The sequence below is a fragment of the Bos javanicus genome, chromosome 18 (assembly GCF_032452875.1).
Source record: "Bos javanicus breed banteng chromosome 18, ARS-OSU_banteng_1.0, whole genome shotgun sequence".
Lineage (NCBI taxonomy): Eukaryota > Metazoa > Chordata > Mammalia > Artiodactyla > Bovidae > Bos > Bos javanicus.
Window position 1 is genome coordinate 51,969,120 of NC_083885.1, and position 68,397 is coordinate 52,037,516.

At 53.8% G+C, this 68,397-nt stretch overlaps 4 protein-coding genes and 1 long non-coding RNA gene across 9 annotated transcripts; 3 read left to right on the forward strand and 2 right to left on the reverse strand.

Moving 5' to 3' along the window:
- Positions 1-6,658: 6,658 nt before the first annotated feature.
- On the forward strand, positions 6,659-10,642 carry IRGC (immunity related GTPase cinema). 3 transcript variants are annotated; one of them, XM_061388537.1, is made up of 2 exons: positions 6,659-6,766; positions 9,083-10,642. In XM_061388537.1, exon 2 carries the CDS (start codon positions 9,157-9,159, stop codon positions 10,552-10,554), a length of 1,398 nt encoding a protein of 465 aa, XP_061244521.1. In that variant the 5' UTR covers positions 6,659-6,766; positions 9,083-9,156; the 3' UTR covers positions 10,555-10,642. The 3 variants fall into 3 exon arrangements, with proteins under 3 accessions (XP_061244521.1, XP_061244522.1, XP_061244523.1); XM_061388538.1 differs by having other exon boundaries at positions 6,667-6,766; positions 8,965-10,642; XM_061388539.1 differs by having other exon boundaries at positions 6,668-6,766; positions 9,041-10,642.
- Positions 10,643-10,731: 89 nt separating this feature from the next.
- LOC133230710 (interferon-inducible GTPase 5-like) lies at positions 10,732-18,752 on the forward strand. 3 transcript variants are annotated; one of them, XM_061388535.1, is made up of 3 exons: positions 10,732-11,098; positions 13,885-14,531; positions 16,198-18,751. In XM_061388535.1, exons 1-3 carry the CDS (start codon positions 11,058-11,060, stop codon positions 16,851-16,853), a joined length of 1,344 nt encoding a protein of 447 aa, XP_061244519.1. In that variant the 5' UTR covers positions 10,732-11,057; the 3' UTR covers positions 16,854-18,751. The 3 variants fall into 3 exon arrangements, with proteins under 3 accessions (XP_061244519.1, XP_061244518.1, XP_061244520.1); XM_061388534.1 differs by lacking the exon at positions 10,732-11,098 and adding an exon at positions 11,163-11,361 and having other exon boundaries at positions 16,198-18,752; XM_061388536.1 differs by lacking the exon at positions 10,732-11,098 and adding an exon at positions 11,395-13,084.
- A 143-nt stretch (positions 18,753-18,895) lies between these two features.
- On the reverse strand, positions 18,896-39,458 carry SMG9 (SMG9 nonsense mediated mRNA decay factor). Its single transcript, XM_061388533.1, has 14 exons — positions 39,177-39,458; positions 35,763-35,918; positions 33,129-33,203; positions 32,770-33,034; positions 32,576-32,673; positions 30,719-30,831; positions 27,454-27,565; positions 25,338-25,433; positions 24,867-24,952; positions 22,216-22,322; positions 21,393-21,500; positions 21,065-21,193; positions 20,641-20,785; positions 18,896-19,402 (listed from the first exon to the last, which is right to left on the reverse strand). Exons 2-14 carry the CDS (start codon positions 35,910-35,912, stop codon positions 19,324-19,326), a joined length of 1,563 nt encoding a protein of 520 aa, XP_061244517.1. The 5' UTR covers positions 35,913-35,918; positions 39,177-39,458; the 3' UTR covers positions 18,896-19,323.
- Positions 39,459-39,691: 233 nt separating this feature from the next.
- Positions 39,692-44,511, forward strand: LOC133230713 (uncharacterized). The gene is made up of 2 exons (XR_009730947.1): positions 39,692-39,778; positions 40,416-44,511. It is a non-coding gene; the product is annotated as an uncharacterized LOC133230713 (long non-coding RNA).
- Positions 44,512-49,166: 4,655 nt separating this feature from the next.
- Positions 49,167-64,975, reverse strand: KCNN4 (potassium calcium-activated channel subfamily N member 4). Its single transcript, XM_061388541.1, has 9 exons — positions 62,392-64,975; positions 59,201-59,296; positions 57,473-57,903; positions 55,161-55,296; positions 52,100-52,210; positions 51,858-51,976; positions 51,383-51,452; positions 50,002-50,169; positions 49,167-49,744 (listed from the first exon to the last, which is right to left on the reverse strand). Exons 1-8 carry the CDS (start codon positions 62,548-62,550, stop codon positions 50,005-50,007), a joined length of 1,287 nt encoding a protein of 428 aa, XP_061244525.1. The 5' UTR covers positions 62,551-64,975; the 3' UTR covers positions 49,167-49,744; positions 50,002-50,004.
- Positions 64,976-68,397: the final 3,422 nt, after the last annotated feature.

The window sequence follows — 68,397 nt, forward strand, 5'->3', positions numbered from 1 at the left end:
GGCAGTTTTGCTACCTGTGTCCATGCTTTGAGTTTTCTGAATCATGCCTTTTCCTTTTGCATTTTCTCTTTTCTCCCCAGAGATTTTCCCCAGGGAAGCTCATCCCAGGAATCTCATGCTAACAATCTCAGATATCTCTTCCTATTTTCATTTCCCAAACTCAGACAATCCTATACAGACATTCTGTTGATTGAAGCAAGTTACAAGGTCAGCTCAGACTCTGGAGAGGACAAAGACTCCCCCTCTTGTGGGGAAGAGTGGCGTGTATGTAAGGAGATGGAGAGATGGTCAGCAGTCATAGTTGCAGGTGATCCACCAACCCCTCAATCCATCCCTTACACTTGCTGCCTTGTTCTTCTCTTTTCTTATTGCTATTGGACAGTATCTTGCTTTTGTTTATTATCTATATCTTTCAAAAAATATAAGCTCCATGAGTGCAAAGGTCATCTGTGGGTTGTTCACCCGTGTGTCAGTGCCCAGAACTCTGTCTAGATCCAGAAGGCAGACAATACCTATCTAAATGAATGAATGAATCCTTGGGGGCTAGCTTCAGGTTTTCCCAGGATGATGGCAAATGGAGAGAAGGTGGGGGCTTCCCTGGTAGCTCAGTGGTAAAGAATCCGCCTGCCAGTGCAGGAGACACGGGTTCGATCCCTGATATGAGAAGATCCCATATGACCTCGGAGCAACTGAGGCCATGTGCCACAGTTACTGAACCTGTGCTCTAGAGCCTGGGAGTTGCAACTACTGACCCTGTGTGCTGCACCCTAGAGCTCGGGCTCCCCAACAGAGAAGCCACCACTATGAGACCTGTCAACCAACAGCTTTGGCCCACAGTCAGCGTCTATTGCACAAACTTCCTCCCTGCAGGAAGTACCATCTGCGTCATCGCTGTGTTCCCGGACTAGCAGACGCAGAGCAAACACACAGGAAGCACTTTCATCGATTCTAAGATGCACCCTTCATCCCCTGCACCCACTCTGCATTTTAGTAATTCTGAGATCAGGAAGAGTCATAGAGGTTGACACCTTACAGCCAGGCAGTCATTGTGACGCAGCTGTCACTGACTGGGTGTGCATACGGAGATTTCCCCCCCCCCTGCCCGCCCCAGATGGTTATCATTATTTTCACCAGAGAGCATTTTTTAAAATTTATTTTCTTACTGAAGTGTAGTTGACTTACAATGCTGTGTTAATTTCTGCTATATAGCAAAGTGATTCAGTATACACATACGTATGCTTCCTTGGTGGCTCAGTGGTAAAGAATCTGCCAGCAATACAGGAGACTTGGGTTTGATCCCTGGGTTGGGAAGATTCCCTGGGGAAGGAATGGCAACCCACTCCAGTATTCTTGCCTGGAGAATTCCATGGACAGAGGAGCCTGGCGGGCTACAGTCCTTGGGGTTGCGAAGAGTTGGACACGACTGAATGACTCACACACACACACACACATTTTTTTTTTAATATTCCTTTCTAATATGAGGTATCACAGGATATTGAATATAGTTTCCTCTGCTACCCAGCAGGACTTTGCTGTTTATCCATTCCACATATAATAACTTACATCTGCTGATTCCAGACTGCCACTTCATCCCTCTCCCATCTGCCCCTCTGGGCAACCACAAGTCTTCTCTATGTCCATGAGTAGGTTTCTGTTTCATAAATAAGCTCATTTGTGTCACATTTTACTACTTTTAACATTTTTATTTTTTATTTATTTATGGCTCTGCTGAGTCTTCACTGGGCTTCCCTGGTGGCTCAGATGGTAAAGAATCCACCTGCAATGCGGGAGACTCGGTTCGATCTCTGGGTCAGGAAGATCCCCTGCAGAAAGGAATGGCAACCCACTCCAGTATTCTTTGCCTGGAGAATTCCATAGATGGAGGAGACTGGAGGGCTACAGTTCACGGGGTCACAAAGAATCGGACACGACTGCGTGACTAACACTTGCACTGCATCTGCACTGTTGCACGCGGGCTTTCTCTAGTTGTGGCGAGTGGGGGCTACTCGCTGGTTGCCGTGAGCAGCTTCTCATTGAGGTGGCTTCTCTTATAGCAGAGCACAGGTTCTAGGGTACACGGGCTCAGTTTAGTTGTGGCTGTGTCATATTTTAGATTCCACATATAGGTGATAACACATGTCTTTCTCTTTTTGACTTACTTCACTTAGTATGATAATCATTAAATGCATCCATGTTGCTGCCAATGGCACTCTTTCATTCTTTTTTATGGCTGAGTAGAATTCCATTGTATATATGTACCACATCTTCTTTACCCATAATTGAGCTGCTTTTAATAGCCTCATGGCTGTGCCTGTTGGCATGGAGGAGAGAAGATGTGTTGTGTGAGAAAGTGTGGACATCCACTGCTTGGAGCAGAAGTGACTCCACAGAGTCAGAGTCTGTGATTTTAGGCTCAGCTTAGCTAACTTATTTCTCTTGTATTTTCCTAGTTAGATGCACACACGGATAGTATAAGATACAAACCTATATTTTCTAAGTAAATCTACCAAGCGCTCTTGCATTTAATTTTATTTTCTGTTTTTTGGCCACCTCATGTGATATTCGGGATCTAAGTTCCCCAACAGGATCAAACCCATACCCGCTCCAGTGGAAGTGCCATGTCTTAACCACTGGATCGCCAGGGAATTTCCTAAACATTTTAAGTGATAGTGAAATACATCATAATTTTATTGGCAGCACTTTAAAAATTTTGTTAATGGGATAGAAAACGGTGCATCTGACAACCATGGTACCTCAGATTGGATGAGCTGGGGAACCCACAGAAGGAGAGGATGAATTGGTATGTTTGTCTCTATCTTTCTCTCTATTCCAGTCTCAGCTCCTGGGTTGTGTCTATCTTGGGATGATAGGTGGCAGAACAGAATTTTAGTCTGGGCTAAATGAGTTACCCCACCTGACAGGCTTCACACATCTTGTTGTTGTTTAGTCACTAAGTCATGTCTGACTCTCTGCAACCCCATGGACTGTAGCCCAGCAGGCTCCTCTGTCCATGGGATTTCCCAGTAAGAATGCTGGAGTGGGTTGCTATTTCCTTCTCTGGGGGATCTTCCTGACCCTAGGATTGAACTTGCATCTCCTGCATTGGCAGCCAGATATTTTTACCACTGAGCCACCAGGGGAGTCCATGCACACCTGGTGTATCAAAAATGTCCCGTAAGTGAGCATCTGGCTTTAGCATGTGAGCACGATAGTGCCCCCACCAGCCTGGGAGGTCTGTAGGAGCCGGGATGTGTGAGTCACATCTTGGGGCCAGCCCAGGGACTGGTGAGGTCTACACAAATGTCTGTGGGATGACCACACAGCTGAGTCAGTTACAAGACTAACGAGAGCTCTCTCTCAGCTCGGGGTCTTTGCCTAGGTTCTTTAGGGCTGGGATGCAACTTCCTAGCTGACCATCTGGCTCACTCCTACTCATCCTTCAGTTCTCAGCTCAGGTGCCAGTTCCTCCAGGAAGCCCTCCTTGACCCCTGAGCTAGTTCAGGTGGTCCCTTGGTGCTCTCACAGTCCTCTGGGCCACCCTCCCCATCCCAGTCTGGCCCACTCCGGGTCATCATTGCCTGGGGATGGATCTGACTCCCCCACTACATGGGCTTCCCTGGTGGCTCAGATGGTACAGAATCCGTCGGCAATACAGGAGACCTGGGTTCAATCCCTGGGTTGGGAAGGTCCCCTGGAGGAAGAAATGGCAACCCACTCCAGTATTCTTGCATGGAGAATCCCATGGACAGAGGAGCCTGACTGGCTACAGTCCATGGGATCGCAAAGAGTCAGACACAACTGAGCAGCTAACGCTCTAACTGCACTATGAATCAGTCCTGCGGGAACAGAGCCGGGGGCCAGGGGTGTTGGTCTTGTCTGTGTTCCCAGCATCTAGCCCAGGACAGGGCCTTGGAGAGGTGCTGAGTGTTTGATGAATGAAGACAGAGAGGAGGTTTGGCGGACAGGCACAGGCGCAGCCTCCCATGGGCTGGCACTCTCCAGAGCCGGGAGAAGCGCCCCTGGCAGTGTGCCAGCCTGCATTAGACACATTTGCGCAGGTGTCCTGCGTCCTGGTCTTGGTCCAGAGTTACCCTCGGCCATGACCATCCCCCTCCTTTCCTCCAACCGGGAGCTCCCAAGGGCAGAGCCTGATATATCTACTTTGGAGACCCTGGCTCGTGGCTGCTCACACAGCTTAGGAGCTGGAGCAGAATGAATGGACGTGGAGGGTTTCAGGGGCTGCCATCTGAATATGCTAGTGTGACTGCGTCTCCTCCGGTCTGCTAGTCTGTGTGTGCCTGCGTGTGAGTGGCTTGCGAGGCTGTTCTAAGTCTGCCTGCTTTGGGCTTGTCTGTAATGACTCTGTACTTGAGGCTCTGTGTCTTTCCTTTCCCTCCTGGGCCAGGCTTTGGGTCTGGATTTGCGGGGAGAAACCTTAGTGCATGTGTTTGCCGTCTGGGAATGTCTGAGGATCTTTTTTCAGCTCTTGGTCTCTGTGTCTGTGTCAGTCGTGAGGATGTGGAAGAGTTTGTGTGCTGACCTGCATTTCTGTCTCGCCTGTGGTTTAAGAACTCAGTGTAGTCAGCAGAGTACCCTTTTCCCATTCTCAGTGTGGTCTTCAACTAGTCTCTTCCCTTTTTTTTTTTTTTTTTGGTGAGGGGAGAGTCCCCTCTCGTTCCTTTCTGGGGCTTCCTTAGAACAGCTCTTCCTCAGCTGTTCTTTTGGAGGATTCTTTCCAGAATTGAGCTTCAGATTGTCAGCAAAACCCTTTGAGTATGCAGGGCCTCTGGCTGTGTGCGTGCTAAGGTGCTCAGTCATGTCCAACCCTTTGCAACCCCATGGACTGTAGTCTGCCAGGCTCCTTTGTCCATAGCATTTCCCGGGCAAGAATACTGGAGTGGGTTGCCATGCCCTCCTCCAGGGGATCTTCCTGACTCAGGGATCGAACCTGCATCTCTTATGTCTCCTGCATTGGCAGGCAGGTTCTTTACCCCTAGTGCCACCTTGGAAGCAGGGGCCTCTGGGTAGTGGGGGCTTCTGGCTACATCCCAGGAAATGGGAGTAAGGGTGGGACACATGGCCTGGGCAGAGAGGGGGTTGGGAGGAGAGCCAGGGTGGAGACTGTCATAAAAGATTCCCTAGACTGGAAGGGAGGCTTGGAAGCTGCAGAGATGGGGGCTGGAATTGAGGAGAGCCAGAGATATCCCCCAGAAGGCTGGCGTTCTTGTGTCCTGGTCTCTAGACCTTCGGCTTCTTCCCTGTGTGCATCTGGGTCCACGCCTTGCTTTCCATCTCTGTGGTTCTGCATCTTTTTGCTGTCTGTAACTTGTGCCTCTGAGAGTATCTTTGGTGGTTTTCTGACTCAGTCTCTCATCCCTGAATTCCTGCCTGACTCTCCCTCTGTTTCCTCCTTAAGGAGTCTCTTTTCCATTCCAACTCTTTCTCTCTCTTTTTTAAAATTTATTTTAAATTGGAGGATAATTGCTTTACAATGTTGTGTTAGTTTCTGCTGTACATATACAAGTGTATATATATCCTCCCCTTCTTGAGCCTCCCTCCCACCACCCCCCTCAACTTTCTTTTCTCATTCACATCTTCCCCTGCTTCCATCTCCCTCTTTGTCATACTAAAAGATGCTGTTTTATTTTTTTAAATTTATTTTTATTTTTTGGCCATGCCATGCAGCATGCAGGATCTTACTTCCCCGACCAGGAAATGAACCCATGACTTCTGCACTGGGACTGTGGAGTCTTAACCACTGAACAACCAGGGAAGCCCCCTCAATGCCATTTTAAATGGTTGTGAGGAAGCAGGGGAGGGAGACAGGAGAAAGGAGGAAAGTGTTATGAAGTCAGCACCTGAGCTGGGATTTGAAGGATGGGCTGAGGGTACACTGCTGTTAATGTTCAGCCACTCAGTCATGTCTGATTCTTTGAGACCCCGTGAACTGCAGCGCTCCAGGCTCCTGTCCTTCACTGTCTCCTGGAGTTTGCTCAAGTTCATGTCCGTTGAGTCAGTGATGCTATCTAGCCATCTCATCCTCTGCTGCCCTCTTCTCCTTTGGCCTTCAATCTTTCCCAGCATCAGAGGATGTTAAAATGCTAGGGAAGAAGGAAGCCCAAAAGGGAGCTTGGAAACCAGACACTGAATTGGGGTGTGGGTGCTGCCCCACTGCCCCATGGACCACCAGTCCCGGCCAGGACCAGGCCAAATTGCACGGGGCTCTCCCAGCCCTTCCTCCCAACTCAGCCAGAGCTGGCTGAGCTTAATCACCACCCACAGAGCCTACACCACCCTTGGTGAGGTGGGTGAATGGGTAGACAGTGCAAAGGAGGGAGAGTGAATGACTTGTTTGGGAAACAGTCCTGGGATGGAGGAGAAATAGAGGGTGGGATGGTGAGCAGGGCCAGATTCTCAGATGCCAGAGCTCGGATTGTGTGCTGGGGGTGATGGAGACCACGGGCGGGTTTTGAACAAGTCTTGGTGTCAGAAAGCTCTCTCTGGGTCCCTGGAGGGGTAGAGGGGGCTAAGGGCCCGAGACTACCCAGTGATGGTCCCATGAGCAGCGAGGGGTGGGGTCCCACAGGGGGGCTGGGACCCCGCCCCCTGACATCACCCTCACATTATTGCACCAGGGCTGGCTGACCAATAAGCTGTGGTTTGCTACTATAATGGGTCCTAGCAACAGGCCCTGATCCTGTGCTAACAGGAGAGGAGGCCCCACCAGCGGGGAGAGTGAAGGGGAGAGGGAGAGCCCGCAGGGCAGGTGAGTCCCCCCGAGGGCAGCTCCCCTTGTCCAGTCCCAGGCCCAGCTCCCTCAGCCCCTTGGTCCACCCCAGTGGCCACTGGCCTGTCCGCCCCTTGCACTGAGACCTGTTCAAGGATTCCCCTTCTCCTCTACCCAGACCATGCTCTGAGATGGGTCAGGGGTCGGGACGCAGGAGGGACTGGGTTGAGCCCCAGGGTAAAATGCCCCCACCTGGGATGGGTGATCAGATCTGGCGGGAACAATGAAATAAGGACTGTCTTCCTGCAGAAGGTTGGGTGAGGATGGGGCCAGGTGCAGCTGAGGGGAGAGAGGAGAGGTAAAGACACGTGATTGAAGGGAGAGCAGCTCTTCAGAAGGACCTGGGTTGGAGCCCTGGCTGTGCCTCTGAGTGGGGACCTCTCATGTCTAGTCTGAACCTCAGTCCATCTCCATCTGATGGGGACACTGATCCCTGACCTGAGCATCTCTCCCAGGGTTCTCTGAAGAGTCTTTAGTCAATGAGGAAGTGTATTTTAGAGGCGATAGACAAGGAGAGTGTGAGATCGGGAAGAGGGAGGGCCAGGGAAGCTCCCAGGTGAGGAGGAAGGATCTCAGGAGAGACCACCATGACAGGCTCATGGAGGAGAGAGGGGACTTAGCCTAGCCAGCCCTGCCAAACAGGGCTGGGTGTTTAAGGAGATGCCCAGGGTGGGGGCACCCCTCCCATGCCTGGCTGAACCCAAGAATATCTTCAAAGGTGACCTAGAGACAGACAGGTGATGGGGCTCATGATGGTCACAGAAGCCCTGTGACGTGGGCAAGGTTATCTTCCACCATGCAGGTGCTACAGCAGAGGCTCAGAGAGGGCAGGGATGTCACACAGCCAGGAATATTAATAATGATGGTAACAGTGATGCTGATAATGCAGACCACCTGCTCTGAGTCGGGCACTAATTTTTTTTCCAGAGAAGTTTTTATTTGGGCCTTAAGCTTTTGAAAATAAAGTTTAGAGACATAGCATATGAATACCACTGTAATACACATGAAATATTCTATCAGACCCTAAAAATTAACATAAACTTCCTCATAGTCAACAAAATAGTGGCTGGGTGCTGATTTCATTTGATAAGTTGGCTACAGCACTTTAATTATCATTTTACATCTATCTAGGTGTAGCTGAAATTCAAAATGCACATCAAAGTAAAACTATATCACAGCTCAATGCCAGGCTAAACGTACTTGGCCCCTGCAGTAAAATTCACAATGGGTTCTGTTGGACAGATACCGGGTTGGGCACTATGTTAAGTGCTTTTTCTGGATGAACTCATTTCATTCTCAAAAGCTCTAGGAGGTGGTCTGCTATAAGGCTTGCAGATCGCTTTGATCTGTAAGATGAGGAAAGTGAGGCAGAGGTCAGGAACTTGCCCCAAGTCTCTCAGCTGGTGTGCGGTAGGGCCCGCCTGGATGGAATCCCAGGCAGTGTGGCTCCAGGGTCTGGGTCCCTTTGGCCATCACTTCTTGCTGCTTCTAATCACCGCAGAGGCAGCAGCGGGAGATCCACTGCTCCCTTTTCCTGGGCCCAGGAGCTGAGTAAAGCCCCTTCCACTGCAGGCCTGGCTACATACACAAATTGCAGGGCCCAGTCGAAAGTGAAAATGCAGCACCCTTGCTTCGAATGTTTAGAATTTTAGTCAATGTCAAAAGAGCATTAAGGCAAGAGCTGGGTTTTGTTTTTTATTTATTTTAAAATTTTATTTATTTTATTTATCTGGCTGTGTCGGGTCAATTGGGCTCTCTAGAGGTGGCACGCAGGCTTAGTTGCCCAGCAGCATGCGAGATCTGTTTCCCAACCAGGGATCGAACCCCATTCCCTGCTTTGCAAGGTGGATTCTTAACCACTGGACCACCAGGGAAGTCCCAGGAGAGCTGGGCCTTTTAATGTGGGGCCCCATGTGATGGCATGGGTCTCAAGCTGCCCACAAAACGGTGGGAGTTCCTAGGGTTATCCCGAAGACTCCTCAGTGCCCTGGAAGGCAGGTCAGTCATTACACTCATGAAGCAAGAATCGAACAGGCTCAGAGAGGTGTGCTTCGTTTTACCCCAGGTCACACGGCAGGTTAGTGGCAGAGATAGGATGCGAACCTGGGGCCACCGACTACAAAGCCCCCTCGCTACCTCCTGTCTAAAAGGTGTCCCGGGTTTGTTTTTTTTTAAAGGAGAGGGCTGTGGGGCTCCAGAGAGACTTCCTTTATAGCCCTGGTGTGTCTCTCCCTGCCCCACGCCACGTTCCAGGAGGCCTGAACGGCTGGCTCCCTTCTGCTCTCCCCTCCGCAGACACTGAGGACCACGCGTCCGTCCGTGACTCTCCCCCACCCCCCCCCCCCGCACCCTCTGACCCGCCAGTCACCATGGCTACTTCGAAGTTGCCAGCGGTATCCGGGGAGGAGGAGACCACCATCCTCATGGCCAAGGAAGAGCTGGAGGCCCTGCGCACTGCCTTCGAGTCGGGAGACATCCCGCAGGCCGCTTCCCGCCTCCGGGAGCTGCTGGCCTCCTCGGACTGCACCCGGCTGGAGGTGGGCGTCACAGGCGAATCGGGGGCCGGCAAGTCGTCCCTCATCAACGCCCTTCGCGGCCTGGGCGCCGAGGACCCCGACGCGGCCCTCACCGGCGTCGTGGAGACCACAATAGAGCCCTCGCCCTACCCGCACCCGCAGTTTCCAGACGTGACCCTGTGGGACCTGCCAGGGGCCGGCTCTCCCGGCTGCTCGGCCGACAAGTACCTGAAGCAGGTGGACTTCGGCCGCTACGATTTCTTCCTACTTGTCTCACCCCGCCGCTGCGGCGCGGTGGAGACCCGCCTGGCCTCCGAGATCCTGCGCCAGGGCAAGAAGTTCTATTTCGTGCGCACCAAGGTGGACGAGGACCTGGCGGCCACGCGCATGCAGCGGCCCTCGGGCTTCAGCGAGGGGGCGGTCCTGCACGAGATCCGCGAGCACTGCGTCGAGCGGCTGCGCGGGGCCGGCGTCCACGACCCGCGCGTCTTCCTTGTGTCCAACCTCTCGCCCGCGCGCTACGACTTCCCGCTGCTCATGTCCACCTGGGAGCGCGATCTGCCCGCGCATCGGCGCCACGCCGGCCTGCTGTCGCTGCCGGACATCTCGCTGGAGGCCCTGCAGAAGAAGAAGGACATGCTCCAGGAGCAGGTGCTCAAGACGGCCCTGGTGTCCGGCGTCATCCAGGCCCTGCCCGTGCCCGGGCTGGCGGCCGCCTACGACGACGCGCTGCTCATCCGCTCGCTGCGCGGCTACCACCGCAGCTTCGGCCTGGACGACGACTCGCTGGCCAAGCTGGCCGAGCAGGTGGGCAAACAGGCGGGGGACCTGCGCTCCGTCATCCGCTCCCCACTGGCCAACGAGGTCTCCCCTGAGACGGTCCTGCGGCTCTACTCCCAGTCGTCCGACGGTGCCATGAGGGTGGCCCGGGCCTTTGAGAAGGGTATCCCCGTGTTCGGGACGCTGGTGGCGGGGGGCATCAGCTTCGGCACCGTCTACACCATGCTCCAGGGCTGCCTGAACGAGATGGCCGAGGATGCCCAGCGCGTCCGCATCAAGGCTCTGGAGGAAGAGGAGGACACTCAGCCCGATGTCAGCCTGGAGGCGGCTGGTGACAACGGAGTGGAGAAACGGGGATCCGGGGAGGGGAGCATGGAGGAAGCCCCCCTCTCGACCCGCCGGAAGCTTGGCCTCCTCCTTAAGTACATTCTGGACAGCTGGAAGAAGCGAGACTTGGCCGAAGACAAATGAAAGTGCAGCCCTTACCCACTGCCTCACCCACAAACCAAGCCTTTTGAAAACCCACCAAACAATCAAAAAAGGCCTAATGTGGTGAAAATGAGAGATGCAGTTGCTGAGTGGGGACGGGGTGGGGCGGGCTGAGGGAGGCGGGTGGAGGGAGGCCCAGGGCCAAGTCCCTAACTGAGGATAGGAATTTATCTTGGGAGCCAGAGGTTCAAGGTGTGGATGCGGGTGGGCAGGACTCTTAAAAAAAAAAAAAAAGCCTCTCTCTCCCCTGATCCCCAAGTGGCCATGGCGGGTGGAGGGGGGGTGTTGGGGGCAACAGGACAGCCTGGCCTGGAGCCAAGCCAGGAGCCCACTGTCAACGTAGGTGTGTGGCTGAATGGGCCCTGGGGCCTGCATTCTCGTGTCCCTTTCTGAGAACTCCAAAGGTCTGCTCTGGTGGGGGAGGGGCAGCCAATTGGTACTCAGGCTGGGCACAATAGTGCCTAGCAACCAACTGAGTGAAACAGATGCCAGGGAGATGGGACATCCTGAGCCAGCTCTGCTGCCTGTGAGTGATGGGGGGGTGGGGGAGGTGTGGGGAGCAGGGAGGGTGCAGCCAGGTGGCCACTGGACTGGCCTCTGTGCAGAACCTGGGGACACAGAATGAGAGCGGGGGTGGGTGGGCGCGTCTATGAGCATCCACGGAGAAAGGAGGCGGGGACGGTACCAGCCCCCTGGAACAAACCTCATTTCAGAAAGATGGCCAGCGTGTCTGCATGTGGATGCGTGCGGGAATGAGCTTGCTGGTGTGCCTGACTGGGAGGGATCTTGGTAAGCCTTGGTGATTTGGATGCTGCGGGTGGGTCTAAGATTGTGAGTGATTGGCTGAGACTGGGATTCCAGGTCTGTGTGTGCCTAGCTTCATGGCTGGGAACAAATTTTGGGGATGGTGCTGTAAGGCCGTGGGTCTGACAGGGCACCTGTTGGGATTTCTGAAGCTGCACGAGGTTTCAAAAGACATGGGGTGTATAACACAGTGAGGCGGCCCTGGGACCTCAACTGCTTGCCACAGCCCCTCGGCTCTGTGCTGGGCTCTCCAGCTGGATACAGAAGTGAATCTGACACCCTTATCTGCTCAAACCAAAACTCACATGCTGAGTCGAGGGTCACGCATGTTTAAAAAGGAATCACCAGACTGGGGCACTTGGACAGGACAGGGGCTGCCCCAAGAGCATCCGTGGACTGGGACGAGGGTCCAAGGAAGGGTGGGATTTGAGGAATTCACAGGGTGGTTCTGGTGCAGTGGAGATGGCCTCACTAACACTCCCTGAGCTGTTCCAGGACCTGATGATGGTTCTAGCCTCATTGTACATATGTGTATGTGCATGCGTGCTCAGTCATATATGATGCTTTGCGACCCCATGGACTGCAGCCCGCCAGGCTCCTCTGTTCATGGAATTTTCCAGACAAGAATACTGGAGCGGGTTGCCATTTCCTACTCCAGGGCATTTTCCTGACCCAGGGATCGAACCCACATCTCCTGCGTCTCCAGCATTAGTAGGCAGAGTCTTTACCATTGCGCCACCTGGGAAGCTCCTCTCGCCCCATCTAGGGGCCTCAAATCACCCCTGACTCTGGGAAATGGACTAAGAGGGTCCACTTTTACCTGGGGTGTTAAAATTTCTCTGTTGAAGAACTCTCTGCTTTGCAAAAAAGATTCCTGTCTCCCCAGAAGGCCTCCCATTGGCTCTGCGAGGACTATTTGGGGTTCACATGGACCTTTCTGCACCAAAGAGGGTACAAAGGATCATGGTAGGGATATTCCAGATGCCCAAGGGGAAATCCCCATGGTAGGCATTTCTCAGATGCATAAGAAAGATGGTCTCTTTCAAATCCATTCTCAAAAGGCACAGCCCACATCCCTATACCTGAGGACCCTCGGACTCACTGGCCCCAAGTGGCTGGGATGGAAAGGTTGGGCATGCTCTCAATACAATGGGCCTGAGGCTAAAAGAGAGAGCCTAGGTGACCACTGTCCCCTGCTTCCAACTGGTGGCCTCATTCTGTCCTGTCCCTTCTGCCTCTGTCTCTCCCTTCCCCCATCTCCACCCCCAGCCCCTGTTCCAGCTCTTGGCCCTGCCCACCCAGGTCCTGCCCCCACCCCTCCCCTTGTCTCCCAGGCCCCAGTCTCCTGCACCTTAAGGTCATGGAGGGCTCTTTGGAAAAAATTACTGGCTTCACCACGAGACTTATGGGATCTTAGTTCCCCAACCAGGGATCGAACCTGGGCCCTCGGCAGTGAAAGCGTGGTATCCTAACCACTGGACCACCAAGGACTTCCCAGGAGGGCTCTTGGTAACGTCCCCAGTGGACTTTTCCCTTCCCTGCTCAGAACCCTTCCACAGCTACCCACAGATAACGATCAAGTGCAGCCGGATGCTCCACGCCCTTCCCAAGCTGGCCTCTGCCTGAATCTCGTCAGCAGTAAGACCCCGAGTCTTCCTAAAACAGTAGGGCTTGGAGGGTTCTGAGGAGTCATCTTTCCAATCCACAGGTGAGGAAACTGGCGCCCCCCACCCTTCACGGAGGGGAAAATAAAAGCCCCGGAGGGGCTGTGACTTGGCTGGTGTCACCTCTGCAAATCCCTGGCACGGCTGGGACCAGACACAGTCACACAATCCCAGGATGTGAGCATGGCTGCCCCACCCATCATATGGACTTGACAAAATCATGCGTGTGGTTAGAAGAGTGGCTGGCCCCTAGTAAACCTCAAATAAACCCGAGCTATGACTACCAGTGATGAAGGTTCCAGCTCTTAATCCTGGTGCTGGGCGCGTGGTAAAACCCCTGCCCCCTTCCTCAAAGTTAAGACTTTGAATTCTAGGGCCAGAAGACCTTAGCCCCATTCCCAGTTTTCCCACGCATTAGCTGGAGGACCTTGAAGTGAAGTTGCTCAGTCGTATCCGACTCTTTGCGACCCCATGGACTGTAGCCTACCAGGCTCCTCTGTCCATGGAATTTTCCAGGCAAGAGTACTGAATGGGTTGCCATTTCCTTCGCCAGGGGAGGACCTTGGGCCTCATTTATTTTCTCAATGCCAAATGTGGATAAGAAGGGAGGGAAATTTCTTCTCCAGCTGGTTTGAGGATTTGTAGTATTTGAGGATACTTCAGGAGAAGCTGGCGGTGATGAGTAAATGTGAATTAAAATAAAGTGCTTAGCACCAGACTTGGCATCTTGTAACACCCTCAGCGCTATTACTGGTGATGCCACAAATACTCTGGGAAAGCTGAGGGATGTAGAGAAGATAGGGCAACTCAGAGTGAAAACACTCCTTTCCCTTCCCTGTCCAAGGTCATCAAGTCCTGAAGACGGAGAACTGGGGGTCCGGCAGCCGATGGCCAGCGAGGTCTTCCAATCATGCCTCAGCCAATGCAAGATCCTGGAGCTCTCAAAGGACACCAGGGCCCTGAAGGAGGCCTTTGAGGCGGGGGATCTGCCAGCAGTCGCCGCCAAGTTACAATCTACGCTTCATTCTCTGGAGAACGTCCGGCTGGACGTCGGCGTCACCGGGGGGATGGGCTCAGGCAAGTCCACCTTCGTCAATGCTATCCGGGGGCTGGGGGATGAGGACCCCAACTCGGCCTGCACGGGCGTGGTGGAAATGACCGTGGACCCCACACCGTACCCACATCCCAAGTACCCCAGCGTCGTCTTCTGGGACCTGCCGGGCGTCGGCACCCCCGCCTTCCGGGCTGACAAATACTTCCAGCGGGTGCAGCTCTTCCGGTATGACTTCTTCCTCATCATTACCTCCGAGAGCTTCACCACCGACCTCGCTGAGCTGGCTCTCGAGATCCTGAGGCGGGGCAAGCATTTCTACTGCGTCCGCTCCAAGGTGGACGTGGACATCGCGGCCTCCCGCAGCCGCCGCCCCAGCTCCTTCTCGGAGGAGAGGGTGCTCAACCAGATCCGGGACGACTGTGCGCAGCGGCTGGAGGGTGAGGGGCAGGCTCTGGGGGGCTGGGTTATTTATTTATTTATTTTGGACGCACAATGTGGCTTGCAGGATCTTAGTTCCCTGAACAGGGATTGAACTCCGGCCCTTGGCAGCGAAAGCATTGAGTCCTAACCACTGGACTGCCTGGAAATTCCTATCTTATTTTTAATTATTTTATTTATTCATTGATTGGGGGGGGGCTTGATTCTTGAGGGATTACCCCAGTTCCCCTGCATCTTCCCACTGAGGCCCAAGGTGGGGTTAAGGCCACCCAGTTATGTGGTCCCTGTTGGTGAAATGCCGCTTACAGCTGCCATTTCAGTCACAGATGATAGAGACCAGTCACTTGCATTAAAGAAAAGAAAGGGTGTGTGCGTGCTAAGTCGCTCAGTCGTGTCTGACTCTTTGCAACCCCATGGACTGTAGCTTGCCTGGCTCCTCTGTCCATGGGGCTTCTCCAGGCAAGAGTCTTGGCATGGGTTGCCATGCCCTCCTCCAGGAGATCTTCCCAACCCAGGGATCGAACCCTCAGTCTCTTACTAAATCTCCTGCATTGGCAGGCCGGTTCTTTACCACTAGGGCCACCCAGGAAGTCCCATTGGCCAATGCAAATGCTATGCACCCACGGCCATGCTGACACACCTCTGGGCCGGGGCCCGGGGGGCAGCTAACACTTCTTGGGGGCTCACCAGAGGCCAGGCACCATGTTCACAGCTCATTTCACCAGCGTGACATCCCTAGGAGGAAGGTACACCCATCCTCTTGTTTTACAGATAAGTACATGGACTTCCCTGGTGGCTCAGACAGTAAAGCGTCTGTCTACAATGTGGGAGACCTGGGTTTGATCCCTGGGTCGGAAAGATCCGCTGGAGAAGGAAATGGCAATCCACTCCAGTACTATTGCCTGGAAAATCCCATGGACAGAGGAGCCTGTTAGGCTACAGTCCATGGGGTCGCAAAGAGTCGGACACAACTGAGCAGCTTCACTTACTTATTTACTTACAGGGAAGCCCAGAGAGGTAGGTGTGGTAACTAGCCTGAGGCCACACAGCAAATAGGAGGGAGGCTGGGATCTGACAGAGAAGGCAATGGCACCCGACTCCAGTACTCTTGCCTGGAAAATCCCATGGACGGAGGAGCCTGGAAGCCCAGAGAGGTAGGTGTGGTAACTAGCCTGAGGCCACACAGCAAATAGGAGGGAGGCTGGGATCTGACAGAGAAGGCAATGGCACCCGACTCCAGTACTCTTGCCTGGAAAATCCCATGGACGGAGGAGCCTGGTGGGCTGCAGTCCATGGGGTCGCTAAGAGTCAGACACAAGTGAGCGACTTCACTTTCACTTTTCACTTTCACGCACTGGAGAAGGAAATGGCAACCCACTCCAGTATTCTTGCCTGGAGAATCCCAGGGATTGGGGGAGCCTGGTGGCCTGCCGTCTATGGGGTCGCACAGAGTCAGACATGACTGAAGCGACTTAGCAGCTGGGATCTGAACTCAAGCAGCCTGGCTCCAGGGCTGATGCTCTTAAGCCACGTGCTATGTAGACACAGCTTATCACCCCCCCTCCCTCCCCCACCCTACCCCCCCCACACACACACAGGCAGCTGTCAGGACACCTGGGTCTGCTCAGTGGGGAAACTCACCCAAGGTGCCCTTGTCTCCTGCAGCACAGGGACTCAGGGACCCCAAGGTCTTCCTGCTGTCCATGTTCGAGCTGGGCAAGTACGACTTCCACCTGCTGGAGGAGTCGATGGTGAGGGACCTTGAGAGTCACAAGCGGCATGCATTCCTGGTGGCCCTGCCCAACGTCTCCAAGCCCACACTGGAGCGGAAGGCGGCCTCGCTGAGGCAGCACACCTGGCTTGTGGCCACAGTGGCCTGCGGGGCCAACCCAAGGCCCGTACCAGGCCTGCCGGAGGTGGCGTGTGACCTGTACATGCTCACCCGGGCCCTGGAGGGCTACCGCCACAGCTTCGGCCTGGATGGGGGATCCCTCGTCAGGCTGGCAGAGCAGACAGGCCAGCCCTTGCACAAGATCCTGCAGGTGCTCCAGGGCCCGAAGACCAAGGTCACCGAGGCGCTGGTGGCAGAGCTGCTGGGTCAGGCCTCCGGGGATGCCTCGGCCTTCAGTCAGAAGCTCCTCAACGTGCCCATCCTGGGCTCCCTGGCCTCCTGTGGCCTGTCTTTCGCCACCGTCTACCGGATGCTCCGCACCTCCCTGGACGTGGCTGTCAGTGATGCCCAGAGCGTGCTGGGTCAGGCCTCCCTTGACAACCCCGACCGCAGGCTCCCAGATGGTCAGTGGTCCCAGCCCAGCGCCTAGGCCAGCCAGAGGTGGCAGCGAGGGGCTGGGAGCCTGCAGGCTCTGTGCTCAGGCTGGGGGGGTGTTGGGGGAGGGGAAGGAAGAAACTCTAGCTCCTAACTGTCCTGGACTGAGCCGTGTGCTGTCTCATGCTTTTGCGCCCTGGGTCTTGTGCCTTCTCTGGCCATGGCCCCTACTTTCCCTCTTCTGGTGAACCCCGCATCAACCAGCAGTCCCATGGGAATCGCGGGGAGGGCACAGACACGGGCATGCTAAGTTGTGACAAGGCAGGGAAAAGCCAGTTGCCTGGCTGGGGAGGGCAGTCAGGAGGGTGTCCACCACGCAGGTCAGGGTAGGGGGACGGGATAAGGCAAAGGGTTCAGAAGCATTTCTGTAAGAGGGCAGTGAACAGTTCTCAGTAATCTTGGGGGTCACAAAGGGAGATCCTGCTTAAGGTCTTAGGCAGTGTGTGGCAGGGCCAGAGCCTGCCCTGGGCCTCGTAACTCTTAGACTTCTGGCTAGACCTGCTCTGAGTCTGCGGCTTCCAGTCAGACTTGCTCTGAATCTGCAGATTCCCCACTTTCGGCCAGGCCTGCTCTGAGGCCAGAAGTTTGCTTTCTTCCCTGTTCCCCTACCTTCTTCAGGCTTCCCAGGTGGCTCAGATGGTAAAGAATCCGCCTGCAGTTCAGGAGACCCGGGTTTGATCCCTGGGTCGGGGTGGGAAGATCCTCTGAAGAAGGGCATGGCAACCTACTCCAGTATTCTTGCCTGGAGAGTTCCATGGACAGAGGAGCCTGGCGGGCTACAGCCCATGGGGCTGCAAAGGGTCGGACATGACTGAGCGACTATCACTTTAATTCACCCTCTTCAGCTGTACCTTTTCCTCCAGAGGCCAGTGCCCCCGGGGCCGCCATGACCTGCACACCAGGACTGTGTACAGGCTATCCCCCAGAGCAAGGGGAAGCCAGGGAGACCAAAGTGGCACGGGGGGCGGGCTGGCTCAAGCCACTTAGACTGGAACCAAGCGCTTTACTCAAAGGTGGAGTGGCATCATTGGAGGGTCAGGACTAGTTTGGGATTAGGGTGTGGTGACCAGACCAATTCGGAGACGTATTTTGGGAAACACTGAACTAGGATGGTGTGCTGTATTTAACTGAGTAGGGGAGGGCAGGTACTATAATGAACTGAATGGTGTATTTAATTGAGGGTTAGGTTCTGGCTTTGAAGGGAGGGACCATTTTTCAAAGAGTAGTTGAGGTACACAGGGGAAGCCATCATGTCTAACAGTTAATAATGTATGAGCGTTTGACAAGGGTAGCGCCTGTTTTGACTAAGGGGAAGGGCAGTTGGCCCTCTGTACTGGAGGGTTCCACGTGTGCGGATTCAACCACTCTTGAAAATATTAAAAAAAAAAAAAAAAACAACAAAAACCCAGAAAGTTCAAAAAGCAAAACTTGACTTTACCAAGGGCTGGCAACTATTTACATACAATTTACATTGTATTTACATTTATAGCATTGACAGTGGATTAGGTGCTTTAAGCAGTCTAGAAGACGACTTAGGTAGACGGGAGCACGTGTGTAGGTTATAAGAACACGCCGTGCTATCTAACCTAAGGGACTTGAGCCGCCACGATTTGGGGATCTGCAAGGGTCCTGGGACCAATCCCTCGTGGACACTGAGTGACTCTGTATGGTATTTAACTAGGGACCTGTCCTACTTTTTAACGTACTGAATTAGGCACTGCGCTTAGCTAGGCCGTATCACCAAAGGCTGGCACCATCTTTAAGAGAACAGATGAAACGCGAGGGCCTGCACGTTCTTCTCCATGACAGACAGGAGGCTTGACGGCACCTCACAAAACAGAAAGCCCCTCTCTACGGAGGCTTCCTCCTCAGCAGACTTGTCTTTATCTGCTGACAACTCTGATTTCAGTGGACGTGTCCCCACAGGAAGTTCAATGGGAGGCCACGGCTCCTCTGTCCCCAAGGGCTGGGACCAGAAATTTCGGGGCTTGTCAGGACAGCATGCTGGGGAGGAGGAAGAGAAGCACTGGAACAGACTTGTGTGACTGCGTTTATTCCAACCACCAGACACTCCGATGAAGAGCTCCCCAGATGCCTCACCTTCCAGGCAGGAGCCTGGAGTCAGGGCAGAGGGACCTGCTGCTCTGGTCCCTGCAGAGGGAGGCCGGCACGGAGCAGGGCTTCCTGGTGACCACGCAGGCTCCTCCCACCGCCTGGCCCTGGGGGCTGAGGATGGACTGCCCGCCCAACTGCCGGGCTGGATCTCAGTCGCCCTCTGAACAATGCTCCCTGGAGGGTAGGGGCCTGGCCCTGGACCCCTCGTGTCTCCAGACGAGGAAGTCGCGGTCCCTCGTCCATCAGGCCTGCTGCCCTTCTCCACCCTGTGGGGGGAGAACGAGGGAGCCCGTCACCACCCACCGGGGGCCCGGAAGGGGGTTTTCTGTGTGACATTCCTCCCCTCGGTCTCAGGCCAGCAAGCGGCTGTACTCTGCCAGGGCGGAGGACTTCTTCACCCCGTCCCAGATCCGGGCGGCATAGTGGAACCTGTGAGGGGAGGTCAAGAGTCAGCGCTGCCCTGGCTGCAGGCCCTGCACGACCGACCCCATCGCCTGGGATGCGGAGAATGTGAGGTGGCCCAAGCCCCTCACCTCCCCGGGGGAAGCGAGGCTGAAGTCCGCAAGCCCCCAGCTGTGAGCCCAAACTGCTTCCCACTCCCCTCAGTGCTGGCCTTCATGGGTATGGGTCTATCCCTTCAGCCCCCCGAGTCTTGTGATGATCAGAAATGTCTTGTGTTGTCATTTAGTCTCTAAGCTGTGTCTGACTCTTGTGACCCCATGGACTAGACTGGCAGGCTCCTCTGTCCATGGGATTTCCCAGCCAAGAATACTGGAGTGGGTTGCCATTTCCTTCTCCAGGGGATCTTCCCGGCCCGGGGACTGAACCTGAGTCTCCGGCATTGGGAGGTGTGTTCTTTTCCACTGAGCCACCACGGAAGACCCTTAGGAATGTCCAGCAGCAGCATAACCCTACCACCTCCCCAGTTCTCTTCTCCCCGCTGGGTCCTGGTTCAGACCAACAAGAGGAGCAGACCTCCGATCCCCCAGGCCGTGCACCCGCCAAGTGGCATCCTGCTATGCCCACACTCCCTGCCCCTTCTGCCCACAGCCGACTGGACAGACCCAGGGAACCAAGCTAAAGCTACTTCTCAAGTTCTTGTTTCCCTTGGAAATGAGGCAGTCCTGGATCTGTGGCAGCCCTGCTGTGGGCTCTGGCCATAGAAAGTCACGTAGAGTCAGGGGTGGGAGGTGGTGCAGGGCTCTATGAGGGCAGATGAAGAAAGCCTGAGGGCAGAGGTGGGAAAGTGGAGGGGACCACGGGACCCGCGAGCCAGTGGGAGCTGGAGAACGCGGCGCCCATGGTTCCTGACAGCTTTCTGCTTTCCTCTCCGGTGCTACTATGCTTTCTGCACTCAGGGTCTTAGAATAAATCCTTTAACTTGACCAGGCTCACTGCTCCTACTCCTTGCAGTCAAGTGACACCTAATTACAGGTATGTGACCTCACTATACAACACTTCCTTTCTTTGAGCCTAACCTTCCCCACTAGTAAAACGGGTAACGAGACCTACACACTACCAGCTCATGAGGATTCAAAATCACACAGGATAGCAGCAAGATGGCGGCGATCAATGTTCTGGGACAGGTGCTGAGGTGTGGAGAGATCCCCGAGACCCTCGACATGGGGCCCTCACACTGACCCCCTCCCTCTGCCAAGCACTCTTACCAGTTCTTCTCGGTGAGGATCGTGTGTGACAGCTGCGGCCGGGCCATGGACATCACCTGGCTCCGAAGCTTGCTCACCAAGGACTGGAAGCTGGGGTGACCTCGGTACCCAGGGAGCAGGGAGAAGAGGGGGCTGGAACCAGGTCCTGGAAAGTTAGAGGTTAGGAGGGGAGGGGGGGAGCCTGCCAAGAGAGGGCCAGCCTCCCCGTCAACAGCGCCCTGGCCTCCCAGGAGCACCTCTGAATTCAGCCTCGGTGCAGGTCCTCCCATTCTTCCACGACTTGGAAACACACTCCCAAGAAAGGGTCTGAGCAACTCAGGGACAGGCCTGCATCTCTGCTCAGACCAGGAAGAGTCTCTCTCACACTCAAACCAGGGCAGCCCGTGTCTCCCCATGGCCCAGATCCCCTCGGGGGGAATCGTACCTGCGCGAGGTGGGGTTTCACTCTCTGTCTCGCTGTCCATGAAGGGCATCAGGAACAAGTTGACCTCAGAGTCCAGGAAGTCAGGCGGGAGCCCAGGGAAGACGTTGCACTGCAACATGGACAGAGTACCTGGTGGAGAGAACCCGTGAGAGGCTGCAGGCACCGCGGTGCAGGGCCAGGGAGTGGGGAGGGAGATCTGTGCTGGGTGGTCAAGTTGGGGTCAGGCGACCACGTCTGACCTCCCTCCCAAGTCTGGGAGAAGGGCCGTGGGACTGGACCAGGAGCCAGGCGGCCACGGGCCAGCTTGGGGGTGGCCATGGACCCTCACCCTTGTACCGCAGGTGGGAGTGGGCCATGAGCTGGTCGATCATCAGGTGCATCTGACGTAGCTTGCGGGGACAGAAATCCTCCCGGCGAGCTTTATTCTGCAGGAAGACTTGGGGCGGGGGGCGCGCGGGTGTTGGGGGGGAGGCGCAGTCTGAGAGGCAGCTGGTGCTCTGCCACGCGGACTCCCCTCCTCACTCCAAAGACCTGCCCTGACCCAGAGTTCTGATCATGGCTAAGTATTCAGTACCAGGCCCCTGTGCTGATTGATGCTGGGGACCTGGAGAAATGAGTTAGATCTGGCTTCTGCACTCAGGAAGCCCCTAGTCTGATGGAAAAGATGAAGAGTAGATGGGCATGTGATCAGGACTGAGCCAGAAAGACCAGGGGCCAGGCCAGGTGGAAGAATAGGGAAGAGCCTGTCTGGGGCGTCATAAATGAGCCAGATCTTTACAGGAGAGCAGGGCAGGGACAGAGCAGGCCAAGGACATGCGTGCAGGGGCCCCAGGCAGTGTGGCCAGGGTGCACGGCGCCACTCAGGCCAACTTGACACTTGCTCCCTAAGCCCCAGGCCAGGGATCCAGATATGGGAAGACTAGGGTCCTGCCCCCAAGAGGTTCCCGTTCTGATCAAAGAGCCAAAGTCAGACTTGGGGGTCGAGCCCTTGATGCCTGAGGGGGCCTTCAGAGGAAGTGGCAGACAGTCCTGGCCCCCCTCCTCACAGCTCTCGCAGGCGCTCTCCCGGCGCCCCCTTCCCCAGAGCGCTCCTGGTTTCTGCCCCAACTCTCCCCCCGTCCACCCCTCCAGCCCCCGGGGAAGCAGCTCACCCAGGTGGGGGTAGTACTCAGCGCCTTCCTCGGAGCCTGACGAGCTGCTGGACTCGTGGCTGGGAGATGGGGTGGAGGGTTTCACCATCTCTGCTGTCTGGAGGAACCTGCGGGTTTGGGGTGAGAGGTTGGCGCTCCAGCACCGGCCCTCTGTATCCCACTGTCTGGGGAAGGAGGGGGCTCCCTTTGCCGATCTGATTAAAGCGAGAGCCACGCTGGGAAAAAACACCACACAGACACCACGTTCCTCACACAATTTCAGGGAATCCAGAAACAATCCTTAGACACCAATTCATGGACCCACATCAACATGTTACGTATTTTTTAACAAATTCATGCCATCCAGAAGGACTTTATTTTTTGAGAGTTTTGGATTCACAGCAAAACTGAGTGGAAAGTACAGAGGTTTCCCATAGATTGCCTGCCCCCGCCGCGCCCCCAACTTAGCAACATTCTGATGACCCTCCACTGTCACCCAAAGCCCCTGATTTACATGTGGGTTCACTCCTGCTGTTAGTCTGTTCTATGGGTTTTGACAAAAAAAAAAATCACGTGAGCACACTGCAGAGCGTCACACTGAGTAGCTGCCGGGCCCTAAGCTGTCTCTGCCCCCCCTCCGCCTCCCAATCCTGGCAGCCACTGGTATTCTCACTGGTCTCCATGGTTTGCCTTTTCCAGAATGTCACAGAGTTGGAATCGTACAGTATGAAGCCTTTTCAAACTGGCTTCTTTCACTTAATTATATGCATTTGAAGCTGCTGCATGTCTTTCATGGCATGACAGCGCATCTCTTTTCAACACTGAATAATGTGGTTAGACAGCATCACTGACTCAATGGATATGAATTTGAGCAAACTCCAGGAGACAGTGGAGGACAGAGGAGCCTGGTGTGGCGCAGTCCATGGGGTCGCAGAGAGTCAGACACAACTGAGCGACTGAACAACAACAACATGTGGATGTACGACAACTCACGGATCCATTTATCTACTGAATGACATCCTGGCTGCCCCAGTTTTGGCAACCATGAAGAAAGCTGTGCAGGTTTTTGCATCAATATAAGTTCTCAGTGTATGCGATTTTAAAGTAAATTTTTCCAAACATATGTAAATAAAGGTAAATAAAATAAACCTGTTACCTGAGATAAGAGATAACGGGGTCTGATTAACTCTGGCTATTCTCCTCATACAGACACACGCACAAGTATGTTGCCCACAGTTTCCAGTGATTCACCCACTCTGGGAAGCCCACCTTGAAGACACTGACTTAAAACTGAGGCTCTGCGTGGGCCAGGTCAGCCCACAATGCACCCCCTACCCCACCAAGAATGGGAACTCCCCAGGGCAGCCTGTGTTATCTGTTCGATCACACCTGTATCCCCAGGGCAAAGGACAGCGACTGGCCTAAACAACGTCCAATACACTTGTTCCCTGAACCAACAGACAATGGTGGGAGGAGGGGGATGTTTCAGAATAAAGCCACTTAGATCCGGTCATGTCAGCCGGCTCTCCCAACAAGTTGTTTTTTTACTGTTGGCCAGACCCTCAGCCTATCTCCATCCCCAGAGTTGCTAGCACACACATTAAGCTCCTACTTGTCAATATCTTACTATGTACCAGGTACTGCGCTGAACGCTTAACATTCTTTAACTCACTTCAGGTACTGCGCTGAACGCTTTACATTCTTTAACTCACTTCATCGCAGGACACCGTTTGCTTACAAGAAGCTGTGGAAAAAGCAGCCACCACCTAACAAGGACACAGATTCAAACCCAGGGCTGCCTGACTCTGGGGACATCTGCTGCCTTCAGCTTGGCTCCCCCTCCCTGTGAGTGCCCGTTCCTTCCATCTGTCTGCCTGGGCCTTGAGCCCAGGGCTGCTGGCCAACCCACAGCTACCTCCTGGGACCTACGGATGGGAGCCAGTCCTATCTGGGGGCATTTCTGGAACCTCCAGCTGCTTTAGGCAGCACTCCTGCCAGATCCTGGCTCCTTCCCCTCCCAGCCCAGCAGGGTACTTCGGGGACAGCACCCGTGCCTGGAGGAGATGGACCATGAGGCTTGAAGAATCAGACATGCCAGCTCCTCAGCACGCTGTTCATTCAACAAACTAGGGTTAAACGTCCACCTTGTGCCAAGCAGTGTGCGAGGCACTGGGATTAAGGAGGGAGAAAGACCATAAAGAAGGCTGTGTCATCGGTGCAAAGAAGTACACAGCAGGGTCACAGGAGACTCAGTGGGTCAGGGGAGGCCTCGGGTTGACCTCAAGGACATGAGGGGGGGCCTGGAACCCGGGGAGAATGTTTCTGGCTGCGGATGAGGAGTGCAGAGGTTCAAAGCAGCAAGAACAGCAGCTATGGGGCCACTATACCCTTGATGGAAGGAGTGAGGGACGTGGTGGGAGAGGTCAATGGGGTGACCAGGACCACATTACACTGGACCTTGTAAACCACGCAGGGGAAGGGCTTCGGATTTTACCGGGAGTGACAGGCGCAGTCTACGTGCGTGCGCTGAGGGGGGATTCAGTGGCAGTGACCCTCTCTGGCTTAAATTTTCAGAGGGTCCCTTGGCTGCTGTATGGGAGTGGTGAGAGCTGGGCAGATCTCGGAGTCTGGGGGCCCGTCCTTCCCCTGGCTCACCCCCCCAAGTGCCTCACCTGTACAGACTGAGGTCCGTGAACCAGTCCTGGACGACTATCACCACGTGGCAGACCGTGAAGAGGAAGGCAGCGATCTGGAGTGACTGAGGGGGCAGGAAGGGACAACAGGGTTGAAGGTCCCCAGGTCCAGAATGGGGTCCCTGATCTCAGGACTCAGCTGAGGGGGCCGCAGGACAAAGGCCTCTGAGCCTATAAGCACCTACTGTGTGCCCAGACTGCAGTGGTACTTCCCTTCCAAGCTGTCCCTAGATCGGGCCAGACGGCAATGATCAGCCCCTAGTCATACAGGCGGATGTGGAGGCTTAAGGGCGGGGGTTACTTTCCCGAGGGGCAGAGCCAGACCCGACTCTTGATGCCATCTTCTCCCACCAGCTCTCGGGGTACCAGGGCTCTTTGCAAGTAGAAGTGGCAAACCCATACCCATGAGCTCTCTGCCCCGGGTCCCCAGGCCTGGCTCGGTCCCCTCACCTGCATCTCAACGTAGGTGTGGGGCAGGTTGTACTCTGGAGGCAGCTTGCGGTCATTGTTGATGAGATGGTCCAAGATGGAGGGACTCAGGATGGGCTGGGGTAGGAAGAAAGAGGACTGTCAGGGTGGGCGTAGGGATCCCAGGGTACACAGTCACCCAAGTTCCACTTGGTGATGGCAAGTACACTGCCTCTCAGGACAAAGAAAGTTTGGAAACACAGGCAGCTTCCTTCTAATTAGTACACAGCTAATCAGCCAGAGGAAGTGAAAGAAAAAAGTCTCAAAGCAGTTTCACCTTCCCCATCTCTTTTGCAAATCCTCACTGCTCTCAAGTGTCGCCTGCCCTAGAAGAACACTTCCAGGGCTAATAAATCTAACATCTACATGAATGAGTCATGTCCCTACAACACCCTTGTTTTGTTGTTTCAAATGCCTTCAAAATTTCACTAAGACAATTACTTAGGTCAAATAACCATGATTAATGTGAAGATTGGTGAGGATTTTAAAAACGGTATCAGTGGGTGTGCAAGAATCCGCGGTGAGCTCATCATCTCTTCTTAAAGGAACATTCCATTTAGAAAAACAAGAGCCTAAATTAGTGGCTGGGCTATCTATTTCTTATTGCACTTGGTGGAATCCTTTAAGAAAGAGGTTTTCCCAAGGGCTCACTTTCTATAACTGGATCCAGACACCACAGTGGTATTTGGATCTTAACTTCTGTTCTGCTCCACAGAGCTCCCAGCCCCGCCCACAGCCATGTCACTGTGTCTCTAGGTGCCGGGGGTCCTAGCACGCAGGCCTCATCCCACATTTGTGCAAGGGTTCCCACTCTCCCGTCACCCATGTGTGCGGCGGCCAGAACTCTGCTGCACTAACGCTCCCTGAGGAACCAGACCACGGTCAGTCACGAGCGGTGCTGGGACGGCCACATGGGCACCAGCAGGCGCTCAGAGGTGGTGGCTCCTGGGAGGAGGCATTTCCCCCCAAGCAGTCTTCAGGGAGAAGGCAGTGGCCAGGGAACAGAGCAGGGGCAGAGAGTGTGTTCTGCTGGTGCCGGTCCTGACGGCCAACAGTACTGAGAACCCTCTTCCTGCCAGGCCCTGACAGGACTTCACTTGTGCTCACTCACTGACACCTCACAGAAGCGCCATGAGGGAGGTAACGTTGTGTATCCTGCTTCAGAAAACTAAGGAATGGAAATGTTAAGTAACTTGGTCGAGGTGGCGCAGCTCGGGAGCGAGCCCATGGCGAGCCTGAGGGAAGCTAGCCACACGGGCCCTGGATGCCAGGCTGAGGAACGGCGAACCCGGAGGAGCTGAGGAAAGCTGCCGGGCATCACAGGACAGGCCAGCTCCCTTGACGCTTTCCCACGTGCCGGCTCCTGTGCCCAGCATGCTGCCTGGACTGGTCCACTGACTATGAAGCTGAAAACCACCATCAACCCCATTCACAGATGAACAAACTGAGGTGTATGGGGGAAGTTAAAACTTAGTCACCCAGCTGGTAAGAATTAAAGGTCAGATCTGGCTTCAGACTGACTCCAGGGCCCCCACTTTTAACCAACAGGCTACAGCAGGGGTCCCCAACCCCTGGGGGAACCAGGCCACAGAGCCGGAGGTGAGCGGTAAGCAACCGAATGAAGCTTCACCTGTATTTACAGCCGCTCCCCATGTGCGCATTACTGCCTGAGCTCCACCTTCTGTCAGATCAGCAGCGGCATTAAACTCTCATAGGAGCGTGAATCCTATTGTGAACCTCCCATGTGAGGGTCTAGCTCGTGAGCTCCTTATGAGAAATCATCCCCAAACCATTCCACCGTCTGCCCAGCCTGTGGAAAAACTGTCTTCCACGAAACTGATCCCCAGTGCCAAAAAGGTTGGGGACCACTGATTCTTGAGGCGCCTCTGTGCACAACGGACGGGAGGGGAGGGGGATAAAATCTGACAAGAGGAGACGAAGGGCCAAGAAGAGACACAACTTGCCCAAAGGCATGAGCATGTCCACAGCTTGGCTGGAGCCACGGGGAGCACAAGCAAAGCTGTGGCTTAGACACTTGCAGGGAAGGAGCGTAACGTGGCATGCGGCGGGCTAGGGTGGGGTGGGTGGGGGCCAGCACCTGTGTGTCCAGGAAAACAATCCGCTCTTGGGTAATAAAGAAGTCGATGCCACTGGTCTGGTTGCCCCCTCGCTCCTTCATTTCGGCGCTCTGGGCCCGGAAAACATACGCCCTGCGGAGGAGCAGGTAGGGTCATCAGGGGTCAGGTTCTCGGCCTCTGCCGCCTCCAGAGTGAGGCCATGAGTGAGCCTGTGGGACTTGATTCCCCACCCATCTGTGAAGCTTTCCATCCATGGCCCTGCTGTCTGGGGGCTACGTTTTATATCATGTGACTTCACCCCAACCCATAAGTGGACCTGCGAATTCTCAACAAAATTACTAGACTGAGGTGTTTCAGAGCAGAGATTCCCCCAGGCTGCCCGGATTCAAACCCTAGCTCTGCCTCTTCCTGGCTGTGTGGCTTTGAGCAAGTTCCTTAATCTTTCTTCTGTTTCCTCGTTTGTAAAATGGGGACAGTAGTGTCAACCTCTCAGGGTGACTGTGAGGTTAACATACGTAAAGCCCGTAGAAGAGTGGCTGACACACGGCGATATGAAATCGCTAGCTATTCACTACCAAGCGTACCCACCATACACCAGGCACAGGACACGCAGACCTGAAAACTCTCCACCCCACGGTGAGAGGATGTGGGTGTCTCGGTGCCTCGTTCCTGCCCTGACTGGAATGCTTTCCCTGCTCCCCTCCTCCAAGTCTGCTTGTTCTCAAATGTCTCCTGGACCACCTGATTTAAAACAGTAACCTGGCTCCAATGCCGCCTCCCTATATCCCTTCCCCGTTCAGTTACCATCTAACGTGCTTGTTTACCATCTCCTTCATTAAAATGCAAGCTCCATAAGAGCAGGGATTTCTGCCAGTTTTTGTTTATTGCTGTAGCCCCAACGTGAAGAACAGAGCCTGGCCCATGGCAAGTGCCTCGTAAATACTGATTGAATTGAAGTGAAGCAGTGAGACCAGTTAGGAGATTCCTGGCCTCCTCCAGGGAAGGTGGCAGTGGCCTGGGCCAGGAGGTGGGTGTGGAGGAGGAAAGGAGCAGATGAATTCTCAAGGTTCTGACTCTGTAAGACCCCATGGACTGTAGCCCGCCAGCCTCCTCTGTCCATGGGATTCTCCATGCAAGAATACTCGAGTGGGGTGCCATTTCCTTCTCCAGGGGATCTTCCCAACCGAGGGATCAAACCTGGGTCTCCTGCATTGCGGATTCTTTACCATCTGAGTCACCTGGGAAGCCTATTCTCAAGATAATTAGGAGTAAAACTTATGAGATCTGGACTTCTTTGGCGGTCCAGTGGTGAGACTCTGCACTTTCAATGCACAGGGCACAATCGTGGGTTGGGGAATGAAGATTCCACATGTGTGGTATGACCAAAAAAAAATCCCAAACAAAAAAATGTTAAGTATCTCCAAAAGATACACACACCCCAATATTCATTGCAGCACTGTTTACAAAAGCATAAGACACAGAAACCACCTAAATGCCCATCAACAGATGAATGGATAAAGAAGATGCTGCACATATATACAATGGAGTATTACTCAGCCATTAAGAAGAATGAAATAATGCCATTTGCAGCAACACGGACGGACCTAGAGAGTGTCACTGACTGAAGTAAGTCAGACAGAGAAGCAGAAACCCTGTATGAACTGAAGTAAGTCAGACAGAGAAGCAGAAACCCTGTATGACGTTCTTTAAATGTAGCATCTAAAAAGAAATGATACAAATGAACTTACAAAAAGAAAGGGACTCACAGACTTAGAACATGAACTAATGGGTGCTGGGGGGAAGGGATAGTTAGAGAGTTTGGGATTAGCATGTACACACTGCTATCCTTATAACAGCCAGCCAGCAAGGACCTACTGTATAGCACATGGAACTCTGCTCAACGTTATGCGGCAGCCTACACTGGATGGGAGTGGGGTCTGGGGAGAATGAATACATGTATATGTATGGCTGAGCCTCTTTGCTGTTCACCTAAAACTAACAACATTGTTAACTGGCTGTACCCCAATACAAAATAAAAAATTTAAAAAAGCCTTATGAGACCTGATGACAAAAGTTGGTAGCAACGTCTACCACACCACAGGCTGAGCTGCCTCAGAAAGACATGTCAGGCTGATGGGAGTCTAGCTGAGGACTCTGAGCCAAGAGCTGGGGGTGGAAGCTGAGATGGAAAGAATGCCAGCCAAGAGAGCTGCAGCTGTGCCAGATCGGAGCTGACATCGTGAGCAAGAAGAGCAGGATGGAGCCAGCCGGGAGGCAGAGCGCCCGCAGCTCTGGGTCTGGGGGTGTATGTTCTTGCCACAGGGAAACTTAACCCGTTCTGGGCTTCCCTCGGGCCCCTCTGAGATCTGCCAGGAACTGTGGAGCCTCTCCCTAGAAGAAAAGCCTGGCTGTAGATGTATATAAAACCCTAGATACACCACTGGGGGGTTCATGGACCCCTGAGGCCCATCCATGGAGTCCACAGCAAAATCACTGGTTTCATAAAAAAACAGACCCCTACTGTTTCAAAGGAATCCCCAATGGCTACTACTTCTGCTCACCACCCCCCATCTTGATTCTTCCTGAATTAAGACTGTCTATGTCCCCTACTCTTATTCCTTATAATCCCTGCCTGTCTCTCTTCCTTGCCCTGAGTTTGGAGCTCTAATTCTTAAACTCTGCCCTCCCCTACATCCTCTCCCACAACTCCATCCTCTGCCTTCACAATCATACCCCATCCTTCCTAACAAGGCAGGCAAGAGGCTAGTCTAGAAGCCACAGCCTTCTTCCAGGTCTCTCTCCTCACTGTGGCTTTCCAGGCCAAAACAGCCACATCCTGGGAGCGTTTGCTCTGTGCCAGGTTCATGCTCAAGTTTGCCTCCCCAATCTTGTCTCACCCTCCCAAAACTCACTTGACAGATGAGGAACTGAGGTACCAAGAGGTGAAGGGGCTTGCCCGAGGTCAACCAGCTGGCGCAGGGCTCAGACCAAGGTGGACCTAAATCCAGACTTAATGAAAGGGCCATCCCAGTTCCTGGCTGGCCCTGCACCATTTCCAGGAGTAAGGCAGGAAGGGAGGGAGGAACAGGACTGGTTTCCTTGGAGCTGCATAAGAGGAGAGTGTGGTCCAGCCCATCATCACCCTCTTCTGACAGAGACACTGAGGTTAAGGGAGAGGAAGTGATTCCCAAAGCCCTTGGTGATGCCACGTGCAACACCCCGGCTGCTAAGGTGGGTGTCCACCTCCCCACGGCCTTCCACACCCCCACCCAATGCCCCCCTCACCTCTGGTCCTCCTCCGGAGTGTTGGCTGACAACAACGACATGACCATGGACTTGCCCGTCCCCTGGAGGCCCAGCACACCAACCACCAGGACATCGGTCTGATCCAACAGGTACTGTGGGGAGATGCCGGAATGCAACCTTCATAAATCTGCCCATTGCTAATGTGGGAGACGGGGGCCCTACAGACTTCCGTGGCTGCCCCCCTGCCTTGTCAGATATAGAAGTGTTTATGGCCCCAAATCCCCTCACATGGGCACAGAGACTGTGGGTGTGTGTGGTGGTGGAGGCACACATGGAATGTTCCTACTACAAAGAACAGCACTTGTGAGAGCTCCAAAGTGGACGAGAGCCTGTCTGGTTGAGAGGCTAACAGGAAGTCCGTGTGGCTGGAACACAGTGGACAAGGGGCACCTGACTTTGGCGATTAAAAGGGAGAGGCTCAGGAACAAAAAGACAGGTGGAAGAAAGTACCAGGTAGCTGTGGGCCACTGCAGTGGCCCCTGGGAGGCCCTGGGCTTCAGGGAAGTTGGGGAAACTGGGAAAGCGTGAGAAAGGGAGCAGCAAGCAGGAAGGGGAGCCAGGCCGGTCCTGGCTCTTGTCTGTGGGATTTAAGAGTCCTGTGGAGTCTGGAGACCTTCGCCTCTGGGCTGCCAGCGACGCTGACTTTCACCACCAGGGGGTGTGAGAGACACACTCCTCAAGGAAAACAGTCATGCCCTCCATGCGGCTATTGCACCTCAGAATCACCTGGAGAGCTCTTAAAAAAAAAAAAAGAATCTAATCCTGGGCCGAACTCTGGACCCATCAAAGTAGAATATCAAGGGCTAGCGCTGTTCAATATGGTAGACGCTGACCACATGTGACGACTTAACTTTAATTAAAATGAAACAAAACTACAAATTTAGTTCTTCAGTTATCCATATTTGGGGATTTGTGGGTAAGCGCTCAATAGCAGGGCCTGGACAGTGATCTTTTTTTTTTCCCCATGCCCCAGTTGCTATCAACATGACAGTGGACCCAGCAAGGCAGCAGGGGCCAGGAAACAGATGGGCTGGCATGCTGTCCTACTCACGCCAAGCTGGGAAGGAGGGGATCAGCTGGGAGAATTCGAGAAGAGAAGTGATGTGTCAGGTGTGGGGGAAGCACATCAGAAGAGGGGAAACAAAGACTGGGACGCTGGAAGTAGGTATGCCAGCCAGGAGTGTGAGGTGAGAACCAGAGTGGGGGCTCCTGGGACGGAGCGGGGAGCCTCGGAGGGCTGACACTCAACCCAGTTTGCACCGGCCCAGCACGGGGTTCGACCATCCAGGAGGACTGGTGCAGGCCCTGGAGGCTGCCCTGCTGTGGGAGCGGGGAGATCCCAGGGACTCTGCGGTGCTAGTGGAGCCCTCTTGGCCAACCAGCATCCAAGTATTTCAGTAACTGAACCACCAGCACAGCTGAGCCATTGAGATTCTGCCCAGCTAGGTGAAAACTCTCTCATCCCTTCCCTCTCACCCCTGCATGGACGCGCTCAGTCGTGTCTGATTCTGTGACTCAATGGACTGGAGCCCGTCAGACTCCCCTTTCCCTGGAGTTTCCCAGGCAAGAATACTGGAGTGGGTGGCCATTTCCTTGTCCAGGGGATCTTCCCGACCCAGGGATGAAACCCGAGTCTTCTGTGTCTCCTGCATTGGCTAGCAGGTTCTTTACCAGCTGAGCCACCGGAGAATCCCTCTCACTGCTGCCACTGCCCAAAAGCCGTCTAGGCTGGTGTTGCCTGCCAAGAGGGTGAGAGTGGAGGGCACCGGGGAGGGGAGGGGAGGGGAGGGTGGAACGCAGAGAAGCTAGAGCAGGAGTCGCCCAGCCCCCTAGTACCTCAATGGCACTGTCGCACCAATTCATCTGGTCATCCACCAACTTGATGCTGTGCTTCATGCGCTCTGGGGGCAGCAGTTTGGCCTGGCCCACGACAGCTGCAGGCGAGAGAAAGCAGGAGGCAGAGGACTTGGTGAGGCTCTGTGCGAAGGGGTGTCGGCTCCCAACCAGATCCCACCCTGCCCCCAACTCACGGTCCATGGCTGCTGGGGCGGCAGTGCCCATGCCCCGGTTCTGGATCTGGTACACGGGCTGTGTGGGTCTCTGCCCCTCCTTCTCCCCCTTGGGTGGCACGGGGGCCGCCGGGGGTGGTGGGGCAGTGCCCTCGGGGGTTGAGGCGCTCGTGGTGGCCGCCGGCCCTTTCCCCTCCTCCCGGGGCTTCATGAGCACAATGGGCTTCTCCAGGGGGGCCGGGGCAGGCGGGGCGGCAGGGGCTGCTGGAGGCGGGGGCTGCTTTGACTGCGGGAGCGAGAAGGTGCTGGTCAGCGGAAGAGATCCTTGCCCTAACTGCTCCCAGCCTCCCCTTTCAAAGAAAAGGGTCTGCCCTGCTCACCCGCTCTGCTGGAGGCTTTGAGAGGATGATGGGGGTTTTCTGCATGACCGCCGTGCTGGTCTCTTCGCTGCCATCCTGTGGTGAGGGAGGGCAGTTACTCAGCAATGATGCCCTGGACACTCGGTAAGTGCCAAGTGCCACTCTAAATGCCTTCAGACATGAACCCCTCCGAACCTACCAAGATAGCGCTGTCAGAGAGGTACCTTGAGCCCCACATTTTGAATGAAGTAACTGAGATCCAGAGAGGTTAACCGGCTTGCCCAAGGTCACACAGCCATTAAGTGGTGGAGCCAGATCCCAGTTCTGGATCTGGCTCCAGAACCACGCTGCCAGCTGCTCTGCTGGACAAGCCTGGGTGGGAGGAGCTGGGGCTCAGGAGAGGGAACCGCGTTCAACTTGGCCCTGGCTTTTGTTGGTTGTGTAAACCTGGACCAGGAACCACCCTCACTTAGGCCTGTGTGCTCATCTGGTGAATGGGGACAGGAACTCCTTCCTCACAGGACTGTTAAGAGGCTGAAAGACAGGACTCCCCAACTGTCCACGTGGCATCAGGCTCGTGGAAGGAGCAAGCTACCTAGAGCTGCTATCTGACAGCCCTGCGGTCCCCTTCTCCTCCCCAGACCTGCGAGCTGATTCCCACGCCTTGCCCTCTTCAGGCCTCTTCTGACTCACCCCAAATCTGTCTAAGAAAGGGGAGAGACCTGGGTTAGAGTCCTGTTCCTTCTCGGGTGCCCTAAGTAACCTTGGGAGGGGCCTGACCCCTCACTGGATCTGTTTCTTCACCCACATATTGAGGACACATTTAAATCCTGCTCACTCACTGGCCTATGACGGACAAACCAAAGGATATCCAAGTGCTTTGAAAGAAGAGGTGAGGGGGATGTCCCTGGGGGAAAAGTGGTTAAGAATCTGCCTTCCAGTGCAGGGAGCGCATGTTTGATCCCTGGTTGGCAACTAAGCCCAAGTGCTGTAACTATGGATCCCTTGGGCTTTCAAGACTGCATGCCACCAGGAAAGATTCCGTATGTTGCAACTAAGACCTGATGCGGCCAAGTAATTAAATAAAAGAACTAAAAAATGAATATTAAAATAAAAAAAAAAAGAAGAGGTAAGGGTGGGGAGATGATGATGGATTGGAGACAGAGTCAGAAGGCACCTTGTACAGCAACAGGTGCAGGGCGGGTGGGGGTGGGGAGTGTCCACGATGAGGCCTGATGGGCTGTCAGTGATCCTGAGAGGAAGAGAAATGGCAGGAAGACACTCAGGTCAGTGGGAGATGTGGAGGCTGTGAGGAGTCCACTGGCCAGTTAGCAGACTGCGGGGCTCAGCAGCAAAGTCAGAGTCACAGACCAGAGATCTGGGAGTTGCCTGTTCAAGGACTGAAGCTGAAAGTTCAGGAAGATGGTAACGCTCCCCAGAAGGATGTGTGTGGGAGGGGAGACTGTTGTTACCACTTACCCTGAGACCCAAGGGAAGGAGCAAGAGCCAAGCTCACTGTGAAGAAATTTCCTTCATGTGTACCATTTTAGGGCTCAGAAACTGTCCCAACTGTTACCTTCTTCCACCTCCCCACAAACAGCCCTCAGAGGTGGGCAGGGCGCTGGAGAAAGAACCTGGGAGTGTGGTTCTGGCAGTGAGAGGAGCAGGGTGGGGCGGGGCCCAGGCTGAAGTTCCCAAGTCCTGAATCCCAGGACAGGACAGTCTCTAGACTGGGCGTGAGGGTGCTATGCCTTAGGCTCCCTTGGATTTGGGTTTGAGTTCTGGCTCCATAGGTTATTGACCTGTGACTTTGGGGGTGTCCCTTCCCCTCTAAGACTCAACTCCTCATTAGTGAAAATCAGGTCAAATGTAGGCTCCACTTCACAGGGCAGCTGCAGGAGTTCAAGAAGAACCAAAGGACGGAAAGCACTTTGCAGAGCGCCAGCACACTGCTCAGCAAACAGAAATGGCCACTACAATTACACAACTCTGGAAGACAGGAGCTCTGGCACCTCTCAGCTCCAACTCCAATGCCAATCCCACCGAGTTCAGTTCAGTTCAGTCGCTCAGTCTTGTCCAACTCTTTGCGACTCCATGAATTGCAGCACGCCAGGCCTCCCTGTCCATCATCAACTCCCGGAGTTCACTCAGACGCACGTCCATCGAGTCAGTGATGCCATCCAGCCATCTCATCCTCTGTCGTCCCCTTCTCCTCCTGCCCCCAATCCCTCCCAGCATCAGATCCAAAGTGCTTCCCAAGGCCGAGCAGGTCCCACATGGCCTGGCCCCAGTGTCCTCTGACCTCATCTTCTATCGTTCTCCCTTCTTCATCCACTGCAGTCACTGGTGCCCCCCAGGCTCCTCTTTGAACACACCAGATAAAGGCATCAGGGCCTTCACACTGGCTGTTTTTCTGTTTTGAAGGCTCTTCACTCAGACTCTGTCAGGGCTTGTCCTCTCACCTCAGGTCTCTGCTCATGAGTCAGCTCTTCAAAGAAGCCTCCTCTGACCACTTCATCTAAGACAGCCCCTTTATCGTTCTCTGAGGACCGTTCGTCTTGTCCACAGATACATCCCTGGCACAAGGCAGGCGCTTAACAAACCTTTGTGGAATGAGGAGACGCATGAACGCCGCCCTTGGACCCAGACACTCACCCGTCTCTCTCTTTCCCAGGGTGCGATGTAATCCCTCTCCCGACCTCCGGGCCCGGAGAGATTCTGGGGGCCGCCAGGGCCCGGCTCCTTCCAGCGCCGCCGCCTCTCTATCCCATAGAGCCCCGGTTGACTGTGCCCAGACTCAGACATGGTCACCTGCGGGGAGAATGAGGTTGATTCCAGGGTGAAGAGAGTCTCTCCTCACTCCATCTGGCTTACCCTGGAATACAAGAAAGCACATCCTTTCAAGAGAGCTCTGTGGCTGCGGCAGTGATTGCCAGTGGGCTCCCAGCATCCATGCTTCACTTCTTTCAAAGAAATAAAACCCGCAGTTCTGAGCCGGGTACATGGTTATCCAGGATACACTTCTCGGGCTGGTCTACAGTTAGGTGTGGCCATGTGACTAAATTCTTTCTGGTCAACAGTATGGCAGTAGAAGTGTGTTTTGGCAGCGCTGGGAAACTCTTCTTCACAGATGCTGGCACATGTCGTTTGTCCCCTTCTCCTCCTGGCTGAAAGGACTGTGGGTCTGGAGGCTGGAGTTTAAGCAGCTATTTTGGCCTGTGAGGCAAGTGAATGGAAAGAAGGCAGGACAGAACAAAACACGAGGTTCGGAGATTCCCTATTAACCTTAAACTGAACGTTAACCTTAAATTGGCTATCTCTGGATGCAGAGACAAATAATATCCCCTTCTCTTGAAACCAAAACTATTCCCAACTACTCATCACTTTGCTCAGCATAAATAGTAACACATAGCAGGAGGGTCACATAAAGATGAGATATTGTTGTTCAGTCGCTCAGTCGTGTCAGACTCTTCTGTGACTCCACGGACTGTAGCGCATCAGGTTCCTCTGTCCTTAGGATTTCCCAGGCAAGAATACTGGAGTGGATTGCCATTTCCTTCTCCAGGGGATCTTCCTGACCCGGGGATTGAACTCTCGTCTCCTGCATTGCAGGTGGATTCTTTATCACTGAGGCACCAGGGAAACCCCCCAAAATGGGACACACTCTTTCCCAAAGTGTAGCAAATCCTGTCCAAACATATTTGTAACGTGATTTCCAGTTTGACAACTACTCTTCTGATAAGCCAACAGCACATGTTTGGGGGGTGGGGGGGCTCCAATACTCAAGGACCCATTTTCATCTGGTGTCCCTCTGCTTTCAGTGTGTTTACCTTCCATTTCTGATGGTCTGCCACCCCTCAAACTCCAAGCTCTCACCAGGGTTTAATCTAAGACATTATAAAATATACGGTTACCTCCATGACCCACTCTCTAGCCCTGGTGGCTCAGATGGTAAAGCGTCTGCCTGCAATGCAGGAGACCTGGGCTCAATCCCTGGGTTGGCAAGATCCCCCAGAGAAGGAGATGGCAACCCACTCCAGTACTCTTGCCTGGAAAATCCCACAGACGGGGGAGCCTGGTAGGCTACAGTCCATGGGGTTGCAAAGAGTCAGACAGGACTGAGTGACTTCACTTTCTTTCTTTCTTTTATAGGTCCCTAGGGAGTTTATCCCAGAGAAGGCAATGGCACCCCACTCCAGTACTCTTGCCTGGAAAATCCCACGGACAGAGGGGCCTAGTGGGCTGCAGTCCATGGGGTCCCTAGGAGTCAGACACGACTGAGTGACTTCACTTTATTTTTTCACTTTCATGCACTGGAGAAGGAAATGGCAACCCACTCCAGTGTTCTTGCCTGGAGAATCCCAGGGACTGGGGAGCCTGGTGGGCTGCAGTCCATGGGGTGGCACAGAGTCGGACACGACTGAAGCGACTTAGCAGTAGCAGTAGCAGAGAGTTTATCCAGCTGTTTACACCTCATTCCAGGGAAATCTCTGAGTAGCTCACAGGGCCACAGCTGGTCTGCCTTCTGTTTTGGGGAATAGTTTTATTGAAATACGGCCACATCCATCAATTTATAAACAGTCTATGGCTGGCTTCTTGAAACAATGGCAGAGCAGTCCAGACTGCCGAGTTTAAAATAACTACCCTCTGGACCTTTACAGAAAAAGTATGCTGACCTTTGCTTAGCTCTTAGGTGCCTTCAAATCATTCTATGAATCGCTTCACCTCCTACCCCATTACACAGTGACATTAACAGGTCTCTGTGTGAGACACTTTCGCTAGAACAGAAATAACTGTTTACTGGATGCAGGAGTAATTTTGCTAGCTAGTAATTTTGTCTAGCTCCTCTCCCACTGCTTTACATGACCTCTTCCCCAGCCACAAACTAGATGGAAGACTGCCTTCTGAGACAAAGGAGGGCAAGGCCAGTTTAAAGATGCTTATGGAAACTGATTCAGCACTTAAATGACTGTTTACAGTCATGGAGAGTCCCCTCAGAAACTGGGACTCTTGTGCAATTAAGGGTCTGTTTACACTTTATCCTGGAGACCTTCCCTGCACTTAAGTGTCTGTTTTCTTGTCTCAATGGGGATTCTGCCTGAGCAGGATCCTCTTCCTATGCATGTTATTCTGGGAACTCACACAGAATTTGAGTCAATTCTACAGCCCTGAAGGGGAGTTCCCCAGAGTTTAAGAGTTCACCTACAAGTATTCTGGGGACTCGCAACATTGTCTCTAGGCTCCTCTGGGGATTCGACCCCCAAAAAAGTATAAAGCCAGTCTATTTGTGTTTATTTACAGGACTCTTAAGGCGACCTTCCAGAAATTAAGAGCCTAATTAAATTAAGGCTCTTTGAGGAACTTCCTCAGTACTCAGGCATCTCTTAACAAGCCCCTTTTGGGGGACCTCCCAGAATCAGTGTCCATCTCCAAGTTGTCTGGAGAGTCTCCCAATTCCTAACCCTGTATTTATGGTATAATGAAGCAACACCACCCCAGTACTTCAGTCTATTCACACTTTTTCTAAAAGACTCTCTAACAATTACATATATATGTACAGTCTTTTATATGGGGTCTCCCCTGGAACTAGAGTCTAGAATGTTTTACTCAGGGGACGTCCTCATAATTATGAATCTGTTTAGAAGCCTCCCACGGGAGAACCCCAGAACTTAAATTTCTATTTATGCAGTATCTGTTGTCATTTGGAAGACAAAAGTCAAGGATCCGTTTGTAGGCCCTCTAAGAGTGTCCCCAGGACTTAAATTTCTCTTTGCACATTATTAAAGGGATTTCGCAGTACTTTGCCGCTAGTATACAGGCCCTCACTATTAATCGTCCCCCAGAACTGAAATTGCTATACACATATCATCTGTCTCCTCTCCACCGAACTCCCGCCAACCCAGCCAGCATTTAATGGGTTGCTTTAGCTGGGTACTCAGTGACACACAGCCGCCGGGAGTCCGGGCAGCCAGTTAGCGGTCGAGGAAGGGGCGGGCCCCGAAACACGCCCCGCGCCGCGCCCCGCCCCGGTAGGGGCGCCCGCCTCGAGCGGACACGCGGGCCTCTTACCTAAGGCGGCTGCTGATTGGTTCCTGGGGCGCAGCGGGCTCTCCGAGATGGGGTAGGGTAGGGGTGAGCAGGGTCCACCGGAAGCCACCGGCCTGTAAATGGAGTCTGGGGGCCCAGGAGCGTCGCAGGAGAGAAGTAAGAGAACCGGTACCGGTCAACCCAGGACAGGTCGGGGCATCCCGGAAGCAGCACCGAAGGAAGGCCAGCCGGAGGGAGGAACAGCTGGATGAAATATCGCGAGGCCAAACTGAAATCGGGTCTCACGGGCTCGCGGGCTGGGCGCGCAAGAATCGAGCGTGAGCGCCAGACTGAGCATGCGTCGATGGAGGTGGCCTCAACGGGCTCGCCGATTTTGCTTTGGTGCGCGTGCGCGTCGCAGGGAGCATGCGTAGGCTTGCAGAGACGGGTGGGGTGGGGGTGGGGGTGGCGCCGAAGAATTTAGGTTAGAGTTCTTCCTCAGTAGTGTCGGCGAGACGCTGTGGGGTGAGACAGCAAGGGAGAATTTAAGTGTCCTGGGCTGACTGAGTGTTGAGAACACAGGGATGAATCAGACCTGGCGCATACGCTGGAAGGGATCCCGGCCTGTGGAAAGAGACTGTTGGGTAATCAAATCACTTAGGAAAGGGCGCGGGTCTTGAAGGTCGGGCAAGGACACTTCAGGCGAGGGAACCGGGGGAGAAAGGTCCAGCCAGACTGGCTTGGACTCCGGGAGTTCCACAGGTGAGAGACAGACTGGTGGGAAGAAGACCAGGTATTAAACCCTTCTCGAGCCGCGGTGGAGGAGGAATAGTGCTAAAGGTCGAAAATTCAAACGCCTGCGTGCGCAGCCCACTGCGCGCCAAAAAGGAATGCCAGGCGGAGCGTTGTGTGCAGAGGGTGCGTGCGCAGTCAGTCCAAAGGGCTCCGCGACTTAGATGGAGCTGATGGTTACCCATGGGAACGCTAGATACTTCAAGAGAAAAGTGTATGTGTATTCATAGCTATGTAGATAAGTGGAGAATTTACCCTTTTTCATGTAAAAATTCTATTTGGACAGGGAATACATGTACTTTTTGACAAAATTCGAGCAGCCCATGGGGTACACGAGAAAAGTCTTTCTCCACGCTGGTTCCCATATTCCATTCCTAGTGCCCCGCTTCCCAGTGTCCTGGAGCTGCTGTTACACCAAAGCATTGGAGCTGAGAACTTGAGCCTGGCCAGGTTCTTTAACCCTTTCTGCCTTTTCGTCTGTTTCTACAGTGGAGGACTTCCCTGGCGGTCCAGTGGTTAAAACTCCATGCTTCCAGTGCAGGGGGCACGGGATGGATCCCTGCTTGGGAAACGAAGGTCCTGCATCCAGCTTTGCAAGGCCAAAGAAAGAAAAAGGGAGTGCTGGATCACCACTTCCCTGGTGGTCCAGTGGCTAATTCACTGCACTCCCAATGCAAGGGGCTTGGATTCCATCCCTGGTCAGGGAACTAGATCCCACATGCCTCAGCTAAGAGTTCATGTGCACCAACTAAGGTTTCCAAATGCCCCAATAAAGAGCAAAGGTCCAGAGTGCCACAACTAAGACCCAGTACAGCCAAATAAAGGTGCAATGGAGATGGACTTGCTTGGTGGCACAGTGAATAAGAATCCACCTACCAACGCAGGAGACACAGTTTGATCCTTGGGTTGGGAAGATCCCATGGAGTAGGAAATGGCAACACACTCCAATAAGCTTACCTGGGGAAAATCCTATGGACCGAAGAGCCTGGCAGGCTACAGTGCATGGGATCCCAAAGAGTGGGACCCAACGGAGGGGCTGAGCACTCATGCAGAGGGGTACTGTGTTATGATTTTGTGGTTTACAAAGATAGTGATAGTGACTGAACTGCTCCCCTCCCCTCCAGGCCTCATCCCTGCTGCCATTTTCTCAGCACAGGTGGCAGGTGGAATTCTTGCTCCAGGCCGTTACAGTCTGGGTGAAAACAACCATCACACAGACTGAGTTGAGAGTCCTGTTGTTTATGATTCTCCAGACGATTGTGGGTGTTGGCAGAGATACACATGACAGGACACCTTTGTGTTATGTCTGTCGGTATCCCTTTTTAGCATCTTCATCTGTTAGGTTGCATCTGTTTTTATTACCTGAATTTCTCAACCCCAGGGGAGCCTCCATGCCAGTTTCACCTGTGGGAAACCCTTAGAGGTGGAAGTTTGAGTTAAGGGGAAAGGAGAGGCTTGGCATTGGGCCGTGGGCCCACTGTAACCACCTTTCCTCCTCATTTAACACATGCAGAATACAAGTCTGAGAAGAAGGGCCTTACTGAAGCCCCCATAGCCAGGAGGCATCAAGGCCTGGATTCAAACTCCAGCCTGTCTCATTCTAGGGCGAGCCCATATTTTTTTCTCAGGCAATGGGCACCCTGCCTAGTGGTGAGTCACAATTGAGCACCCAGAGAGCTGCCTTTGGTATTAGTAGGATGGTATGCAGTTGTGTGGATGTGCAGGATTTAACCATTGCCCTAGTGATAAACACTCAGGTTCTTTCTGAACTTTTGCTGTTACAAACATTCATCACAATGAATATTGTTGTACATCAGATTGCATGTAGGTGATAGTATTATCAATAGAGTACCTCATTTGAAGTAGAATTGCTGGGTCAAAGAGTACATGAACTGGGAATTTTAAGAGCCCTTTGCCAAATGATCTCTTCATTTCTCAAGGCACTTCTCTGTTGGTTTCATTCATTTGTTTATATCTAGTGAATGAATTCTAGAACTCTAGTCATCTGCCAGACGTGGTATAAGTTGGAGATCCTGTAGTGCAGGGGTCCCCACCCTCTGGGATCTAATGCCTGATGATCTGAGCTGGAGCTCATGTAATAATGGAAATCCAGTGCACAATACATGTAACACGCTTGAATCATTCCCAAACCACCCCATGCCATCTGTGGAAAAATTGTCTTCCACAAAACTGGTCTCTGGTGCCAAAAAGGTTGGGGACCGCTGCTTTAGTGATAGGACAGAGCACCTGCCCTCCTGGAACAGATCTTCTCATGGGGTGGATGATGTGAGGTAAAAGATGCTTGGAAGGAAGAATCAGGATAAGGGAATTGAGAGTGACAGAGGTCACAGAAAGTGACAGGTCGTCGGGGAAGGCTCCTCTGAGAAGGTGACATTTGAACAGAGGCCTGAAAGATGGTAAGGGGATGAACCATAGGCAGATGCTGAAAAACAGATTGAAGATCCCAAAGTGATAACGGACCAGGGTGTTCAAGGATTATCAAGTTGAAGGATTATCAGCCAGAGTGGCTGAAGCATAGTGAAATAGGGATAGGATTATTTAGGGATACAGCTATAGAGAGGGCCAAGTTACATGAGGCCTTGTAGGCCATGGTAAAGGGTTTTGAATTTACTTCTGAGTGAAACAGGAAGCCTTTGGAGCAAGGACCAGCGTGTTGTGATGCACGTTTTCTTAAGACTTTTACATTTCTGAACTATGAGACTGTTATGAACATGCAAAAAAGTTAAAGCAGTGCTGGTTGCCATGAGAAGAGTGGGCTGCAGCTGGGCAGCAGTGGAAGCAGGAGATGAGGAAGCCACTGTCCCTTCCCTGGGCGAGAGAGGATGATGACTCAGGAGGAGGGTTGTGAGAGGAAGCATGAATCAGGGATGACTTAAAAGTCATCCTGGAGGTTTGGGCTGACCCACTGGGTGAAGAGTGATGCTTTTTGAAGATGGGAACGAGCAGACTTGGTGGGACCAAGCTTTGAGGTGCACGTTGGTCCAAGTAAGTGGTCACAGTAGAGAGAAGCCAGCATTTGTAGATTGAGAATTTTTTTACTGACTTTTCATTGTGGAGTTTTAAAAACACACACAAAAGTTTTTCTGGTATGAAGAACTCGAAACCCACCACCCAGTATGGCCAGTCAGCCCATTTTACTTAACTTTTTTCTTCTGTTTTCTTCTTTCTAATTTTATAAGTACACTTTCTCCTGGAGTTTCTGTTTTATTTTTTAAGCTTTTAAGCAGACTTTCAGATGTCCTGTCATTTTATCAATAACGATACAAGTATGCTAAATTTTGAGCTATTAATATATAGATGGCATTTAAAGCCTGGGGATTTGTTGAAACCATCAAGACTGAGGGAGTAGATTGAGCAGAGACTGGGCCCTGGGCCTCCCACATTTAGGAATCAGAGAAAGGACCACTGTCCTAGAGAAGGAGCAGGAACATCAGGAGAGGTGATAACCTAGGGCCAAGGGAAAGAAGAGTTCCTAAAAGCTGGTGATCAACTGGGGAGCAGAGATAACAGAGCAGTAGCTGGAGGTAGATGTGGGTCCACCATGAAGAAAACATGGCTGTCTTATCTCCCAGTCTTGTTGCAGGATAATTGTCTGGAAGAGGATCAAGTGAGGGTCCTTGGCTTCACACAGAAAAGAATTCAAGAGTGAGCCATAGTGTAAAGTGAAAGTCAGTTTATTTAGAGAGAGACACATTCCGTAGTCAGAAAGGAGACCATCTCAGAAAGCAAGAGTGGCTGGTGGGTGTGGGGATGGTTAGTTTTTATGGGCTGGATAATTTCATAAGCTAACAAGTGGGAGTATTATTCCAACTATTTTGGGGTAGCAGCGAGAATTTCCAGGAATTGGGCCACCACCCACTTTTTGGCCTTCTGTGGTCAGCTTCAGAACTGTCATGGCGTGAGTGGTGTGTCACTTAGCATATGCTGATATATTACAATGAGCATATAATGAGGCTCAGGGTCTAGGGAAGTTGTATCTTCTGTCATCTTGGGCCTAGTAGGCCTAGTTTTAATTGTATCATCAAGATCTGCATCATTCTTTTAAAGGTTGGGTCCTGTCCCCTTCCCTCCTGTCTTGGTCTCACTCTGTTGTGGAAACTTCTCAATACCGTAATAGAGAATCTATAAGGAAAAGTTTATAGGCACTTATTTTTCTTTATCTTTTTTTGTCTCAGTGTAACTTAAATGTGGCCAAGTGCAGAAAAGGGTCATTAAATGTTTACAAATATATATATGTACTCATGTAACCACTAACCAGGTCAAGATAGAGAACATTTCTGAAACCCCAGAGATTTCTGATGGGCTGTTTCCCTGTCAGCTCCCCTGCTCCAGAAACAGCCTCTGATCTGATTCCAGTCATTACAGATGAGTTGCAGCTGCTCTTGAACTTGAGAGAAATCTGACAGCAGGTCTTCTGGGTTGTCTGCCTTCTTTAGCTCTTTGGTCTGTGAGAGTCTTCCCTGCTGTTGAGTGTATCAGGAGCTTGTTTTGTAAAAACTTGGAAAGGATTTCTACATGAAGGTTGTTTTACAATGTAGAAAATAAAGACTCAAGTTGAATTCCAGCTGCTTTGCAGTGTGGTGAGTACATGGTGGGCTTTAAGGATAGTGGAGGATGGAAAGTGCTTAAAGTTCCGGGGGGCCAGTTTTAAGATGGGAGGAAAGACAGCATGTTTGTGTGCTGCTGGGAGGGACAGTGAAACCACGCCACTCAAACTGGAACTTGAACCCACGGGCCAGGACTCACACTCGGCCAAACCCAGACTGGGACTCGAACCCACGGTCCTTGAATTGAGATCCCACACCTGGCCTCAGCACTTAATGAAGCTCAGGTTCTAGATGTCCCCTTGCCCAAAGAATTCAGTGAAAGACCAAGTGACAGGTAAGAAATAGATTTATCTGGAGAGAAACACACCCCACAGACAGAACGTGGGCCGTCTCAGAAGGTGACAGGCCCTGGAAATTCTGGAGTTGTGAGTTTTTTATGGACTGGGGCTAATGAGTGGGAGGATTAGCCCAACTATTTCTAGGAAGGGGCAGGGATTGCCAGGAATTGCACCACAGCCCACTTTTTGACCTTTTATCATTGGCCCTGAAACGGTCTTGGAGCTGGTGGGTGTGTCGTTTAGCTCATGTATTACAGTGAGTGAATAATGAGACTCAGGTCTACTGGAAGTCGAGTCTCCAGCCATCTTGGCTCTAGTTGGTTCTAGTTTGTCATGTCCTATGGCAGTGTCTTTCTTTTAAAGGTTGCCCCCTGCCCCTTCTATTTCAATAGCAGGGAAAATGGATGAGGGAAGAAACTTAGGACTCTGGCCCTTGAGGAAGTGAGAAAGGGCACAGCCAGGGTACACCCTTGGCTGGACTAGAAGAAGGGCCAGTTCATTCTGGTAGAAGAAAGAAAAGACATTGCTTCCAAGTTGCAAAAGCACTCTCCTGGTTTTTACATGTTAGCAGCTGTCCCACACAGCAGAAAACCTAAAAACAAGTCTTTAGTCTGCAGTCTGGTATTGATGTAGATGATATGGCTTCCTTCATGGACCCTCATAAAGAACTGGAAAAATACTGGTGATATTTGTTCTACATGGGTGGGGAAAAGGGGACAGTAGAGTCCAGGAAAGATGACCAGTTTTGACAATTCTTGGGAAGGAAGAGGAGCCCTGTGGCTGGAGCAGCTGTGATACTTGGTTTATAATAAATATGGATTTGGTCTTTATCCCGGAGTCTGGCACAGAGCTCCTAAAACCTTTGGAACTTCCAGTGAAGAGAGTAATAAGGGTGTCTTTTGTAATGAGGTGGCTTTGCGAAGCATCTCGGTAATCTGAGGATAGGGGCTGGGTGCCAGGGGCCCCAAGAGGTGATTAGAGGTTTAGAACTTCCAGATCTACAGGAAGGGGAGAGGGGTTGGAGGTTGGATTAGTCACCAAAGTTTGATGATTTAATCAGTCATGGCTATGAAATGAAGCCTCCATAATAACCCCCAAAGGACAGGGCTTGGAGAACTTCCAGGTTGGTGAACACTTGGAGATTTGGGGAGAGCAGTGCCAAGAGAGGGCATGGAAACTCCCTGCCCCTTCCCCAACCCTTGCCCTGTGCCTCTCTTCCATCTGGCTGTTCCCCAATTACATCATTTTATAAGAAACCTATAATCCAGTAAATAAAACGTGTATCTGAGTTCTGTGAGTCACTCATTGAACCCAAGGAAGGGGCTGTTGGATCTGTAGCCAGTTGGTCAGACACACGGGTGACAATCTGGACTTGAAATTGGCATCTGAAGGGGTAGGAGTTGGGGGCAGTCTTGTAGGACCCAACCCTTAACCTGTGGAATCTGATGCTGTCTCTGGGTAGACAGTGTCAGGGCTGAGTTGAATTGTGATGTCTGAGAATTGCTTGGGGGGAGGAAAAAAACCCAAACCACAACACTGGAATTGGGTGCAGAATCATTATCTGCTGTGACAGGGAGGGAATAGGGAGGCTGGAGGAGGGGTTGGGCCACAGCCTGAAGAGCACCCCAGGTGAGGCCTGTGGGGTATTAACACCATTCTGTAGGGAAAAAGAACACAGCCTTGGCTGATACCTGGAAGCAGGTACACACCAGGGTGCGCAGCAGGTTTCTTTTCAAAGTTCAGAATTGGGCAAAAGAAAATCAAGATGGGAAGGAAGAGTTTTTAGGGTCATGGAAACTTCAAGCTTGAGCTGAGTGGTATTTGCTCGGGTGAATGCATTTGTAAAAAAATCTACTGAGGCTGCTTTTAAACTTTGTGTCATTTATGTAAAATAAATCTCAATAAAAGAAAAAATGAGTCGGGACTTGCCTGGCGGTCCAGTGGTTGAGAATCTGCACTTCCATTGCTGGGAGCATGGGTTCCATCCCTAGTGGGGGGACTAGGATCCCACATGTCACAGGGCTAGGTCTAGGAGCTGGACTTTGACGGAAATACAGGTGGGAATCATGGTAGGGTTTTGAGCAAGGGAAGGGCCCGGTCATGTCTTGGATGGTGGCCCCAACCCCTGACTGGCCCTCGAACCCCAGTAATCCCCCAGCCCTTTCTGGACCCACTTTTCCCCACCCTGTCCTCTTACAGGCATGGAGGCAAAACTGAAGTAGGAGGGGGAAGTTGCCAAAATCACCGTGAAACCAAGTCCCTCGGGAGCAGAGCCCTCTGACTCATGCCTGCAGCCCCCACGCCGGTGCAGGGCAGTCAGGAAGTGGTGATGGTGTGCGGGGGTGAGCAAAGACTGCTGGAATCGGGGCGTCGGAACCGTGCTCCACAGTGAATGGCAGCAGAGTGGCAGGGGCAGATCCGAGCATTCAGAACGGCAGTGCTCTCCCGTGCTTTTAGTGCCTTAGGCAAAAAGCCCCTTCTCACCAGTGCCTACCTTGTCACAGGAGAAACCAAGCCATAGAAGGTGCGGCGCTTCCGGCCACCCCAAGTAGGCAGTGTGTTCATTCAGTGGTAACTCACTGAGGCCCAGCATATGCAGGCCCTCGACAATGAAGACACAATATAGAGAGCAAAAATGAAAGGAGGGTATAATGATCCCTAAATGAATGAGCTGGCTGGCTAAGCGCTGGGCCTTCAGAGCCAGGCCATCTGGGTCAAATCCCAGCTTTGCCATCTCCTTGCTGCGGGTTCAGGTAGGGTTCTTAATCTCTGTGCCTCGGATTCCTCATCTGTATAATGGGACCAGTAATACCACCTTCCTTCTGTAGAGATTTTGTGAGATCATTTATATAAAGGATTTAATGTGGGACTTGGCACAATAAATATTACTGTGATAGAGACAGGTTCAGGGGGTCTGTGGGAGCTTCAGAGAGGGCTTCCTGGCAGAGGGGACACGTAAGCTGGGGCCCAAAGGAGTTGGAAGGAGTTTGCCCAGTGAAGCCAAGTAGAACTAGGAAAGGGTGGTCCCAGTAAGGGATCTGGCAGCACTGAGGAGGGCTCACTGGAGGGGAGGGTGTTGGAAGTGTTCCTGTTTCCTCTGCCCCCAAGGTGGGCTGGCGTCCAGAGGAAGGGGCAGTGGGTGGGGCAAGCCCCAGTTTAGCTCTGGGGGCTGAGGGGCGGGGCTGGCTGAGGACTTGCAGGGAAATCCAAAGATAGCTCAGCAGAGAAGGATGACTCGAAGCCCGGGCTTCCCCACAAGTCAAGGGAAGCGGGGATGAATCAGCCTCTCAAAGTGGAAGGCAGCGGCTGTGGGAAGTGAGATCCAGGTTCAGGATCCAAGGCCACTCTGTCTCTGACTCACCTCAAGCCAGGCTCAGTCTCAGGATGCACTGGGTGTGAAGCCAGACCCTTGAAGCCTTCCTCCTCTAGAAACTTCAGTCTCTGTATTTGTACAGTGGGGTGGGGCGGGGCAGGCAGAGGTGGTGGTGACTTACAAAATGGGACCGCAGAGCTGGGCATACAGGAGGACCTCCATAAGCACCAGCCCCCTTCCCATTTCCTGGCCAAGTCCTAGCAGATACGAGAAATGAGTACAGGGGATAGTTTGGGGTTCCCGTTACTCTCCTGATGGACGAGTTGTCATCTGGGTTCTGGTGGGCTATGAGTAGAGAGGGGCAGAGGAAAGAGCAGCCATATACTGATTGTGTCTGAAAATCAATAGCACTGATAAAAATGATTAAGTTATCTCTCATGAATTCTTACTAAATGCCCAACCCTCTGTGCCCCTCCCTGTGGGAAGGTGACCCCATCTCACAGGTGAAGTGAAATGTTCGGAGAGATGAAGCCACTTGCCCAAAGTCACACAACCAGTGGATGGCAGATCCAGTGTTTGAACCCCAATCTGTCTGAATTCAAAGCCCTTGCTCTTAGCCTAAGATCTGGGCTGGGGCAGGGGTAGGGACAGTGTTGAGGACTCTTCAGCTTACAGACCTGGGGAGGATACTTCTCGGAGCCTTCCTTTATAGTTGCAGAAGCTGGTTCAGCTGGGCTTCCTCGGCGACTCAGGAGGTAAAGAATCTGCCTGTAATGCAGGAGACTCAGGTTTGATCCCTGGGTCGGGAAGATCCCTGGGAGGAGGGCACAGCAACCCTCTGCAGTGTTTTTGCCTGGAGAATCCCTGTGGACAGAGGAGCCTGGAGGGCTACAGTCCATAGAGTCGCAAAGAGCCAAACAACTGTAGCAACTGAGCACGCAAGCAGGTTGACAGGGAAAGGGCCTTCCACTGGCTGACCTGCCTGTTTGGAGTGTGGGTGTGTTTAGAAAGAAACAACAACTTCTGGCTTTGTTTAACATTTATTGCAAAATATAAGAGCAGAGACTGGTGGGCTGCACCCTGGCCCCTCCCATCTTCTCCCACCAGATAGTTCTCTGCACCTCTGGAGAAACAGTGTCCTCCTCGCTCTACCGCCAGGGGGCGCTGCCTCCTGCCTCGTCCCGGCTTCGGGCCTGGTTTGTTTAGCTCTGCCGGCCGGCCGGCGGGTCACTGAGGCAGCCCTGGATCCTGGACTCTGGGCCTCTGGGACCCAGGAGTCCCGGCCCCCAAGCACCTCCACGTCCAACTGAAAGCTGGTGGCCATCTACAGCAGCAGAGTGAGGATGTTTTTGTCGAGGGTATGTGGGGCAGGGGTGACCGTTTTCCCATTTGGGGCCTTGGTCGGGGGTGGGCCACGGCCTCCCTCCTTAATCCAGCATCCCCTCTGGCATCCTTCAGCATCCACCATCCAAGGTGGGGCCCCCAGCAGTCCTCACACTTAGGGGGGGCTTTATCTGTGCGGCTGGGTCAGGAGTAGCAGAGAGAATGTCCTTGACCTCAATCCTGGGGAAGGGTAGCCTCGTTCTTCCCAGATGGATCCTGGGGAGACGAACAGAGAGTTGGATAGAAAGGCAGGCCAGACACCAGAGGAAGAGACAAACCAAGCAAAGAAAGAGGGCGGGGGGCGGTCCAGCCCCAAACTTGGTGTCCCTCACTGCAGGCAGAGCCAGAGCAGAAGAGATCGGGTGGCCTCAACTCCAGCCCCTCCGTCCCCCTCCCCTTTAGCCACATGGGGTGCTGGCCACAGGGCACCCTTCCTCCAGGAGGTTCTCTTGCCCAAGTCCCAGCCCCCTCACCAGCTACGTGGCCTCCTGGCTTGGTTCTGGAAGCTGCCGCGGCCCCAGCGCAGCGCTGAGCAACTCGCTCAGGGTGTCCAGCCTCCCTGCTAGCGCGTCAATCTGCTTCTCCAGGGCCTGGTGAGAGCTGCTCAGACGGAGCTGCAGGTCGCACAGGATCATGTGCATCTGGGCAGAGGTCAGAGGAATCAGGGGGCTGGGGGAGACTCCCTCCCTGCCCTGCAGAGTAAGGCAGTGGAACCAGCATTTCCTAAGTCCTTACAGGCCCAGGAGATTATCCTCAATAATAACAGTTACCATTTATCAACCACCTGCCCAGCGACTGGGCCACGTGATCCTCATATGCAGTTTAAAATCCTCCTAAAAGTGTGGGAATGGGAATCCTGTTTCCATTTTTAACAGCTGAGGAAACAGGCCTGGAGAAGATAAGTTGACATGCCCAAGGCAGCCCCCGGATCAGGGTGACCCGAGAACATAGTGGGCGCTCACTTAGATCTTTGTGGCCTTGATGGCCGCCTGACTTTAAAACCCACAGAGCGCTTTCTCTGCCTTCTCAAACTAGGATTCACAGCTTCGTCCTTCAGGGCGTGGGAGCTTTCTATGAAAACTCTTGACTTCCGCGTTTGGGGCCAGGTGGCTAATCTTAGAAATCACGACCTGCCAATTCCGGCAGATCTAGGCCACTGCCATGCAGTTTAGGGGCCCAGCACCTGCGGCTGTGTTTACCATGGCATCAGGGCCCAGGGCCACTGTTTGAGTTGTCGCGGGCTAATGAGAAAAAAGCAAAGGCTACCGGATAAGCAAGAGGAGCTGCTAACCAAGCCAGTGGGGCGCGACATCACTGACCCTGAGCACTTCAGAGTCAAGGAGACCCAGCAGAAGGAGGGCAAGCCCTCGACCAGGCAAGCCTGCCCGGCGCTCCTGGCCACCTTCCTCCTCTTCACAGCAGCAGCACAGATTGAGTTTTCCCGGAAAAATGTCACTCGTCTGTATGTTGGTGCTGTTAATTCACATTTTATTGCTTTGCACTTTGTGTTTGAACTTTGTCTGTCAATTTGCTTTGGTTTTATGGTTGTATAAGAGTCATAGTTGAAAGGAATTTTATATCTACCCACATGTAGGGAACTTGATAATGGAAATAATTTCACATCAAACACTGGAGTTCTTTGCACAAGTAAGTTCCTTAAGCTTCAAAGGAAGCTGCACCTTTCACGAGAAGCTCTATTGCATCATTCACTTATTCATTTGTTTGTTCCTTCAACCACAAGAGCTTTCTTGAGTGCCCGTGTGTGCCAGCGTCCCTGATTCCAGGCCTAGAGCTCCTTACCAGCCACCCCTACCTCCCTCTTCTCCTAGACCCCCTCTCACAGGATCCCAGTACCTTGGAGATGTCCACCATAGAGTTCACTTGCTCCCGGAGCTTTCTGTGTTTCAGCCGCACCTGGCGGAACCTGGGGGTTAAAAAGAACAGCAAGGGGTGGGGGTCAGAGCGGCCTTAGCACAGGGGTGGGATGAGGGGAGGAGAGACTCACAAAGATAAGAATATAATGAGGAAAAGTTGCCAGAGAACTGAAGGGGTGGGAGTGAGTGGCTGCACCCATGAGCCCACCTCCCACATAGAGAACCAGGTAGCCAGACCCACAGGCACTCTGAAACATGCAGATGAAACCATCACACACACACACAGTCACTGTGATGTCCAGGTGGGCATCTGTTTAGTGGGACCACACGCAGGCATCCTGACCTGGGTATGCATTCATACTCACACACAGACACACACACACACTCACACCCTGCAGAGAGGTGTAGACTCAGACAGGGCTGTACACGGCGTGTGCACACACAGAGGTCCTCACCTGTTGATGGCAGCCAGCAGCCGGCGCTGGTGCTTGCGGGCGGCTCCAGACTCCTTCCTGCGTGTATGTTTGTACAACATCCAGGACTCCTGCAGCACTCGGGCAGCTGACTCCCTCATCTGGGTGTGGGGGTCACATTGTCAGGGGAGATGGACTCCCTAGGGCCCTGGGAGGAGGGGCTGGGGGCTTGGACTGCTGGGTCTGAGAGAGGGTGTGTTCTGGGTGCTGGAGGCCCCCCTCACCTCTTTGGCATACTGAATATCCATCATGAAGTTGTGCACATGCTTCTCTGCCTTATTAAACTCCAGCTTCCGGGCCACCACGGCCACCAGCAGGGCTGTGCAGCAGACCCCCTGTGGGCACAGCAGGTGTTATGACACAGGGGCCCTGGGGCTCTGAGTGCCAGCTGTGTGCCACCAACTCTCTCCATCTCTCCTTGAACCCTCCCAACAGCCACAGCTGGCAGGCACCACCCTCCTAGTTGACAAACAAGCAAACCCACTGGGAGAGAACCAGGGTCCCAGAGGTCCCAGAGGTGGAGCTGAGGTCAAAATCACACATCTGAGTGCAACAACCGGGCATGGTGTTTACACCTCACCATGTCCTGTTTTGTTAAGGGTGTGATCGGAGATGGGGGAGAAGGGCTGGTGCTGGGTGACGGGCAGACCTCAGGCTCCGGCAGGACCCCTGCCTCTCCACGTTCCAGTCGGCCATCAGGTCATCAGGGATGTTCTTCCCCCTCCTCCCCACCCCTACAGACGCTGCCCAGCTCTGGCCACATCTTCTCCCTCCTGGACAATTTCTAGCCTCCCCTTCATCCCACCCTGACCCAGCTGTGACCCTGACCCCCTCACCCTAATCTCCTTCTGGACTCCCACTGCCCCAGACTTCTTAGCCCGGCTCTCAGGGCCTGCTAAGGTCCAGGCCACTCCTTCTCTGCCCAGCCTCCCTCTCAGGCAATTCATCCTTCACCTGCCTGAGCACCTTGTTCCAAACCCTCACTCTCATCCCTTCCTTCTCGAGGCCTCTGATCCATCAAGGCCCCATCAAATCCCGACTGCCCTGTACCACCTGCTCACTGTCCCTGAAGTTAGAATGAATCGTCTGAAGTCTGTTCCCATCCCATTCTGTTTCAGCTCTTGACCCTCGGAACAATTTACTAGCTACAGGGACCACTTGGGTTCCAAGCCCAGCTTGGAGCAAGTTATCTAATCTCAGTGCCTGAGCTTCTTATTTGTGCAATGTGCACGCCCTCACAGAATTACTCCAGGGATTCCGTCAGTTAGCACCTTGAGAGCAGAGCCTGGCAGAGTACAGACCCAATAAAAGTTAGCCATTATTATTTCATTGCACCTGGAACCTCTCGGCTGGGAGTAGGCTGTGAACTCTAGTGCAAAGCTAGTGCAAAACTCACCATGAGAGAGCCTTCTGTCTCAGGTTCTCCCTTTCTCAAATGAGGGAGGAGGTCCCAGGCAGCCCTGAGGGCCTCTGACCCTTTGGGAGTGTGTCCCTGGCTGCATCCCTGCCCCTCTTTCCTAGTCACAGAGACTCACCACTGTGTGTGTGTGTGTGTGTATGTGTGTGTGAGCCACATTTCCCTGCCACCCCATGCATCACCTGTGGACCCAGGACTCGGGGGTTCAGCATGTCCTTCCTGGGACAAATCAGGGCTGGGGGCTGTTGGCTTGAATTCCTGAGCTTGAAGGGAGCCAGATCTCATAGGGAGGTGGAGGCCAAGGCATTGGGTGCTGGGTCTACGAAGGGAAGGGGGTGGGTGTCTAGATTCAGAGGGAGGCTGACTCTGGGGTACAGGCTCGGGTCTAAGGCTTAGGGAGCCCTCTGTCTCATCCTTGAGGGCACAGGAGCTAGGATAGCAGACAGCCACATGCTTGGAACCAGCTACAATAACAGCTTCCCCATTGCCACCCCTGACCCATTTTCTGAGCCTTTCTTATGCTTGAGACCCTTTGTGTGCTGTGCTGTGCTATGCTCAGTTGCTTCAGTCATGACCAACTTTTTGCAACCTGTCAGGCTCCTCTGTCCATGGGATTCTTCAGGCAAGAATACTGGAGTGGGTTGCCATGCCCTTCTCCAGGGGATCTTCCTGACCCAGGGATCGAACTGGTATCTCGTGTCTCCTGCATTGCAGGCAGATTCTTTACCCACTGAGCCACCTGGGAAGCCCTTTTGAGACCCTTTACATGGTTTAATTCATTTAGTCTTCTCAGGAGCTCCTTGAGCAGTACACTGGTATCATCATCCCCATTTTATAGATGAGAAAACTGAGGCCCAGAAAGATTATATGGCTGACTCCCAGCTAGGAAGTGGCAGAAACAGAATTTGAACTTGAGCAGCCCGAGCCCACAGGCAAGCTCCTGATATCTATATGCAATAGCCTTAATGGAGACTGGGAAACTGGATCCCTGGGTCCTGAAGGAACCTGGAGCTGGGAAACCAGGTACCCTGAGTCCTGGATGATTGAGAGGGTAAAGAGGGGAGAGAGCAAGATCCTGAGCCTTGGGGGAACTCAGGGCTGGATTCCTGAATTCTGGGAGGAAAAAGGGAAAAAGGACTGGGAGGTTCCCAAGGAGGATGAGGTCTGGGGTGCTAGATTCCAGAGAGAGTTAGGGCTTTAGGGGATGGATTCCTGGGATTTTCAAAGGAAATAGGGCTGGTGTCTGTGTTCTGAGCAAAGATCCATGTAGTCAGAGCTATGGTTTTTCTAGCAGTCATGTACAGATGTGAGAGCTGGATCATTAAGAAGGCTGAGAGCTAAGAATTGATGCTTTTGAACTGTGGTGCTGGAGAAGACTCGAGAGTCCCCTTGGACAGCAAGATCAAGCCAGTCAATCCTAAAGGAAATCAACTCTGAATATTCATTGGAAGGACTCTTGTTGAAGCTGAAGCTCCAATACTTTTGATCACTGGATGGGAAGAGCCAACTCATTGGAAAAGACCCTGATGCTAGGAGAGACTGTAGGCAATAGGAAAAGGGGACAACAGAGGATGAGATGGTAAGATAGCATCACCAACTCAATGGACATGAATTTGAGCAAACTCTAGGAGACAGTAGAGGACAGAAGAGCCTGGCATGCTACAGTCCATGGGGTTGCAAAGAGTTGGACATGACTTAGCATCTGAACAACAGCAACGACTGTGTCCTGGACAGGCAGTGAGGCTGTAGGGGTCCAGACACCCATGTTTCCTGGGGTGTCCCTGAGTGCTTCAGTTGGCTCCATGGTTTCCTGGGGCCCGGGGGATGAGCAGTGTGCAATACAGGAGTCCCTGAATGGATGTACTCACCATGACGCCAGTGCAGAGGCAGACAATCTTGCCCCACATGGTGCCTGGCACCACATCACCATAGCCAATGGTCAGGAATGTGATGGGGATCAGCCACAGTGTGTCTGAAAGGTGCCCAGTGGCATTCACGGCCTGCCTATAGGGGAAGAGCGGGTTAGTTCTGGGGTTCCTGTGGTGTTTGATACCCTCTTTCTTAGCACACACCCACACTCAAAAAAAGCACTCAAAGCTTGCCTGGCTTTGGCAAGCCTGCCTGGCCTCCTCTTTGCTGTGTGACCTAGACAAAATGCTCAACCACTGTGGGCTATGGGCTTTGAACCTGGATCCTGTCAATTCCAAAGCCCATTTGGTTTCAGCTAGGCTACCAGGGCTGCTGCATTTAATGTGGTTGAGGGGTTGAAAGGGGGAAGAAACCCAACCTGAAGTTCACTTGTCAGTCCCTGGCAGGGAACTGCCTCCACCCAGAGAAAGAGTGGGTTTTCTGATTTCCACAAAGATTCTATGTGGCCTAGAGGTGGCTCTGTCAGGACTAAAAAGATGGGACTCTAAAAAGGCTTGGGCGAGGGGATTCTCTTCTTTCCCCACACTTCATGGAAGGGGATATTTAGGTCTAGTCATAGAAAGGACTGAAAATCAGGATGTGTCTAACTCTGACCCACAGTTAGGCCAGAGCAAAGAAAGCATCATTCACCAGGGTCCCAGAAACCTCAAAACCACTAAGTTAGTGCCCTGAGGTGGGGACTGAATCTGTATGGTTAAGCCCCACCCCCTTCATCCCAAAGTACACTCAAGTTTGTGGACTTCCGCCTTTCAGAGGCTCAGAGAGGAGAAATCTCAGGGCAGATGGTCCCATTCTCTACCTCCCCTCAAGAATCCTTTGCTCGATGTACTAAACTAGAGCTTCTCAAACTTGGGCCAGCATCAGAATCAACTGTTAAAAACAGATTGCTGGGTCCCGCCCATGAGAGTCTTGGATTCCATAGATATGGGTGGGGCCTGCGAATTTGGATTTGCAACCAGTTCCCAGGAGATAGAGAGCACACTAAAAAGCAGAGACATTACTTTGCCAGCAAAGGTCCGTCTAGTTAAAGCTATGGTTTTTCCAGTGGTCATGTATGGATGAGAGAGCTGGACTATAAAGAAGGCTGAGTGCTGAAGAATTGAGGCTTTGAACTGTGATGTTGGAGAAGACTCTTGGGAGTCCCTTGGACTGCAAGGAGATCCAACCAGTCCATCCTAAAGAAATAAGTCCTGAATATTCATTGGAAGGACTGATGCTGAAGCTGAAACTCCAGTATTTTGGCCACCTGATGCAAAGAACTGACTCATTGGAAAAGACCCCGATGCTGGGAAAGATTGAGGGCAGAAGGTGAAGGAGACGACAGAAGATGAGATGGTTGGATGGCATCACCGACTCAATGGACATAAGTTTGAGTAAACTCCAGGAGTTGGTGATGGACAGGGAGGCCTGGCGTGTTGCAGTCCATGGGGTCACAAAGAGTCGGACACAACTGAGCAACTGAACTAAATCCAGGACATGCTGCTGGTCCCAGAACCACTGGCTAAGATTACCCCTAATTTTTTTTATCTGTAAGATAAATGGGGCTTCCCTGGTGGCTCAGTGGTAAAGAATCCACCTGCTAATGCAGGAGACGTGGGTTCAATTTCTGGATTGGGAAGATCCCTGGAGAAGGAAATAGCAACCTACTCTAGTATTCTTGCCTGGGAAATCCCAGGGACAGAGGAGGCTGACAGTCTACAGTCCATGGGGTCGCAAAGAGTCAGACAGGACTTGGTGACTAAAACAACAACAAAGATAAGTGGAGGCCCTGATGGGGTACAGTTCCAGCATCAGGTCAGAGTCCAGCAGGCAGCTGGGAATTTCTTCCAGGGCAGCCCTGGGGTGGTTAGGAGCACCTACCAGTGCATCTGTGCTTATTTGGAAAGGCAGAAAGTCTCCTTCCTTCAAAGCAGGTGCAACCCTTGGCCAGCCAGGCCCCAGGGCCTGCATTATACCTGGATTCCGGAGGCAGGAGAGATTTGAGGCAGGAAGGGCGGGGCTTCCTAGGGTATATGTGTGTTGGGAGGTTGGGGTGGGGGAGACTGGAGGCTGCAAGTGGACGAAAGGCTTTGGGGCTGGTCTGTCTCGGTTCTTCCCACCCCGCTGCATAAGAGTGTGGACAGATAGCTTTCTCCACGGCTTGGTCCCGGGGAGTCCTGATCTGCACCACCGTGCAGGGCAAGCGTGGTTGTAAGCGGCTCCTCCAGAGGCTTCAGGTACCCTCCATCCCCACCCGCCCTGGCACCCTCACCTCTCGGCTACCGACAGCACCCAGGCGGTGGTGAGCCAGAGGCCAAGCGTGAGGCAGAGCAGCAGGCGGCCGGGGTGCGTGTTCATGTACAGCTTGGCCACGAACCAGTGGCGGAAGCGGACCTGGTTGAGCGCGCCGATGCTGCGGTAGGAGGCGTTGAGCAGGACGCCGCTGCGCAGGAGCAGGGCGCGGGGCACCAGGTACAGGCGCAGCAGCATGGCCAGCGACAGCAGCGCCTCCCCCTGGTCCAGGAAGCTGGGCCAGGACTGCGTGGCCGCGGTCTTCGGGAACCCCGAGCTCAGCACGCACGGCGGACCCGGCACCGGCGGCGGGTGCAGCCCGCACACCACCAGCTCCAGCACGATCTGCGCCACCTGCCGCCCGGTCAGCGCCACGCGCCAGTCCCGGAGCCCGTTGTCCGTCATGAACAGCTGCGGGGAGGAGGACGGACGGAGAAGGAGGGAGTCACGCGAAGGTCAGGCGCCCGCTCCCCAGCCTGCGCGAGGAGATAAGGGGGGCGCACCCGCGGGGCCGCAGAGGGAGGCAGATAGCGCAGGGCCTGGGGCCGGGAGGGGTGGGGAAGGGACACGGCAGGACCAGAGGAAGACATCTCTCCGCCTTCACTCCTGTGTTCCGTGCAGCCTACTTCCAGAACCTCCAGCCCAGGAACACTTATTGAGTGCCTACTGTGTGCCCGACGTTGAGATATGTTGGGGATATGGGTGAACAGGACAAAAACGCCTTCCTCCCTGGAGCCTACATTCTACATCCGCGGAGCCAGGCCTTACTCCTGTCTCTGGGGACCCAGCAGTGTAACGGGCATCATCCCATTACAGTGACAATAGCCAACACGTGCGGGGCACCTGGGGGGTGCCCGGCATTGCGGTATCCTCTTTGGTGTTGTGACTCCCGGAATGCTCACAAGACAGTGAGAATGAAGGTATTCCTACTCCCACTTTATAGATGTGGAAACTGAGGCCCAGGGCGCTCAGGTGCAGCTGCACAGCTGGGCTACGAAATCAGGCCGCTTAACTACTTGAATGACTGCTATGAATGATAAGGTCTGCTTCTTACTGAGCTTGTCTTGTATGCCAGTCTCTGCAAGGGGCATACCACACTCGGCCAATAACCTCCGTTTTATACGCCAAGTGGTGGGGCAAGGATCTAGGGGTATGGAAGATGGGAGGAGAGGGGAAGGGGTGTGGAGCCCAGTGTGGATTGAGACATGCGATGGGAGGGGGGATCCATGTGGGGGAGAGGGCACCCTTCCATGTGATGGGAAGGGCGCCTGGATCTGGGGGTCATTGGCACAGAGGTGGGGAGCTCAGGCATGGGGAAGGACTTCAGGCACATAACTAGGATCTGAGTTGTTGGGACCGGAATAGGTGGGGGCTCAAGGGTTGAAGAAGGGAGATCTGGGAGGCTGGGCCTGGTGTGAGGTAGCCTGGAGCTAGAGTGGACAGAGAGGCCTGGGGGTGGGAACTCTCGGCACCTACAGGTGTGCCTGCCAGGTGAGTCAGAGGGCAGCAGGTGGAGGAAGGTCAGGGCTGCTCCGGGAGGCTCTGTCTGTTGTCCACGGTTCATCCCCTCCAGGTAGATCAGGGCGTGGATGCATCTCAGGGTGGAGGAAGCTCATTACTCAGCTCAGCAGGCTGGAAAGTGTGAGCTGACAGGGCGTGGTGGGGGCTTAGGGGAGCAAGAAGGGGCTGGGGGTGGGGCCTGCCCTACCTGGACCTCTTTGGCGTGAAAGGCCACGATAAGGGAGAGGAGCAGGAACGTGGAAATGCTGATCATGCATTTAACCAGGAACAGGTAGAGCACCCACTGTTGGGAGGGAGAGAGAAAGGGGTGAGATCCTAGGTCTCCACCTGCTCTGCCCCCTCTACCCTCCTCCCAAACCACCATCCCTTCTCCCTTCCCACTGATTCCTAGCCTCCTAACCCCACGTCCAGTCCAGCCCTCTACTGATGCCTCCAGGTCTGAGGAAGCCTCAAAACTGTCATCGGGTCCCCAAGGAGAGCACCCTCTTCCTTCCTAAGGGGACAGCCCTGGCCCAGATGCAGGGTTCACCCTACTCCTCAGCCTCTCCTAAGACCACACCCCTGAGAGAAGACCTCAAAATGCACATTCCTTCCTAACTGCCGCGTATGGGTCCCCATCAAAAATAGTTCTCAGTTGGCGGAGGGGTGTCTAGAAACAGATATTTAGCCTCTAAAGAGTGTCCCTCCTCTTCCCTTCCTCCCCAGCTGGTCTCTGCCCTAGAAAGCAACTTCAAGTCTCCCCCCACCCCAGCAACCCAATTCCTAAGGAGCCTAGAAACTGGTACTCAGTCCCCAAGGAATGAATGACACCCTCCCTTGCCCTCATTCAGGAGCTGGGTCCCTGAGACCCCAGCCCCAGCTCTGAGAAAGGCCTCCAGTCCTGCCCTGTATGGCCTTTCTGCCCCCTCCCTCCTGCCCTCTCTCCTGGCTCCAAGCCCAGGGCAGATCTGGCCGGAAGCACATGGCCTCCAGAAACCAGGGGAAGTTTTTTTCCCTCTCTTTGTGCGTCTATACCTTGGCGGAATCTAGAATTCTTAAGGGAGAGATTTAGAGGGGAATGGGACTGCTGGATTCCCTAGGAGGGGGTGCCTGCCTGGAAGGTGGTGTCGGGTGAAAGGGCCACCTGGGCGCCCGCAATGAGCTCAGCACCTGTTTCTTCTAGAACACTGCCAGCTCTCCCCGCCGGCCAGGGCCCCACCTCTGTGCAGGGGAAAAGGGCCAGTTTCCTGCCCCGGGGGGCCTCCCCCCAACCCTCCCCGAACAATGGTGCTGTTGTCCCTAACCCTCCCCCACCCCCTCATCCTTCTCCGGCTCCCCAGTTCCCTCTCCCTTTCTTTAGTTTGTCTCAACCAGCACCCCACCTGACCCAGCCCTCTCCCAGCTCTGTCGTCCGCTTCTCTGGTGGTCCTCTCTCCTTTGCAGTTCCTTTTGCCCCGAATCCTGCACCCCCTTGTCTGTCTGTAGCACGCTGTCTCTCACTGCACCTTTGCCTTGGTCTCTGTCTGTCTGTGTCTTTCTGTGTATCTCTGCCTCTGTGTGTTTGTGCGTGTGTTGAGTCGCTTCAGTCGTGTCCGACTCTGTGTGACCCTTTGGACTGTAGCCCGCCAGGCTCCTCTGTCCATGGGATTCTCCAGGCAAGAATACTGGAATGGATTGCCATGCCCTCCTCCAGGGTATCTTCCCAACCCAGGGATGAAAACAGTGTCTCTTATGTCTCCTGCATTGGCAGGCGGGTTCTTTACCACTAGCACCACCTGGGTAGCCTCTCTGTACCCCTCACCACCCTCCCTCTCCTGCCCGGCTGCATCGGTCACGTTCCCCTGTCTCAGTGGGCTCTGGCCCCTGCCTCTCCTCCAGCCCCTCCCTGCTACCAGCAGGTGTCTGGATCCCTGCAGAATGAATTCATTAGACTGTGATGGATTGTGATGGAGGTGGGGAGGGGACATGGGTATTGTCAAGGTGGTCATAGAAAGGGGGCTGAGGATGACCCTTCGGGTCATCTATTTCAAACCTCACCCCCAATTTCCAGTTGACAAAACGGGCCCAGAGAGCTGCAGCAGATGCCAGAGTCGCCCTGCTGGAGGCAGCAGCCTGGTGGGCAGTGGAGGGAAGCAGGGGGAGGTGAGAGGGTAGAGAGACTGGATGGTGAAGGAAAGACCCCCGACCCATAGCATCTGCCCCCTTAGCCTCACCTCCCCTGCTGGGCGGGGTGCTGAAGCCTGGGAGCGGCGGGTCAGCTGGGCCATGCTTCCTGTTGGCCTGGGCTTCGGCGGCCCCACCCCCTCAGTGCCCGCTGCCCTCACCCGGCCAGAGGAAGCCAGTCTGCCCCGACCCTCCGTGGGGCTCCTGGGTACTTCAAAGCTGCCTGCCTCTCCCACTCCCAAATCCAAGCCTGAGCCTTGTCCCCGGGAATGTCCCCCCCTCAACCCTCAAATCGAGGGCCCCCCGACGAGCCCAGTTCCACACCCCTTACCCCAGACAGATCTGCAGCCCCTCCTTTCCTGTTGAGCAATTCCGTCCCGTCCTGCAGCTGCCAGTTCTGACCCATGTCCTTCATCTGCCCCCATCATAGCCCGGACCCGGGCTGGAATGTGCTGGAAGCCTGCTCAGACCTGTCCCGGCCCCACCTGTCCTTTCCTTCCCTACGCACACTATCTTCAAAGTCAGCCCCTCTTCCCCTACACACACTCTAAGGTGCCCTCCCCTTCAAACCCAGGAGCCCAGGCCCCCAGCCTCTCCTCCCCCAGGAGCTCAGCCTGCGAGAAACCTACCTCTCCCTTATTTCTCAGACTAAATAGATTCTGAGGAAGCTGAGCTTCTCAATGATGGAGATGGAATTGGTGGCGGGGGGGGGGGGGGTGGGTGGAGGGGATGCTTCTCCCCCCCCACCAACCCCCCCCTCCCCAACCCCAGCCAGTTTTTTCCGTCTCTGCCCTTTGCCTCTGAGATACTGGGCAAACATTTGAGTTCAGATAAGGACCAAGGAGCCTCCACCTAGTGGAAGTCAGCCTTTCTCCTCACCCTCCCTACACTGAACCTGGGGCTACCCCTCCCCTAATCTGCTCTTGGGAGACTCCGGTATCTGACCAGCCACCCCTTGGACCTCCAACTGTCTGACTGCAGTATCTTCAAATTGACACCCTGTGACCCCTCTTCCCTTCCTTTTGCAGAGGGGACCCCCTACCATTTCCCTCCCTGCATCCCAGGAGTCCAGCGCTCAACCTCCTCCACTCTTAGACCCGGGGGTCCCCGGCCCCACCTCCCTCTGACCCTGGAGTCTCAGCCCCCAGCGCCTCCTCCTCCCTTAGACCCAGGAGTCCTGGCCCCCAGCCCCTCCTCCTTCAAGACTAGAAGTCTCTGCCTCTACCCTCCACTCACCGGGCACCCCCCGAACCACAGCATCTCCGCATGCAGGACCATGAGTCCAATGCCAGTTCCTGCCAGTGCCAGTGTCCAGCCAGCCAGACTCTTCTCCTGCTCCAGCAGGCGCTTTCGCCGCCGCAGGGCCCCCAGGCCCGGCACCAGCTCCCCGCCCATGGCTCCCGGGGTCTTGGGGCCCAGCCAGTTTCCTGCCCAGGGTCCCCCACCTCGCAGCACGCAAAGGGCAGCCACAGTGGCTTGAGGCCCCCGGCCCACTCTGCTCCCTCGCTCTGGGCTTGTGCTTTGAGGCACAGCAGAGTCTGTGCCCTCTGGGAGGTGGTGACTGCTGGGCAGGGCGGGGAGGTGCTGGGGAGGCCCCCGGGCAGAGGGGAGGCTCCCCAACCCCCCTTCTCAGACTAAGGAGGAGCGGGGGTGTGTCTTAGGGCAGAGCAAGGAAGAGGCGTGCGTCCACGTGGATTAAGACACACACACACCAACACACAATGGGCTTTGTCACACACAACGGTCTGCAGCGTATAATACACACCTACACTGGGCCACACCCAGACACCACTCAACATGCAGTGATTACACCCTGAACCATGGCATGGCCAGAGACGGAACCTAACACCCATGGGCACACAACACTACTGACACCGAGTGACTCACAATTCCCGACAAGCTCTGAAACCCACAGCCACACCCAGACACCACACACACGGTGTGACACACGCCGGCACTTAGCGAGCAGGCAGCGCCCCGTGGCACACAGGGCCACCCAAATATTGTCCACACAGAAGCACGGACATCACGGTCAAAACTGGCACAACATCGTCTGACACAAACAGCCACACCCAGACACGGCACAGGGGATGATGCCCGTCCGTAGCTACACAAACACGACCTATACAAGTGTTCCACAAACACGCACTCTGTATTGACTTAGCAATCCCCCTGTGCCACGCACAGCATATCTGTATGAACAAGGCACGCAGCCATCACACACCCGTGGAACAGTACCCGATACATGCAGACACACGGCATTTAGTGACACACCCATGGCAGTCACCACTCACCTAGCACACTGTCTCCAGCACATATGCTCATAGAATGATTCACAACATACACGGATTCACCTCAACACACAATGTAACCCAAGTACACGCTGCCATTCAAATATACAGTCAGAGAACAGTAGGAATGGATGCGTGTGGGAAAAGCCTACAGGCACAGTGACACACGCAGAAACCCAGGGGGCACCTGCCCCTATAAGACGTCCTGAGCTGTTTTGTTGCATCACCCAGGACACAACAGAATGGTGCCTGGGGGAGGGAGGCCGGGCACACAGGCTGCATAGGCCCTGATGCCCAAGAGCCACATACACGGAATAGAACACCACCATTGCCTCAGACTGACAGACAGCACGTACCACCCCACGCACATGATACACTCCAACACCAGTGGCCACACAAACACCACATATACAGGGTAATACGCAAAGACACCATGACCCCAACGCGGATGCAGTCTGCCCAGCACAGACACTGTGTCCCGTGAACCGGCGGATGTGGCCCACTGACACATCCGTCACGTAGGCCGGCACCAACACCCACACAGCACCAGAGGGACACCCTCTGGTACAGTGTGATACACAGCTACACAGTCACAACACTCTGAGTGTGGTCGCCGGGCTGTGTCCCTGGCAGGGAAAGGAGAGACCCCCAACATGGACATACACCTTGAAAGGAGAGCACAGTGTCACATCACTGAGTGAGACACAACTGTTACACACACACAACCTATAAAGAGACACAGCACGTGCGCTGCTGTACAGAACAGCAGATGCAATGCAGAATGATGCGTGATGACTCCCAGAGTGACAGCCGCATGGCGTGTGTCACGTGCCCGCGTGCAGCAGCACAGAAGTCACTCACGGGTCTCTACTGTATACAGCTGGACACAGATCAAAGCCCTCCCGCGGCAACGCACGAGGACTTGCTGGCGGGGTGACACAAAACCCCTCTCAAGGTGTGGCCCACGGACCCATGGACACCACTCTGGGTGGGGAGGAGGGACACACAAGACATTAGCCCCTCTCCCTTCCCCGGAGTCACGTGTCAAGCAGGACCATGGACCGGCCAGCCACAGGGCAACGAGACACACACAGACACGCCTGGCGTCACACCAACACAACCCACACAGACACGCCCAGAGGCACCAAACCGCAAACGCAGACACACCCGGTGACAAAAACACAACCTAGGCTGGGACCCTGCCCCGTGCCGCGCGTGTGATCCCCACTCAGGATGGGAGGCGGAGACACGGCGGGAGCGCGATGGAGACGCACGCGTGTGCCGGCTCTAAGGAGACGCTGCCGCCTCTGGGCGATCACAAGACTGCAGCCCGCACCCCAGCCGCCCACCTGCAGCCCTCCGTTTCTCCTCTCCTCCCTCTCGGCTTCCCCGGGGCCTCGCCTCTGACTCCTCTTGTCTCTCCCACTCTGGAAGCCTCTGGGCTCGTCTTTATCTCTGTCTCCGGCTGTCTTTCTCGGTCTCTGTTTTCCTCTGTTCTAAGCCCCTCTGTCTCTTCCGGCTCTCTCTCTCTGAGCACCTCTGACTCTGTGCATTTGTGTGGTTCCGTTTCTCTCTCTCACCCTGCTTCTCTTTGTGTCTCTGTGTCTCTCAGCATCTCTGTCTCTGCATCCCACTGCTTTTTAAAATTTTTACGAAGTATAGTTGATTTACAATGATTCTGGTGTACAGCAAGTAATTCAGTTATATATATGTGTGTGTGTGTGTGTATAAATGTATATTTTCTTTCAGATTCTTTTCCATGATAGGTTATTACAAGATATTGAATGCAGTTCCCTATGCTATACAGTAGGTCCTTTTTGTTTCTCTATTTTATATACAGTAGTGGGTATCTGTTAATCCCAAATTCCCAATTTATCCCACCCCCTTTTGCCTGCAATGTGGGAGACCAGAGTTCCATCTCTGGGTGGGGAAGATCCCCTGAAGAAGGAAATGGCAACCTGCTCCAGTATTCTTGCCTGGAAAATCCCTTGGACGGAGGAGCCTGGTAGGCTACAGTCCATGGGGTCGCAAAGGGTCGGACGCAACTGAGCAACTTCGCTTTCCTTTTACCTTGGTGACCATAAGTTCGTTTTCTGTGTCTCTGACTCTATATCTGTTTTGTAAGTAAGTTTATTTGTGCCATGTTTTTAGACTCCATATATAGGTGATACCCGATGACCCCTCTGCTTTTCTATTTCGCTCTCTCTCCCTGTCCTCGTCCTTCTGCTTCCATGCCCCTCTTCTGTGTTCTCACTGTCTGTGTCTCTAACAGGCTCTGTCTCTCCTTTTTCTTTTTTGGTTGTGCCAAGTGATTTGCGGGGTATTAGTTCCCTGACCAGGGATTGAACCCAGGTCCTCCACAGGGAAAGCGCAGAGTCCTAACCACTGAACATCCAGAGAATCCCCACCCCAACTCTGGGTCTCTGTCTCTTGCTCTCTGTCTCATCCTTTCTCTGTCTCTAGAGCTCTGTGTCTCTGGACCTCTCTAAGCTCATCTCTGCTTCACTTTCCCTCTCCTGTTCAGGGACACAGCTGGGGACAGCCTTGCCTCCCCGCCCCCCCCACCCTGTTCCACCCCCGCCTCGCTTCAGGGGCCAAAGGCCAGAGACATCCAGACTGCAGCTGCCTGAGAGGGTCGGTAGCCACAGAACGGGCCCCTAGCCCCAGGCCCTCCACTGCCTCCCTGCATGCATGCGGGCAACTGTGAAACACTGAGGGAAGAGAGGCAATAAGGGAGACCTTGAAATTTGTAGCCAGAGGAGAGGGAGACAGAGAGACTGACAGACAGACAGAGAAGGAACAGAGGGGAGGGGATCGTGGGAGAGAAAGGGGTGGGAACTTTTTTTTATAAACTCAAAGAGATGGAGACAGAAGAGACCCAAAGGTAAGGAGAAAGCAGGAGTCAGAATCAAAGACTTGGAAGTTGGAGTAGAGGGGAATTTTGCCTCCAAAGAGACCAAAACCAAAAGAGAAAAGTGGAGAGACGCAGGCGGGGGAGATGCCAGGGTGGGCGGCGAGGTTCAGTGGGAAGGGCACCTGCCTCCACAGGGAAGTTCTGGGCTGTGGGGGTCAGCTGGTAGGACACGCGGCTCCAGAGCCAGCTCCCTGCAGCCCGGAGAGGGGGTTGGTGACTCAGGGCCCCGGCGCTTCCTGTGACTCAGCCTTGTTCTCAAGCCTGGAGGGGGGAGTGCAGAGGGAGAGGGGTCTCTGAAGAGAGTGGGAGGGGGAGCCCCAGAGGAGGTCTCTGCCCGGAGGAGGGGTGGGGCAGCGGCCTGGGACTTTGAGGGGAGGGGCTGGGGCCTGGACCCCTGGGTCTGAGGGAGGAGGGGCTGGGACCTGGACCCCTGGGTCTGAGGGAGGAGGGGCTGGGGGTCTGGACCCCTGGGTCTGAGTGAGGAGGGGTTGGGGGTCTGGACCCCTGGGTCTGGGGGAGGAAGGGCTGAGGGTCTGGACCCCTGGGTCTGAGGGAGGAGGGGCTGGGGGTCTGGACCCCTGGGTCTGAGGGAGGAGCGGGCCTGAATCCCACAGCGCCGGTCCGGGAAGACTAGAACTTATTTGCAAGTCCTTAGGACTTTCACTTGGCCTCCTCCCAGCTGCCCCACCTTCATCCCAGCCCCATCTCCGGGCCTGGAAAGGACCCACATGCCTTGGGGCCCAGCCGGAAGGGGCCAAGACAAAGAGGTGTTTAACTCGGCGGAGCGGGTGAAGAGGTTGTCTCAGACGGAAAGGTCACTCGTCGCCCAGGGCTCGTGCAGGGAAAGGCGGGGCTCAGCCCGGGGGGAAGACATCCTGAAAGTCCGAGGCCTGTAGCGTCAAATCCTCCAACCGCTGTCTTTTGGATTTACACATTAGGAGGCGTCAGGGCCTTTGGATCCTGCCACCTGGTGGTATTTTGGGGGAACTGCATGCTCTCTGTTTCTTCAGTCTCAGTTCAGTTCAGTCGCTCAGTCGTGTCCGACTCTTTGCGACCCCATGGACTGCAGCACGCCAGGCCTCCCTGTCCATCACCAACTCCTGGAGTTTACCCGAACTCATTTCCAGTATAATGTTCATCTGTTGGGCTTGCCTATTGGCTCAGATGGTAAAGGGAAAAAAAAAAGTGTTAGTTGCTCTGTCATGTCCGACTCTTTGTAACCCCATGGGCTGTAGCCCGCCAGGTTCCTCTATCCATGGAATTCTCCAGACAAGAATACCGGAGTGGGTAGCCATCCCCTTCTCCAGAGGATCGTCCAGGGATGGAACCTGAGTCTCCTACATTGCAGGCGGATTCTTTATGATCTGAGCCACCAGGGAAAGAACCTGCCTGGAATGCAGGAGAGGAGAGTTTGATCCCTGGGTCAGGAAGATGCCCTGGAGAAGGAAATGGCAACCCACTCCATTCTTGCCTAGGAAATCCCATGGACAGAGGAGCCTGGCGGGCTAGAGTCCATGGGGTCACAAAAGAGTCAGACACGACTTGACTAAACAATCCATCTATTGAGTACCTACTGAGTGTCAGATACTGCTGTAAGCATTCGGGGTACAGTAATAACAACACAGACAAAATCCCTGCCCCAGGGATCCCTGGCTAAAGGAGGGAGACCCTGTGGTTCTGTCAACCTCTCTCTTGTTTTTGCCTTGTCTGTGTGAATCTGCTTCTCTCTCTCTGTACTCACTGGCCTTGCTTCTGAGTTTCTGTCTCCTCTTCTGTCTCCTCTCTGTTTTTATTCTATCCTTTGTATTTCTGTGTTCTCTACCAATTAAAAACAATTTGTTTTCTTAAGTCATGTATATGTATATATAAAGAATCCGCCTGCAAAGCAGCAGACCAGGGTTCGATCTCTGGGTCAGAAAGATCCCCTGGAAAAGGAAGTGGCAACCCATTCCAGTATTCTTGCCTGGGAAATCCCATGGGAAGAGGAGCCTGGCAGGCTAGAGTCCAAAAGAAGCCGCAAAGAATCAGACAGGACTT

Coding starts and splice junctions, on each gene's coding strand:
- LOC133230710 (XM_061388534.1), top strand. CDS start 11,222: ATGAGCATCCACGGAGAAAGGAGGCGGGGACGGTACCAGCCCCCTGGA. Junction 11,362..13,884: donor CCTGACTGGGAGGGATCTTG/GTAAGCCTTGGT, acceptor TCCCTGTCCAAG/GTCATCAAGTCCTGAAGACG. Junction 14,532..16,197: donor CTGTGCGCAGCGGCTGGAGG/GTGAGGGGCAGG, acceptor TGTCTCCTGCAG/CACAGGGACTCAGGGACCCC.
- KCNN4 (XM_061388541.1), bottom strand. CDS start 62,550: ATGGGCGGGGAGCTGGTGCCGGGCCTGGGGGCCCTGCGGCGGCGAAAG. Junction 57,904..59,200: donor TTCACGCCAAAGAGGTCCAG/GTAGGGCAGGCC, acceptor TCCTCCCCGCAG/CTGTTCATGACGGACAACGG. Junction 55,297..57,472: donor GTGCTGTCGGTAGCCGAGAG/GTGAGGGTGCCA, acceptor CTTCCCCTATAG/GCAGGCCGTGAATGCCACTG.
- IRGC (XM_061388537.1), top strand. CDS start 9,157: ATGGCTACTTCGAAGTTGCCAGCGGTATCCGGGGAGGAGGAGACCACC.
- SMG9 (XM_061388533.1), bottom strand. CDS start 35,912: ATGTCTGAGTCTGGGCACAGTCAACCGGGGCTCTATGGGATAGAGAGG. Junction 22,323..24,866: donor ACGGACCTCAGTCTGTACAG/GTGAGGCACTTG, acceptor CCAAACCCGCAG/GTTCCTCCAGACAGCAGAGA. Junction 21,194..21,392: donor CTCCCACCTGCGGTACAAGG/GTGAGGGTCCAT, acceptor TCTCTCCACCAG/GTACTCTGTCCATGTTGCAG.